The sequence below is a fragment of the Fulvia fulva genome, chromosome 2 (assembly GCF_020509005.1).
Source record: "Fulvia fulva chromosome 2, complete sequence".
NCBI classification, from domain to species: Eukaryota; Fungi; Ascomycota; class Dothideomycetes; order Mycosphaerellales; family Mycosphaerellaceae; genus Fulvia; species Fulvia fulva.
Window position 1 is genome coordinate 4,346,352 of NC_063013.1, and position 69,235 is coordinate 4,415,586.

At 49.8% G+C, this 69,235-nt stretch overlaps 15 protein-coding genes across 15 annotated transcripts; 10 read left to right on the forward strand and 5 right to left on the reverse strand.

Annotated features, from left to right (window-relative positions):
• Positions 1–10,421: 10,421 nt before the first annotated feature.
• Positions 10,422–11,318, forward strand: CLAFUR5_03249 (Short chain dehydrogenase gsfE; the record flags this gene model as incomplete). The annotated part of the gene is made up of 2 exons (XM_047902397.1): positions 10,422–11,202; positions 11,251–11,318. The coding sequence occupies 2 exons, from the start codon at positions 10,422–10,424 to the stop codon at positions 11,316–11,318; spliced, it is 849 nt and encodes a 282-aa protein (XP_047757832.1).
• Positions 11,319–12,649: 1,331 nt separating this feature from the next.
• On the forward strand, positions 12,650–14,513 carry CLAFUR5_03250 (Dihydroxyacetone kinase 1; the record flags this gene model as incomplete). Its single annotated transcript, XM_047902398.1, has 2 exons — positions 12,650–13,327; positions 13,437–14,513. 2 exons carry the CDS (start codon positions 12,650–12,652, stop codon positions 14,511–14,513), a joined length of 1,755 nt encoding a protein of 584 aa, XP_047758668.1.
• A 437-nt stretch (positions 14,514–14,950) lies between these two features.
• CLAFUR5_03251 (Small nuclear ribonucleoprotein Sm D2) lies at positions 14,951–15,386 on the reverse strand (the record flags this gene model as incomplete). Its single annotated transcript, XM_047902399.1, has 2 exons — positions 14,951–15,251; positions 15,316–15,386. 2 exons carry the CDS (start codon positions 15,384–15,386, stop codon positions 14,951–14,953), a joined length of 372 nt encoding a protein of 123 aa, XP_047758669.1.
• Positions 15,387–15,880: 494 nt separating this feature from the next.
• On the forward strand, positions 15,881–19,475 carry CLAFUR5_03252 (uncharacterized protein; the record flags this gene model as incomplete). Its single annotated transcript, XM_047902400.1, has 2 exons — positions 15,881–17,595; positions 17,681–19,475. 2 exons carry the CDS (start codon positions 15,881–15,883, stop codon positions 19,473–19,475), a joined length of 3,510 nt encoding a protein of 1,169 aa, XP_047758624.1.
• Positions 19,476–20,142: 667 nt separating this feature from the next.
• Positions 20,143–20,793, forward strand: CLAFUR5_03253 (putative exopolygalacturonase C; the record flags this gene model as incomplete). Its single annotated transcript, XM_047902401.1, has 1 exon — positions 20,143–20,793. The coding sequence occupies one exon, from the start codon at positions 20,143–20,145 to the stop codon at positions 20,791–20,793; it is 651 nt and encodes a 216-aa protein (XP_047758667.1).
• A 3,015-nt stretch (positions 20,794–23,808) lies between these two features.
• On the forward strand, positions 23,809–24,210 carry CLAFUR5_03254 (Exopolygalacturonase C; the record flags this gene model as incomplete). Its single annotated transcript, XM_047902402.1, has 2 exons — positions 23,809–24,144; positions 24,202–24,210. The coding sequence occupies 2 exons, from the start codon at positions 23,809–23,811 to the stop codon at positions 24,208–24,210; spliced, it is 345 nt and encodes a 114-aa protein (XP_047758671.1).
• A 1,445-nt stretch (positions 24,211–25,655) lies between these two features.
• On the reverse strand, positions 25,656–26,291 carry CLAFUR5_20152 (uncharacterized protein; the record flags this gene model as incomplete). The annotated part of the gene is made up of 2 exons (XM_059462989.1): positions 25,656–25,987; positions 26,099–26,291. 2 exons carry the CDS (start codon positions 26,289–26,291, stop codon positions 25,656–25,658), a joined length of 525 nt encoding a protein of 174 aa, XP_059318896.1.
• Positions 26,292–28,084: 1,793 nt separating this feature from the next.
• On the reverse strand, positions 28,085–28,505 carry CLAFUR5_03255 (uncharacterized protein; the record flags this gene model as incomplete). The annotated part of the gene is made up of 2 exons (XM_047902403.1): positions 28,085–28,350; positions 28,418–28,505. 2 exons carry the CDS (start codon positions 28,503–28,505, stop codon positions 28,085–28,087), a joined length of 354 nt encoding a protein of 117 aa, XP_047758626.1.
• Positions 28,506–31,442: 2,937 nt separating this feature from the next.
• Positions 31,443–31,965, reverse strand: CLAFUR5_03256 (uncharacterized protein; the record flags this gene model as incomplete). Its single annotated transcript, XM_047902404.1, has 2 exons — positions 31,443–31,743; positions 31,826–31,965. 2 exons carry the CDS (start codon positions 31,963–31,965, stop codon positions 31,443–31,445), a joined length of 441 nt encoding a protein of 146 aa, XP_047758670.1.
• A 2,299-nt stretch (positions 31,966–34,264) lies between these two features.
• On the forward strand, positions 34,265–36,016 carry CLAFUR5_03257 (Vacuole-localized protein 4; the record flags this gene model as incomplete). Its single annotated transcript, XM_047902405.1, has 1 exon — positions 34,265–36,016. One exon carries the CDS (start codon positions 34,265–34,267, stop codon positions 36,014–36,016), a length of 1,752 nt encoding a protein of 583 aa, XP_047758625.1.
• Positions 36,017–37,512: 1,496 nt separating this feature from the next.
• Positions 37,513–38,067, reverse strand: CLAFUR5_03258 (uncharacterized protein; the record flags this gene model as incomplete). The annotated part of the gene is made up of 1 exon (XM_047902406.1): positions 37,513–38,067. The coding sequence occupies one exon, from the start codon at positions 38,065–38,067 to the stop codon at positions 37,513–37,515; it is 555 nt and encodes a 184-aa protein (XP_047758672.1).
• A 681-nt stretch (positions 38,068–38,748) lies between these two features.
• Positions 38,749–39,393, forward strand: CLAFUR5_03259 (uncharacterized protein; the record flags this gene model as incomplete). Its single annotated transcript, XM_047902407.1, has 1 exon — positions 38,749–39,393. The coding sequence occupies one exon, from the start codon at positions 38,749–38,751 to the stop codon at positions 39,391–39,393; it is 645 nt and encodes a 214-aa protein (XP_047758673.1).
• Positions 39,394–40,289: 896 nt separating this feature from the next.
• Positions 40,290–41,348, forward strand: CLAFUR5_03260 (Leucine-rich repeat extensin-like protein 3; the record flags this gene model as incomplete). Its single annotated transcript, XM_047902408.1, has 3 exons — positions 40,290–40,450; positions 40,649–40,698; positions 40,726–41,348. 3 exons carry the CDS (start codon positions 40,290–40,292, stop codon positions 41,346–41,348), a joined length of 834 nt encoding a protein of 277 aa, XP_047758859.1.
• Positions 41,349–41,701: 353 nt separating this feature from the next.
• CLAFUR5_03261 (uncharacterized protein) lies at positions 41,702–42,203 on the forward strand (the record flags this gene model as incomplete). The annotated part of the gene is made up of 2 exons (XM_047902409.1): positions 41,702–41,842; positions 41,946–42,203. The coding sequence occupies 2 exons, from the start codon at positions 41,702–41,704 to the stop codon at positions 42,201–42,203; spliced, it is 399 nt and encodes a 132-aa protein (XP_047757889.1).
• Positions 42,204–45,537: 3,334 nt separating this feature from the next.
• Positions 45,538–46,248, forward strand: CLAFUR5_03262 (uncharacterized protein; the record flags this gene model as incomplete). The annotated part of the gene is made up of 1 exon (XM_047902410.1): positions 45,538–46,248. One exon carries the CDS (start codon positions 45,538–45,540, stop codon positions 46,246–46,248), a length of 711 nt encoding a protein of 236 aa, XP_047758857.1.
• Positions 46,249–69,235: the final 22,987 nt, after the last annotated feature.

Consider the following 69,235-nt stretch of genomic DNA (forward strand, 5'->3'; position numbering starts at 1 on the left):
AGACCCCTACGGGTAGGATTCTAAGGCATCTCGTCTATAGGAATAGGCTTATATCAGCCGTATATAAGGATCTAGCTAAATTCTAGTATTAGTATCTAGCTAGGAGACTTCTAGATAGGTCCGGTATTTTAGAAGATAAGCTAGAACTTAAGGAAGTTCTAGGTACTAGTCAAGACACGAGTCTTAATCTAAAGGACCTTTTAACTATACCGGAGGCTAAGTAGTTAAAGAAATAAGTTGAACTCTAGACTACGAAAGAACGTAGCTAACCTTACGTAGGAGCGCGAGGGTTCTTAGTAGGGGAGGAAGGTTAAAGAAGAGAAGCTAACTTACTAGAGTAAGTTTAGCGAGACCTAAGAGTTACGAAGAATACTTAGAGGAAAAGAAGCGAGTAAAAGACTTTAGCTAGAGCACTTAGGTCTTAAAGGCGATCTTATTAGATTAAGTTAAGAAGAGTAGGCGAGGAGTAAGATTAGGTATATTCCCTACTACTCGAGAAGGATACTTAGGAAGATCGTTAGCCTCTATAATAAGAAAGTCCTTAGGAAGCCATCCCTACCCTAGCTAAACCTACTAAGGTCCCGTAGGAGATACCGGTTAGGGAAATTAAAGTGTTTAGCTCGACACTCTATTCCTAGGCCGACGAAAAAGAGTTAGCCCTACCTTAGAGAACATTACTTAGATTAAGCGTAGCGGACGAAGTTATAGCCGAACCTAAAGCGGCTAATAGCCTTTTAGATATAGATATACTAGACTTAGTAGACCCGGAGGTTAGATAAGCTAACCTATCGTAGTAGCTACTTTAAGAAGCCGAGGTAGTAGCTAAGACCGCTCGCCTAAAGGGACTAAGGTAGCGGGGAAGAAGAAACTATAGGAGTAAGCCTAGTTACCAAAGCGGCGCTAGGGGAGTTAGGTCGTAAGAATTATTAATTAGGGTTATTAGTCTATAGTACTTTTGAGTTAGGCTACTCGACTACCTATCGCTCGTATAAAATAAGAACGTAGTACTAAATTATAAAGTAGCCTCGGGCTTATTATTATCTAGGCTCTTAGAGCCTTACTTCTAACCTAGGAACCGGAAATTACTAGGTACTACCTCTAGATCCTCTCTATTATTATCCTCTATTATCGGTATAGGCAAACGAGCTAAGGAGCTAGATAGAACTATAGCCCCTCTTAGCCTCGGTAATCGAGCCGAATCGTAAAGTACGTCTAGTCGCGATTAACCGCCTAAACCGCTTAGCTACTAGAAGAACGGGAGGACTAGCTATACGACCGTAGACCTTAGGCGAGGTTACGTCCGCCTCGCCCTTACCCTTAGAGTCTTCTAGGAGAGGCGTCTATACCGGAATCTCGCGGAGCTACCTAACGTAGTCGGAGGTATCGCTTAGACCCTCCTACGGCTCGTTACGGTCTAGGGTATAGCGCGGCAATATCTACCGAGGGCTACGCCGAGTCCTAGGAGCCGACTTCTTCTTAGCTAAGGCCGCGGGCTTCTTACTAACTAAAGATACGGGCTTCTTACTAGGAGACTTCCTATATACCTTAGGTATACTAGCGGACTTACTAGGCTTAGTTAGTAATACGAATAAGCCGTCGTCCTCCTTATCTAAGGTGTTCTCCTCCTAGCTAGGTCTATTCGTATTAGTCTCGGCGTTCTTACGAATAAAAGCGCGGACGTAAGCTAAGTTAGCCTTTAACGCGGCCTTTAGGCGGCTAGCGGCGTCGCGGGTAGTATAAGGCTTACGACTAACCTAGAAGACTAGACTATATATAGCTAGGGTCGGGGCGTTAATCTAAGCTAGATTACGATACTTAAACTTAGTATTCTAGAACTAACTAGACTCCGTAACTAAAGTAATATCGTAGGCCTAGGGAAGATTAGAGAAGTTAGCTACCTTACTAGGGGTAACTAGGTGCTTAGAGTCCTTTAACCGGGAAGACCGCTTAGTATAGCTAAACTTAGTACGAGACCGGCTACGGTCGTAGGTAGAGTACTTACTAGTCTAGAAACAATTAAAATAGCCGCCGCGCTCGATAAAGGTAAAGTCGCCTATAGTATTAGGCTTAGGATCCTCCTAGTCGTATTTCTCTAGCTTACTACTCGGTAGGCTAAGTTACTAGTACTTAGTAAAGGTTCCTAGCGGACGCTCGGTATTACCCTTAGAATAGTAGCTTTATACGTATCGCGTAGATCTAGAGCGGCCGCTATAGTAGCTAAAGACGATCGCCGCTAGCCTAGTTTATACGGTATACGGTCTAAAAGCGATAGGCTGCCTTAGAATACCGCCCTTAGGGACCTCTTCGAAGACGTCGAAGTCGGAGTCTAACGCGGCTACTAGCTTTAGAACGCCGCTAAACTAGAAGCGGCTATAGCGCGAAGGGAGTATATAAATTATCTTAAAGAATCTAGATCCTCCGTCGATCCTTAGATACTAGCGCGCAACACGGGCTAACTCTAGCGCGATTTAATCGTTTAGCTTAATAACGTCGCGAGAGAACTAGACTTTAAACTAGAAGGCGTAGAGCCGAGTCTACTAACCGGCTAACTATCCGGTAGGTATATCCGGAAGGCGCGTCTTAGTATAAACGGGGAGCCGCGGGAAGTCATTAGATACGGCCGAAGTATAGGTAACGGTAAGGGCGTCTATCTAAGCTATTAACTCCTTACCTTAAGGAGAGCGCGGGATAGGAGCTATAGTAAGCTATAAGGAAGAAAGGAGTCTAAAATACGTTAGTATTACTATATTAACGCCGATACCGCGGCGCGGCTTATATACCTTAATCTAATTAAGAATAAGTTAACTAAGGCTAAAGAAGGTTAAGGAAGAAGCGGCCGAAGGGTAAAGAGGTTATTAAAGACTTAGTAAGCTTAAAGGTTGATGTTCGTAGTCAGATTGATTTAGAATAAGAGCGTGCTTTTGTACTTACGTTCTATACGAGCTACCTAATACTATAAGCTTCTATTAAATAGGTACGAGTTACGTAGTAGTAGAAGACGGCGGATTATATAAAAGACGAAGAAGGACCTAATAGAATAGCGTATATCTATATATAGTATCGCTAGTATTAGTATATAGGTAGATACTAGGTGTCCGGATATTTACTAGCCTATAGGCTAGTAAACCCTAGTTACGTAATCTAGTTATATAATAGACCTATACCTATATACTTAACCTGATAAGCCCGTAGATCTATACGGATAGAGACCTTATAGTCCTTACCTATATAGATGACATGACCTTAAAAATGGCGACGACGACGGCAGTAGACGACCGAGAGCAAGGGGGAGACGAGTGGAGGACGCTCTGCAAGAAGGCGGAAGAGATGGTAGCGGCAGAAGAAGGGAGGTTTCCGGAGAGAGCACTGAAAAGAGTAATGAGCGAACTGCTCGGGGGACTGAAGGCGCTCAAACGACAAACAAGCACTACGATCAACATGGCAATCGAGGCAGCAACACGAAACGCAAGAAACAACCCTCAAAGAGACCCGAGACAGACCCAGGGCCCAACGACCTGGGCAACAATCGCGAGCCAACCCACCCCCCCTCAAAGCACAGTACTACGAGTCCATATTACGGACCAGAAAGAGAAGGAAGAGATAGGAAAGATGACCGGGAGGGAGATAGTCGAGAAGATCGGAGTAAAGGGAATAGTAGGGGCAAGGGCAGACAACAAAGGGGTCAAGCTGTTTACAGCACACGTACAGGACAAGAAGGCCCTCGAAATAAACAAGGAGTGGACACTGAAGATCGGGAGCACAGCGAAAGTCTCCCATCAACAGTACATGGTAATTGCGCATGGGGTCCCACGAACCTTTGATACACAAAGGGATACACCAAACCTCCAGAGGCAAAACCAGGTAACAGCACCAGGACTACAGATCACAAAGACAGCGTGGGTCAAGAAGAAGATAGAGGAGGGCAAGAGGGCCTCCTCGCTGATCTTATGGGTTGCAACACCAGAGCAAGCGAACAAGGTCTTAGACCAAGGGTTGTACTGGGACTTTGAGAGGCTGGATGTAGAAATCCATCAGAGCAACCACAGAATCCTTCAATGTTTCAACTGTCAACAGTACGGACATATTGCCCCAAAGTGTAGCAAAGCCACACCAGTCTGCTCACACTGTGCTGGTGATCACGCGACCCAAGAGTGCCAAAAACGGAAGGAGGACACAAGATGCGCAGCATGTGGGAGAAAACACCCGGCATGGTCAAACCAATGCCCAGTTAGACTATCAGCCCAGTGGAGAGCGCGGGAAGCAAGGGTAACAACACCAACCAGGTTCCTAGTAGGTGAACAGAAACAACCAGAGAGAACCACCCACCCGAATAAGAGACCCCGGCCACAAGAGGAGCCACAAATAGTGCCAGCAATAGGGAGACCAACGTTCTTGTACAAGGCAGCGCAGAGCAATGGACAAATGAGAATCAACCAAATGATAGGGAGCCAACCCCAAAGGGAAGAGCAGGAGGAGGGACGGGAAAACCAACAGCAAGACCAACAGCAAGACCAAACGGACCCAGACACAAACATGTCCTGATGCCTCACACTAACAGACTATCAATCATTCAGTATAATGTGAACAGAAGCAAAGACAAGGTCCAAAGGAGCTTTCTACAAGCCTTAGACCCGGAGGAACACCACATTATAGCAATACAGGAACCATGGATCAACCCACACTCTAGGATTCCATCAACTGTGCGAGACCCGAGATACCACGTAGTAATAAACAGAACCGAGGGAGTCCCACGAACTTGTATCTATGTCAGTAAGAAGGTACTAGCAGAGGACTGGCAGGCCTGGCCGAGAACCGACAGGGATATCACCACAGTGCAGCTCAAAACAACTCAAGGCCAAGTCCTGATCCATAGCGTATACAACCCACCTCCAGAGTCCAGAAGCAGCACACAACTACACACGCTAGGAAGGCTCCCGGAAGCAATGGACCAACAAAACCACAACATCGTGATAGGAGATTTCAACCTCCACCACCCAAAGTGGGGATCGGACTTCACCCCAGCACACCACTTCTTAGCAGGGAGGCTCATTGGTCAGATGGAAACAGCCCAAATGGACTTGATCACGCCAAAGGGAACAGAAACTTGGGCTAGAAACAACAGTTCTAGCACGCTAGACCTATGCTTCATGTCCCACGCCTTAACACGACGGGTAGAAAGCTGCACAGTCAATGACCAACTAGAGTCCTCATCAGACCACTATCCAATCCAAACCGACATCCAACTCACAGTTGAGGAGGAGAGGGAACCTGAGAGGAGGCTCTGCTGGAAGCAGGCCGAGTGGACACTAGTACAGCAGCGGCTAGAAGGCGAACTAGAACAGGTGAACATTGACAACATACACACAACGGAGGGGATTGACCAAGCAGTGGAGCAGCTGATAGAAGCTATGCAAAGGGCAGCCCAGGCCCATATACCTGAGAAGAGATGGTCGCTATACCAGAAGCCATACTGGACACCAGAGTGCACAGCCAAAGTCAAGGAGGCAAGGAAAGCAAGAAGGAGATGGGAGCAGCGACGCACCCAAGCAAACTGGGAAGCCTATAACAACGCGTGCAAAGCAAAGAAGGCGCAGATCAGAAGAGACAAGACGCAGGAGTGGAGGTCAACCGTAGGGATGATCACAGAACACCCGGAACAAATCTGGAGACTAGCAGAATGGGCCAGGAAACCAGACGAGGAACGAAACTCCCCGCCCCAGTTTCCCTCAATACAGGACCAAGACGGGGAAACGCAAACCACTCCGATAGGGAAAGCGAAAGCATTCGCAGACCACTTCTTCGGGACTCAGGTAGAGGCAGACCTAAGCAACATCCCAGGAACACACATTCCTCCGCCAAGGGAGGCTAACTGGCAAGTGTCTGCTATAGAGATCGGAAACATTATCAAGAAACTGAAGGGTAACAAAGCCCCAGGCCCAGACAAGATCCCTAACTGTTACCTAAAAGCTAGCAGCAGCCTTATCACTCCAGTGCTTGCGCCAATCTTTACCCAGTGCATGAAGCAGGGGTATTGCCCAAAGGCCTTTAGGCAATCACTGACTTGCGTCCTAAGGAAACCCCAAAAGGAAGACTATACCAAGTTGAAGTCATACAGACCAATTGCGTTGCTGAACACACTAGGGAAGCTCCTAGAGAAGGTCGTGGCTATAAGGCTCACCGGAATAGTAGAAGAACACAACCTCCTCCCGGCAACGCAAATGGGGGGGAGACAAAAGAGATCTACCCTCACAGCAGTCGAACTGATCACAGAGCAAATCAGACACATCTGGCACTATGGCAACAACAAGGTAGCCTCACTGCTTTCACTAGACATATCAGGGGCTTTCGACAATGTGTCCCACGCAAGGCTCCTACACATCCTCAGAATGAAAAGCATCCCAGCCTGGATAGTACACTTTGTGCAGTCATTCCTTAAGGACAGAACAACCCAGATCCTCCTAGGGTCCTTCAAAGCCCCGCAGACCCCAATTGCGAACACGGGCATCCCACAGGGCTCTACACTCTCCCCAATTCTGTTCCTCCTCTTTATGGCCGACCTGACCCCACTCCTAGAAACAGCAAACACCTCAGCATCGGGGTTCGTGGATGACACAAATATCCTAGCGTGGTCGGGGTCCACAGAGGAAAACTGCGCACTCCTAGAGGAGAGACATAGACAATGCGAAAAGTGGGCAAGAGAGCATGGGGCAAAATTCGCACCGGACAAGTACCAACTTATCCATTTTAGCAAGGCAAAGACAAAACACAACTTGGCAGCACCAGTAAAAATCCAGGGGTTCGAGACCCATCCTACAAGGGAACTCAGAGTCCTTGGGATATGGCTAGACCCGAAACTCAGCTGGGGACCACAAGTGAAGAAGGCGCAAGCGAGAGCGGACACCAACAGACAATCAATCGAGAGACTCACTGCGTCAACCTGGGGGGCGACCTTCACAAAGGCCCAGACCATGTACAAGGCCATTGTCAAGCCCGCAATGCTATATGGAGCAGCAATTTGGGCAGCGGAAAAACACATCCCGAAGAGAATTGAGGACCCCCTCAACAGAGCGCAGGCAGCCTGCCTAAAGAGAGTACTAGGGGCATACAAGTCAACCCCTCACAGGACAATGGAAATGGAATCAGGTACAGCCCCCATCAGGGAGTACCTCCAGGGCATGAGGTGTCAATACGCAGAGAAGACATCAGCATACCCAGCCCAGGGAACCATCCAAGCAGCTACTCAAAGGATAAGAACCCAGTGGGAGAGGAGGAGAAGACCCAACCGGCCACACATGATCCCACAGAAGGAAGCAGACCTAAAAACATCACAGGAAATCCTAGCAGCCCTTGAACAGAGAGAAGCTCTGAGGGAGCAAGCTAACACAGGGGACAAAGGGAAAAAGAAGCAAAGCCAAGCAGAAAGGATCGCAGGTCACCTATGGGAAACGCGTTGGAACCAAAAACCGGTGAGGCCAGGAGCCCCACCAGCGGCCAGGACCTTCGGGAGGTATAACTACCTTATCTATAAAGACCTGAAGAGGGCGGAAGCAAGCATAGCTATCCAGATTCGCTCTGAGCACATTGGGCTGAGAGCATACTTGCACCAAAGAAGAGTCCCAGGATACGATTCCAAACGTTGCCCCTGTGGCTACCTATCCCAAAACCCGGAGCACATGGTGCTGAACTGTACTAAGTGGGTAAAAGGGAGAAGCCAGTGGAGGGCGAAGGCAAGAGACAGGCAATACCAGGCCATCATCCAGGACAGACAAGATATAAGGAGAGTGACAAGATGGATCCTTAACGAGGACTACCTAGAGCAATTCTCCCTAGCAGTAGAAACGGAAAGGTGGATAGAGAGGAGGGAGAGAGAGAGAAGAGCCGGGGAAACAGAAGGGAGAAAGGGAATCGAGAGGAGGACATCACCAGGGTTACGGCAAGGTAGTCATAGGGTAACAACCATGACACTAGCGTACCCTGAAGGAAGGAGAACGAAAGGACAAGACAGGAAAGAACGAGGAGGGCAAAGACGAGGAGGTTTTCATCCGTTAATCGGGTTTCCTACCTACACAAATAGACCTAAATAGCGAGAGACCTGCATAGGCCATAGGGCACTAAAACAGGCGAATGAATAATCTATCTATCTATATACTTAACCTACGGCCTATATATTCTTAATAGCTTCTAACGATATAGGAAGGCGCGAACACGCGTAAGAAGCTCGAGGCGAGGTCATCTAATAGGGTTAGTAAGCTCGTAGTAAGCTTAGGTAGTAGAGTTAAGCCGCGTAAGGTAGTTATATATACGGAGTAAAGTAAGCTAAAGGGTCGTAGGCTAGGAAGCTACGACGAAGAAAGCTAAAGCTTTAGAATCTCTTTTGTTATTGATTTAAGTATATAGGCGATTAGGCTAGCCGCCTTAGGCTAATATAGGTATATTAGGGTCTAGTAGGGGAGGATATAACGTTGTTATCTAAATATACCGCCGGCTTAGCGCTTAGCTTTATATTTAGAGTTTTCTTAGGTAGCTTTTCTATATCTTAGATTTATACTCGCTAAGGTTCTTATAGCCTATAGGCTAGTAAATATCTAGACACCTAGTATCTACCTATATTAATACTAGCGATACTATATATAGATATACGCTATCCTATTAGGTCCTTCTTTGTCTTTCGTGTGATCCGCCGTCTTCTACTACTACGTAACTCGTACCTATTTAACAGTTACTATCCTCTACTACTATTCGGGGTAAGGTCGCGCTTCCTAATTAGGTAGTTATCCTCCGTAGCTCCGTAACTCTAGGGTCTACCGTTAGGGGAACGGAACCTTAGTTTTAGGGTTCTTTATACTACGATTACGCCGCCGCTAGCGTAGGCGGGTTACTACTACTTAAGTAGATTGCTCGTCTTAATAAGGGCTGTCGAATAGATAGTTCTCGTCGATAGCCTCTCGAATATTGATAAAAATAGCCGTCTTCTCTAGTTGACTATTTTGTACTAGATAGGGCGAGTATCGACGCGAGGAGTAATTCCGTAGTACCGGCTAGTTAGCGTCGAACAAGGTACGTAATATACTATAGCTACGCGTAGGAGACTCGGAAATTAGCCCTAACGATAGGTAGAGAGGGTAAGAGCAATTCTACCTTCTTTATTAGACGATTATATATTGTTTTATTGAGACATAGTACGATAATCAAGAAGTTGGTCGTGCTAAGACAAGATTCCTAGCTTACTAGTGTTTCTAGCTTACTAGTGCTTTACGTTAAATAATATCTAGTATTAGTAATAATGTCGATATAGTAATAATACAACAATATAGCGCGAATGGGTAAGAAATAAGGTACTCCTAGCTACTACGCGTGTTTACTATAAGGAATATATGACGGCTAATCTACGGACCTACGCCCGACGGTATGGCGCGCAATATTGCATAGAGCAATAATGGTACACGACCAGTGCTGGAACCCTTCTTCGAACTTGAACAGCGTGCCATGAGATTGTAGAGCAAGTAGAACGATGCAGTATGCGTCTGGTAGCGAACGCGCATAACACGACCGAGCAACGTAAGGCCCAGGTGTCGCTGTCAAGATATGCGCAGTTCCATCGACCAAGCTCTAGGCACCGACGACACCGCAAGTGTCGTGCTACAAGCCTCTCGCGGCCTGACACAGATCATCAACAGCTACCTCTCAGCGTCGCAACAAGCTCTCATCAACAGCATCGACTACAACTCCATGATCTCCGGCGTTCTTGGCCGCAGCAACGACACTTTCACACCCGTCATCATGAGAGGCGCTCCTTATGCACCGCAATACATCATCTCCATGCCGTGGTTGATTGTTGATTACATTTCCTGCATTGTCCTCCTCGCTTGCTCAGTTGTGGCCGTTGTGTTGCGGCAACGGACGCTGGCGCCCGATATTCTTGGATATGTGTCGTCTTTGACACGGGATAATCCGAATATTCAGTTGCCGGATGGGGGGTCTATACTTCCTGGCTTGGAGAGGGCGAGGAAGTTGAAGCATGTTAGGGTGCAGTTTGCTGATACGAGGCAAGAGGGAGGTGTGGGGCGAGTGGGATTGACGACTGTTTCTAGGGAGGGTGTTGGGAGATTGAAGAAGGGGACGGAGTATCTGTGGAGCTGCCATTGCTACTGCGAAGCGCTTCCCTCGCAAAAGCTGCTATGATCCTCGCAAAGCAGTCGCACCCGAGTACTCTCAAGCAAGAGCTTCGCTGTGGGTATCACGACGAAGCGCCTGGTGGCCACGAACTTGGTCACCAGCCTTTGACCATACACGCAGAGAGTAAAGCTCACCGCGGGGCATGGCCAGGTTACACAACAGCTACGAGTGATCAGCAGAACAGGCTTCAAGCTGTTCGAACATGCATCTGCTCACCCATCAGCTCCTGGCTCCTGCTCATCGAAATGGCGTCGAACCTACAGACTGTCGAGAACAAAGGCATCTACCGCGCTCTCCCAACCTATCCACCCTCCATCCACTCCCTTACAGCCCTCATAACCGGCACGAACGGCATCTCCGGCTACCACATGGTCAAAGTCCTATCCTCCGCGCCTCAACGCTGGAAGAAAATCTACTGCCTCTCCCGCCGTCCACCACCCGAGTACTTCTTCTCCAACCTTGGCGAGGGCGCAAGTCGTGTTGAGCACATCACCGCTGATTTCTTGACTGACGGCGAGACGATTGCGAAGCACCTGAAGGGTAAGGTTGAGGAGGTGGATCATGTGTTTTTCTCCTCCTACATGCCGCAGCCTAATGAGAAGGGAGGTGTGAGCAGGATGTGGTCTGATGCTGATGCTTTGGTTGATGTGAATGTTAAGTTGTTGAAGAACTTCCTAGATGGATTGAAGGTGGCGAACTTGGTGCCGAAAAGGTTCATGCTCCAGACTGGAGCGAAGCATTATGGGTTTCATATCGGTCCTGCTACGAATCCTTCATTTGAGTCGGATCCGAGGGTGAAGTTGGAGAGCAACTTCTACTACAATCAGGAAGATCTGCTGGCTGAGTATTGTGAAGAGACTGGAGCGGCTTGGAATGTGGTGAGGCCTTCGTATATCATCGGCGCTGTAAGGGACAACTCCCTCAACTTCTGGCCCGGAATCGCAATCTATGCAGCCGTGCAGAAGGAGCTCAGAAAATCGTTGGAGTTTCCGGGCGATTTTGCGGCCTGGGATAAGGAGCAGTGTCGTTAGTCTCTTCCACCCTGTAGCCCACACAACATCTAACACGGCACAGAAAGCACCGCAATGCTAAATGCCTACTTCGAAGAATGGACCGTCCTCTCCCCCCCACACCGCCAATGAAGCGTTCAACATCCAAGACGGTCTGAACTTCACCTGGTCCCGCTTCTGGCCCTACCTAGCCAACTGGTACGATCTCCCATGGGAGCCCCCATCACCCTACGAGCCAGATTATAGGTTCACACCCACGCGGCACGTACCGCTTGCACGGGGCTACGGCCACGCCACGGCACGCTTCACTTTCAGCCTGCAAGAATGGGCGGAGCGGGGCGACGTCGTGGAGGCCTGGAACAGGTTAGTGGAGAGGTATGGACTGCTGTCGAAGCCTTTTGAGGATAAGGCGAAGGTTTTTGGGATTACGGATTCGGCGCTGCTGGGTGGGTGGCCGTTGAGTGTTAGTGTGAGGAAGGCGAGGGGGATGGGGTTTCATGGGACGGTGGATTCGTTCGAGAGTGCGTTTGACTGTCTTGGGGGATTGGCGAGGATGAGGGTTGTGCCGCCGATGGTGAGGGAGAGGTTTGAGGAGGGTTTGCCCGTGAGGCACTGCTGATGGGGTAGAGAAGTTCGCGTTTCTAGGGCGTTGGAGGCTTGAGGGTGCACTGAAGGATGCGTCAGGTCCTTGGCGTTGGGCGTTGGTTGAGTAGTGGTGTTGCCATCCCGTGATCGTTGCGTTGACCGTCTATGGTCGTTTTCGCATCTCAAGGCTGTTCGTAGTCAGTAGATGGAGTGACGCGTCTCACGCCTCACGCAATCTGCTGTAGCCATGCATCGCTGTGCCCTGTCCGCGGATTCGAGCAAAGCCTCGGCTTTGATGGTGGTGAAGAGGAAGCGCCCCGCCGCAACGACCTTCGGAAAGAGCTTTCGCTGCTGGGTCATCTCAGGCGCTCCAATCTTGGCTGAGCAACGATGTCGGTACCTCGTGGGTTCTACATTGGGGGTCACTTCCAAGGTTCATATGCAGGTAGTGCTTAGACTTTCCCCCCTCGGTGCTGTGCCTGCCGAAGCTGCGAAGTTGGCAAGTCGTAGCTTCCCGACTTCCCCGATCACACTGAACAACAGCAGAACATACCACATGTTGTATATTCGTTCTTGCCTCAAAGAAGATGACAGTTTGATTCGACCAGACTCGTGGAATCCATCCTCGCGACCACATCAGTCCGTCTCGCATCGCGTACAGTCGGCGCGACTTGATCCTTGCTCCAATGGTTCATGCCCCGCAATGCATCTCCAGCCCCCCGCCCTTCGAGATGCAGCTCAGCGGAGAGCAAGCACCACATCACTTGAATAGAACACGTCTCACCGGGTATTGTAAGTACAGTCTTTCTCGTCTCCCGTCTTCCGTCTTCCTTCTCCTTGTCCTCTCATCACCAATTCCCACAAGAAGCGAAGTAAACATGTCCTCGAAACACTTCATCAACGATCCAAATCACCTCGTCTCCTCCGCCCTCAAATCCATAACCTACACGAATCCAAATACTGCTCTTGATACCGAGAATAAGGTCGTGTACCTGAGACCATACGCCGCGAAAGCACAGGTCTCCATCGTCTCAGGCGGTGGCTCCGGTCACGAACCGTCCTTTGCTGCCTTCGTCGGCCCAGGCATCCTCTCCGGCGCAGTAGCAGGCACCATCTTCGCGTCTCCCTCCGCAGAACAGGTCCGACGATGCATCTTCTCCCGCGTCGAAAAGAGCAAAGGCGTGCTCGTAGTGGTCATGAACTACACCGGCGACGTCCTCAACTTCGGTATGGCGGTGGAGAAAGCTAAGGCCGCTGGGATTCCGTGTGAGATGGTGGTGATGGGGGATGATGCTGGTGTGGGAAGAGCGAAGGGTGGGAAGGTTGGGAGAAGAGGTATTGCGGGGACGGTGCTTGTGCATAAGATTGCTGGCGCGCTTGCTGCACAGGGAGGGAGTTTGCAAGAGGTTCATAAGGCGGCGCAGGTTGTCGCGGATAACACTGTTAGTATTGGCAGCTCGTTGAGCCATGTGCATGTTCCAGGTAGGGAGCAGGTGGAGGTTGAGGGCGAGTTGAAGGAGGATGAGGTGGAGGTGGGCATGGGGATACATAATGAGGTGAGCAATCCCCCGGGTATACCTGCGGCCCTCCGAGACGCTGGGGGCCTTTTTGGGTGCCTTGCTGCTCAGTCCCGGTCTGTAGTAGAAATATGCTAACACGGGACAGGACGGATACGAGAGGACGAAAGCAGACCTACCGAAAACGGTAGAGACGATGTTGAAGTACATGTTGGACTCCAGTGATGAGGATCGCGGGTTCTTGAAAGTGAGCGGCTCGGATGAGACGGTTCTGCTGGTGAACAACCTGGGAGGCGTCAGTGTGCTGGAGATGGGCGGCATCACTACGGAAGTCGTGGAGCAACTGGAGAAGACATACAGCATCAAGCCCGCACGCATCCTCTCCGGCACTTTCATGACGTCCCTCAACGGTCTCGGCTTCTCGATATCGTTGTTGAAGGTATCCGACCTTGGTGCCGGCAAGTCGATGATCGAGCTGCTAGATGCGCCCTCAGAAGCCGCAGGCTGGTCCGCCGCCATCAGCACCAAGACCTGGAGCTCCCCGCCGAGCAAGACGCTCGACCAAGCGGCAGGCCCAGGCGCAGACAATAAACCCTCCAACCTCCGGATCGACCCTAAACAAGTGACTAAAGCTTTGACATACGCCCTTGACCGCGTAATCAAGGCAGAACCAGACATCACAAAATACGACACCGTCGTGGGCGATGGTGATTGCGGCATTGGTCTCAAGCGTGGCGCCGAAGGCATCAAGAAAGACCTTAACTCCGCCAGCTCCCAATCCGATGCAGCGCTTTTCCTGGACCGCATCATTGATACTGTGGAGAATACCATGGACGGCACTTCGGGCGCGCTTTATGCCATCTTTCTTAACGCGCTGGCGTATGGTCTCAGGGAGCAAGGTGATAGCGGTGGGCAAGCGGATCCCAAAGTCTGGGCGACTGCATTAAAAAAGGCAATGGAGAGCTTGGCGAAATACACACCGGCGAAGCCAGGGGACAGAACTCTGGTTGATGCTTTGGCGCCGTTTGTGGAGGAGTTGAGTAAGAGCGCTGATGTTCAGAAAGCGGCAAAGGCGGCTGAGGAGGGCTCGAAGTCCACGAAAGGAATGAAGGCAAGTCTTGGGAGGACGGTGTACGTGGGTGGCAGTGGATTCGAAGAGGTCCCAGATCCTGGTGCCTATGGACTTTCTGAGTTCTTGTCGGGGTTGGCTGAAGGGCTGAGATGAGTCGTTTTGATATGCGCCTGATGACAGTCGCCCACTATGGACATCTGCGGTAGACAGATGGATGCTGCTTAGCGATCTGTGATGATTTTAATCCATACTTCGTGACACATGCATGACCTGGCGCGTCCTTGAATCCTAGGGACGTGACATAGATCGCTGATGGCTCGGAGTCTGAGCATAGCGTTTGCATTAGCCTGCTACTCTACGCAGTCTCAATGCTGTGGTTTCGTACCTCAAGATCACGCTTTCCCACTATCGCCTCCTCGTTTCCTGCGCCTTTCTAAACGCCAGGTTCGCCGCCTGTACGAGCACAATGCGCTCACCGCTTCTGCCACAGGGTCTGGCCGTAACGGGTGCCGCGACGCATTTCGTTGTATTCGCACCCGCTTCCTTCTTTCTCCGAGAAAATTTTCATGTTTCCCTCTCCTTCATCTTGCTCAACTCAACAACACCAAAATCACCGAATCGCCCCTCAGAAACATCTTAGAGATAAACCTATCCTTATTCACCGCCCGTCCCTTCTTTCCATCTGCCAGGCGTGGAATCTCTGTCCACATTTCCTTGACGTTCTCGAGCACCATGTTGCAGTGTCGGTCGAAGGCTTTGACGCGCGCGAGCAGTTTGCGGTTGTTACGGCAGGAGATTAGGACTTGGGTGTGTTGGCGCACGGCGGTTTGGAGTAAAGAGAGTGGGCCGGAGGTGAATTCGTGTTGTTCGAGGAGGTTGATTTCGTACTCTCTAAATATGTTGTTAGCAGTGCGCAGGATGTGATGGAAGGGTGTGATGGTTGGTGTGGACATACGTGAGTTCTGCGCGGGGCTTGGCGAGGAGTTCCTGGATTTTGGAGTCGGCTGAGGGGGCGGGGGCGGCCATGGTTGCTATTGTGTTGTGCGACGGGGTGGAGTTGGGGGGTGGTGGTTGTGGTGGTGATGTGTGGTATGCGCGACTTTGGCGGACAGAATTGAGATCGAGATCGGAATCTGCCAGCCACACGGCACCAAGGCACGTGCGTTAGCGCGACTGAGCTCTGAAGACAGACGCGCTCTGCTTGGGTGCATCTTCAACACCGACATCTTCTTTCTTGCATACTTCTGCTTCACTTTCTATTACTTGCATGCGGCATTGCACGGCTCTGATACGACTCACATGACCACCTGTAGACACTGCTGTTAATACCAACTCTCTGCCATCCGCCTATAAAAGCACGACATCTCACGCAGACACCTCGAGCCGCCGATACCAAACGAGCACCACTTCCACAGTATGCTGTAGCACGATCGTGCAGCCTCCAGCCCGATCGAGAGGCGTCGACAAAGGATACTCGTTGTTCAGTTCCGGACTTACCCTCCTACATCAACCTTGACAACATGGAGTCCGGTGGATTTGGCCATGATGGCTCGCTGGGTGATCTGCCAACGCGTCCCATGCGGGTCAAGATACTTTACACCTTTGATGCCGAGAACAAGACAACTTGTCTGGCACGATTTCCCGATACTCTGAACATACCCGTCGTCGCCATCGACGAGCAATCTCAAGTTGGCGTCATCGACCTCCAACAATGTGTCCAAGCCATGCTCTCGGCTTCTCCGGAAATCATGTCCAAACTCGATACTGGCGACTTCACGGTCTACACCTTCGACTATACCGAGCTCGACACCCCGATCGTGGGTCAGGGTAGACTCTCGGCGTTGCTGGCTCAACCCACGTCGAGCGAAGGCAAGTCGATGATCACTGGACGCGTTTGCAAGAATGTTCAAGCTATCTTCAGTGGAGGCGTCAAGGAGATTCTGGAGGTCAAGTTCAGGTTGACGCCGCTATCTCGCCCGTCGCACAATGAGATGATGAGGCAGTCCGAGGGCTTCCGTAGTGTGAGCCCTGCCACGTCAACTGGCTTCGATCCAAATGCGTGGAATGCCTCCCAGCAAAATAAGGCTCAGCAACAGACAATCGACTACTTCAACTTCGATGGCTTGAACTCAGGAAGCGACAACGGCGCAGCTCTGCTGGAAAATATGTTCGGCATAGCACCCGGAAGTAGTGGCGAGTCTAGCGGACTTCAGCACTCAGGAGGCGTGGGAGTCTCTGAGACCCCGACAGACACAGCCTATGGCTTCAACCCCGCATTTTCTGTTCAATCTCACAGCGCACCAGGCAGCCGAGTTGGAAGCCCGGTCATCCATCCTGGATCCAGCTCCCTTAACGATTCGCTACGTCATCAGAGCTTTTCAGGTCATCCATCGAATCTGGCGGAACAGCCCCGGCCCGATTCACGTGCAAGTGTACGAAGTGAAACCAGTCCATCTCACCACCAACGCCAAGCATCTACACAATCCTACCACGAGCAACAGACCGAACGTCAGACAGAATTCTTGTACAACGAAGATGGTCAACCACGCAAGCGTGCAAAGGTCATGCAGGCAGACTGGCGTGGCAAGTCGTCGTTTGGCACGAAGACTAGAGATCTCCGTGTCACAGCTGCGACTGCCTCGTCGATGCACATGCATAGACCCATCGCGAAGCGGCCATCAGCGCCTGGTACTGACTTGGAGCCGCCGCCACGTGTACCCACGCCTGTGCCGCAACGCAGAATCTTGCCCCGACCTTCGATGCAGCCGACAACGTCACGAAGCATGTTGAGGCAGGCGTCTACTGTTGACTCGGACTTCATGTCTGATGTCGACCAGATGTCAGATGCCATGAGCTCGCCCGAGGGTAGCTCACCTGCGAACAGTGTCAATGCTGATGCCACACCGATGGACATCCCTTCTTCTCCCCCGCTGATTCCTGGCTACAACCTGCCGACACCCAGTAGTCCTGGTCTGCCAACCTTACCATCTCGAATGTTAGATAGTGGATACATGAGTGGAACGATCATGGAAAGCATGGAGAACGATGACAATAGGAGTCCAGATGCAGAGGACTTGGAGATGGCAGCGAAGTACAGAGCACGCAGTCACCAGCGAGATCCCATCGTTAAGATTGAGGGGGCTACGACTAGTGATGCGCCTTTCTACTCAATGGAGCCTGCGCCAAGTGACCCGAATGGCAACTTGCCGTCTGGCCAGGCTCACGGCAATCAAGGGTATGTTGACAATGACCTTCTCCGGGACCTCTTCGGAGAGACGGATGAGCTGTACGATCAGTAAAAGACTAATTGGCTGGCCCAGACAACAATCGCGCCCGCTTGCACCATTAAAACGCTCCACGACCTCAGACGTGCGCCCTCTACTTCCTCGAGGCGACAGTACTATCATGCAGGCGGAAGCTGCGGGTTCAAGACGCGGATCTCTTGCACTACCTCCCAAGCCAATAGCACGGGCGGCATCGCAAGAGCAGAACTCCAAGGCACCATCTAAGCAAAAACGACAACCTCTACAGCGATCCCGCACAACCTACAACGATTCCGAGGCCGGCTCGCCAGCGCCTAGCGATACTGAAGGTCGTCCGCGAGGTAATGCTCGATCAGGGTCTGCTGTACCACGTCGCAAGCTCATCCAAGATCGACTTAACGCGAAGATCAGAAACGGTGAAGTGCCAATTTATTGCACTCACTGCGGCGCCATCGAGACAACCACCTGGCGGAAGATGTACATCAAGGTCTGTGACCGCGCGCCTGAGAAGCTGGACGAGATCGAAGGAGAAGGCGAGACCATCGGCATCCAGGAATTGGAGAAGAACCAGGAGTCTGGGGAGATCACTAAGTTCCGAATCCGGAAGTGCATCAAGAATGTCAAGGAGCAAGCGCCTGGCCCGGGTTTCGACGAGGTGAATGTCTGCAACCCGTGCGGTTTGTGGTTCAAAAAGTTCCGCGATATGCGACCTGAAGACCGATGGCATCGAAAAGTCGTGAGGAAGTCCAAGAAGTCCAAGAACAATGACGACAATGCGACAGACGGCATGGAGCCTCCTTCCGAGGCATTCTTCACTGACCAAGTCGTGCCGGATGATGCTGTAGAGTCTGGGTCTGCCGATGACGCACAAGCTGATGCTGGAGCTGAGCAAGAAGCTCGACCTGCTCCTGCACGCCGCCCGCGAGCCCATAGTATGGAGCTCGGACGTGGAGGTGGCGATGGCAAGCCTGGGGCTGCACGTCAGGCTGCCGCCATGAGACGCGAGATCCAGTCGAGTCCAGTCCACTTTGGCTCCCAGCGTAGCCCGATCGAGCTGGATCTTACACCGGCAAAGCCAACAAGACGTCTCCTGTTCCCGTCACCGAGACAAAGCGGTGAGGTGAGGAATTTGGATACGTGCCTAGACAGCAGACCAGCTTCACGATCAGGTGAAGACGACCCCGTCCAGAAGCCCGATGTCAAGATTGTCACCACGGAGGAGACCACCTTGAATGTTTACAAGGCCTTCACGTACGACAAGGAGAATATGGCTCCTCTGCTCGAGGAGAACGATGATTTGTCCCACCTTTTCGACGGGTCGCCAAGTGCGGTCTTCAAGACTCCACTTCCCAAGACACCATCGAAAAGCACCCCACGTTCGCAGAAGCATTTCAACGATCTTTTGAAGACACCAACACAAAGCAGCCGCAAGCGAAAGCCGCTGACACCCAGCCAGAACGCTGCGAACAACGCCGACATGAACCTGAACGCTAACGACTTTATGACTTCTCCGACCTCGAACCGTTACTTCCTTCGCTCTACGCCCAGCAGACTTGAGAGGACTCCAGGCAGCCGCAGTGTCAGCGGTGGCAGTCAGACACAATTGGCTGAGCCATCTCCATTCTCTCGGCATCTTGCTGCAATGCTCAGTGATGCTAACGGTATGGGTGATGCTACTTTCACGAGTCCCAGCAGACAGTACGACTTCAGCGATCTACCGACGTTCAATACGCCGGGTCGTGAGGTGGACTGGAAGGGGTTAGATGAGATTTTGAGTAGCGAATTTGCTAACTTTGATGATGGGAATGGGGTGAGCTTCGATAGTGAGGCTGCCACTGGTGAGCAGGTTTGAATGGCGTACCTTTCCAGGCGTGGACGATCGCTCTCGATGCAAACAAAGTAGATTGGACATATGTAGCAACACAAGATGCTTCACACTCAGCCGCCTTCCTGGCTGCTCTTTCAACACCATATCCTCGTCAGTCGGCAGTATCATCAAAACAAAACATTGAAACATCAACCAGCGCATCGCGGACAGCACGGTCATTACACTGAATCGTCAGTCGTGCCGCCCCACGTGTTCGGCTTCATTTCGATGGTCTCACTGGAGAACATCCCGGCTACCCCGTCATCTCGAAACCCGACCACCCACTGCACCACCTGTTCATCGCGGTCTTGCTCACCTGATTATATCGCGGCCGCATCGAAGCACACTCAAATCGAGGCAACGGTGACCTTTGCTACTTCTTTAGCAGCATTGGCATGTTTTGCCTTCACGCTGTCTGACATGGCGAACGTGGTGCCATTGCCACAGTACGAATGCGACTGACCGGGATGTGACACGTTCCTAATGCAAGCGCGTTAGGTGACCACTATACTTGTTACATGCAAGACAATGCTTCGCTGGCTTCGTGGTGAGCCAAGAGACTTGGGGTAGAGTATAACTGACTACATTCCAAAGTCGAAAGGTGCTGGATGCTCTGTCTCTGTTGCATTACATCGAACACGCCCTCGCCAATATGCACAATTTCCTCAGCGCTTCACTGCTCTTGACTCTGGCGGGCACACTGACAGCTGCCCAGTGTCCAGCATCGAACACCAAAAAGCAGACCTGCCGCGTCGAATCGCAGTATGCTTCTTCAGACGGCGCAGCGGACGACTCGCCAGCAATTCAGGCTGCGTTCGATAAATGCGCTTCCAATGGAATCATCGCTTTCAATCTGGGTGTCGATTACAACGTCCTGACACCAATCAACGCGTCGAATCTCTGCGATGTCGATATCCACATGTATGGCAATTTGAATCTTCCTCGCAACGTCACCTACGTCCAGGAGCTATACAACAAGACTGTCGGGGCTTCTGACGACAACTTACACTGGTTCTTATTCGGCGGCGAACGTGTCAACTACACCGGTACCGCTAATGTCACGTCTGGCTGGATCAAGTCCTATGGCCAGGAATGGTGGAACCTGAGTGCGCCGAACGGCACAGGCACCCCCGGTCGCCCTCACTTGTCATACTGGAACGTCACGGATCTGTCAATCAACCACCTCAAACACCTCAAGCCGATCGCCTGGAGCCACAGACTTGAGGGCAAGAACATCCACGTCCAGAACTCCGTCATCGAGGCCCAGACTGATCAACAAACAAACGAGTCAAAAATGAGGTGAATGACTTGATTGTTTGTACCCTGCTAGCTCGTGACTTGCTTTGCAAGTGAATACACAACATCTGACTTGCCTTGGTTGCTCAACTTGTGACGTGCCAAGACCTATATCGTCGTCGTTGCTGGTGTTGCTGTCGGAGGTGTTGTTGCCGGAGTTCTCACCCAATTGAACAGCTCTTTCTCAATCGTTATCACCCCTTGCTTGCACCAGCTTTTCAAGGTCATTAGGTTGTTGATAGTGCTTGCTGCTATGTGCCTTCGCTTCGGTGTAAGAATATCACCTGCTTGACTAAACTGTCGCTCCGGCTCATTACTCATTGCAGGGCAGCAGTAGATATCGAGCGCCATTCGTGCTAGATTAGGCCATTGCGGTAGCTTATCAACCCAATACTTAATAGGTGAATCAGTAATAGCAAGCTCAGCTTCAGGGCACCGCGGTAGGCGTATGTACTGCTCTATCTTATCGAGGCCTCGTTAAGCGCAATCTTCGTCGCTCTTATAATCTTCGACGAAGCCCTTATCGACGGCAAGGTGTAAGGACTATTGCGGCTACTTCTTCTTGATCGTGACTGGCTTGTAGGTTAGCCAGAGCTTCGTTACCTCTTTCTTACGGCCTATAATCTACGTATTAGTAGGACCGAAGCGGCTATCGCTTTCGTTATGCTCAAGCTAACGCCACTTCATTCTTAGGTGTAATACGACTGCTACTGCGTACATAGGCGTGTCGTCTAATCGTATAAAGTATTCACTTATCTTCTACTTAGCAAGGTTGATCGCTATAGAGAAGTGACCCTCTACGGTTAAGGGCAGCTCCAGCTCCTTATCCGACACTCGTTCAAGTGTTATATTAGCCGTCATTCGAGACCGCGGTAGTGCACGCCGTAGTGGCTGAAGTAGATACCTCTCTCGCTGCTCTTCGAAGTGTTATATTACGCGAGCGAAAGTAGGCAGTACCTACTAGATTATACCGAAGTTACCGCCGGCATCACCTTATAGAGTTATCGTTACCTCCTTTAACGGCCGAAGGATCTCGATATATCGCTTAATAATAGTCTAATCGTTAGCGGTAAGGGCATCGCGTACGATCGAAGGAGGTTTGCGACTAGGCTCTATACCGCGCTCTATATAGCGGCGTAGGTAGTTATGCTAGCTATCGACTTCTCGGCGTATAAACTCGTCGATAGCTAGTATTAGGTACGAGGCTCTCTCGGCGCTATCGACATAGCTGTTCTAGCGTGTCTCGATAGCGTAGATAATACTGTATATGTCTTAAGCGCTGTCCGGCTTCGTTAGAGCAATAAGGTCGAGTTGTAGTTAATCTAATAGCTCTAGGCGCTAAGGTAACGAGTCAATAAAATATAGTACGTAGTAAAGCTTACCGATAGGCCCTCGCTTTCGCTATAGTAGTAGATTAGCCTCTTTAACCGATTCAATAGCGACAAGCTCGTCTTCGAAGCCCTACGTAATATCGCCTACGTACTTACCGAAGAGCGTAGCTTATATAGTAAGGTAGAAGGTATAACTAGTATAGCGAAGCTAGTACTACTTATTATCGAGTCCGTACTCGGTAGATATAAAGCCTATTGCCTTCGGGTTGTTACTAGCGTTATTAGTAATAAAGTAACCGATCTTATACTCTACGCCGTAGTGGATAAGCGTGTTACTAATAGTCTCGGAGATGTTGTATCTATAATAACGACCTCGCTATTATAGTAATACGAGTAGTATCTTTGTAGCTTTACCGTCCTTATTAATAAAGTAAGCAACGAGCCTAAGTAGTACGAGCTTATTCTTCGAAGTCTATAAGTCGAAGCTATAGCTGATCTTGCTTAATAATAAGGCCTGTTCTTCCGTAATATAGCCTAGTGTCTTATCGTAGATTCTGTCGATTATTAAGCCGGTAGTGACTTAATACGGTAGATAGGACTTATAGCGCTCTTGAAGGTAGATAAGTAGTCGTCTGAAGCGCACTGTCTCGACCTTACGATAGGGGATATTGTCTTTAATAATCTAGCTATAAAGTAGTACGAGAAACTCGTCCTTATCGAATTCGATAGTACGCTCGTTATTAATCTGCTACCTACTATAATATTGATCTAAGCCCTTCCTCTTCTTCTCTTTCGGTTAAATAACACCGTTGCTATCGATATAGTGCTTCGTCTTTATATAGTTCGAAGCACTAGTCGTAGAGACGTTAGTCTTATAGATGCCCTTCTCTTTTCTACTAGCGCTATAGCATAGCTTATAGAGCTAGCATTCGAGCCTATCTTTGTCCTTAATAGGCTAGCCGTGGTTCTAAATAAATGATAAGTAGTTACGGTCTTATGAGGTACGGCAATAGGCCTTTAGTCGCGTCCAATCTGGCTGGTCAAGCAAGTCGTACTTTCTCTTCCCTAGTACCTTGGATATGTCGGCTTTGTTGCTCATGGCGTAGATCTCTATAGTCGGCGCGAACAGATCTTCAGTATATAGTGCGGTTAAAAGCACACTGCCTTTGATGCTTGGAGGTTGAGATAGACGCGTCGGAATTGAGAAGTCGGGAAAACTGAAGCGGGGAAGCACGTGACCGTCGGTACGTAATCCGATTGGCTTGGAGACAGGTCCGCACTTCCTAGAATTCCACCTTCTTAGATCGACATGACCTTGAATATCATTAACAACACCTTGTAAAACGACACAGACATGCTCACAAGGCTTGCAAACGAAGGAGAAAACACCGCTTGATTGTTTGAAAATACTGACTAAGTTATAGGCTTCCAACTTGCTTGCTTGTGACAAGGCTTGATTGCAAACCTTGGAGAATGACTCGCTTGTTGATCAGACTGTCGAGGCCTCGTCCGACAACGACCAGTACTGGGGTATTGGATTCCCATTCAACACCGATGGCTTTCAAGTCGCGGCTCAGAACGTCACGATCCTCGACTCCACCATCTACAACGGCGACGATGCATTCGCCATCTCCGATAAATCCCACGACGTCACAGTTCAGCGCGCAACAGTAGGCTACGCCTCGCACGGCATGTCCATCGGCTCCCTTGGCAAAGACCCAGCCAAGTTTGTGAATGTCTCAGACATCTACTTCGACGACATGACCATGATCGACACCGTCTACGGCGCACGCGTCAAGTCCTGGGTCGGAGGGCAGGGACTCGTGAAGAACGTCACCTGGAACAACATCCGCGTGTACAACGTTTCTTTCCCAATCTTCGTAACGCAGACATACCTCGACCAGTCCGCCAAGGAGGCGCATAACCGCCAAAACAACGCGACAGTCAACATGGAGGACTTCGCTTTCAAGGACTGGGTCGGGACGCAAGCTGGCTACCAATATGGTGATGGTACCTGCGTCACAGACGTGCGTATCTCCTTCAATCTTCCCTCACATCTCTCGCCATTTACTGACATGTCACAGCCCTGCTGATATGACGTCGGCCTCCCTGAGAACACTCGTAGCGATGCGATCATCTTGGAATGCAACACACGCGAGAGTTGCAAGAACTTCTTCTTCGGCAACATTCAGGTCTTCCCCCAGAATCTGGAGCCTACTAGTGTCATCTGCATGAACGCCACCACAGAGTTCAACCCGTTCTTAGGTTTCGAGTGTGCCAATGGGACGTATGTGCCATATCAGTAGAGGAGTGGCAGAAAAAGATGAATGGAGAGGCGATGGGGATTGATGTACTGAAAAGACTGCATGCATCGTAGTGGCAGCTCGGCGCAGTGCTCGCTCATGCGAGGGCTGGTGACAAAGTTGATTGCCACTGAGCGCTTCGACTAATGTTGAAGCAAAGGCCTTTGCTTGAACACGCTGGCCGGCAGCTAAGGAGCTAGGTCGTGCCGATGCAGTCGAGCTTGCAGCGCGACGCTTTCGGTCTATTTCACGGCCATACGTCTTCTTGGCACCTCTTTATAGTTGCCACCCATGCTGGCAACATACTTTGTTCCCAGCCCTTGGCAGGCTAGGGCTGGATGCTACGAGTGTGATTCTTTCATAGCTAATTGCCTTCTATAGTTAGACGATACCTAATGATCAAGTATCAAGGATACAGAGGCGGTTGCTGTGTTGGTCTTGAGTTTTGAGTCTGCTACATGGCCATTGGACCGGAGCCGAGCCCGCATGTTCAGTAGAATCCGGATGATACTAACAAGACTTCGGTCCTCACAACGACAGTGGCCAACCTGTCGAAACGTCTGGGGTGTTACACAGACTTTCCTTACCCAGACGATACACCCGAATTTCCCACCGCCGCTCAAGTGGCACAGTATCTGAACGACTATGCTGATCACTTCCACCTACGAGATCATGTCAAGCTCAATCACAAATTGCTGCATGCGTCAAGAAACGATCAAGGCTCCTGGAAACCTCATATTCAGCAGGATGGCGAAGAGCCAAGCTGGCTGCAGTTCGACAAGGTCGTGATGTGCACCGGTCTACAGGTGCAGGTCCCAAAGCTCCCTACGATACCTGGCATCGAGACGTACACCGGCAAAGCTCTCCACTCCAATGCCTACAAACGAGCAAACGATTTCAGAGACAGAGTCCGCATCTCTTTCGCTTATGTGATGAAGGCAAGCGGAAGACATGGGGTCCGGCGAGGGAGCAGATTGAGAAGGTTAATGTGGAGGCTGGACGCCTGTGAATGGTTCATGTGACCACGCAATTGGAATTCGAGAAGGTTGAGGTCGGCGCACACGTGCCGCGCATGTGATGAACGCACGATCTTCTGTGACTTGCGATGCTCAAGCGTGCTGCTGGTATAGCGAGATCCTACTACCTCTACAGCAGGTACCCAACTCTTGTGCTGCCCTCTGCTGTCCCGCGCTAGTATTGTGCCAGAGCTGCAACGTGGTGCCAAAGGCCCAAGTCTATTGCGCTCCATCAGTCGCCTCACGCTCCCACCGCTCACACTCAGCCAGCTGCGCCTGGACCTTCTCCACATCCTTCAGCGCCTTATTGGCTGCATCCACCATGATCTTCGTGCCCTTCGAGGTCTGGGCACCTGCGCCTTTCTTTGTAGTGAAACGACCCTTGAAGTCAGCCTCGATCTTCGTGCCTGATATATCGAGCTGTTCCTTGCACCCAGTCTCGAAGGTCGTCTGCTGGGCCAAGAAGTCCGCGTGAGCACGCTCGAAGACTGCACGGAACACATTGGGCTTGACCTTCGGTGCAGATGCCTTTGTCCCAGTAGCCTTCCCTGCTGTGGCGACCACGCTTGGTTTTGTAGTCTACTCCTCCTTGGGAGTTCCAAAGAGTGCCTCTCGTAGCACTTTGACACGCTGCTCTTTGGCATTGTTGCGCCTGAACTCACCAATCTGTTCCGCTCTGATGAAGTCGGGCATCAGTACCTGACCGAAGTAAGAGACTGGCTCGGGCCGATTAAGATCGTTGAAGTTGCCCATCCTGAGGTCCCTGCTGGCACTATCCACCTGCTCCATGAAAGCCGTGAACTTGCCCTTGACTGCTTCTACGTCTTCGTCCTGGCATATTGTCAAGGTCTGCATGAAGTCTCGACCATTCTTGGTGCTGGCCACTCCTTTGAAGTCGGGGCAAGGTTGTTGTAGTATTCAGTGACCTGATTCTCCGCGTCTATTTGTGCAAGGTCGACTTCAGACCGGAAGGATTCGAGCGCCTTCGTAACATCCTCACGACAGACGGTCTGAATGATACCTGTCCACGAAACCAACTTGCTGGGGTCAAATAGGCCCTTGCCAGCATCTTCTGGGTAGCGGAATCCGCCAAAGCGACGGCAGAAAGCATAGAAAGTTGACGGCTTGTATCTTTTTCACACACCAAACTTCCCCTTCAGCTCTTTGCACCAGATCTTCTCGAACTTGAATACTGTCGCAATGTGCTTGTCGAAACCGGCGTTGATGTCGCGCAAAACCTGGTGCAAGACCATCCCGCGCCTGGATTTGGCGCTATCAAGGATTGCTTGAATCGCCTGTGTGCCATCAATTTGGATCTTGACGAGAGTGCCGATGATGCCATTGATCATGTTCGGAAGTTTTTCGTAAGCCAGGCGGTACAAAGCGAGGAACTTGCCCTCCGCCGCGCGTTCGTACAGAAGGTCCAGGAACTTGGAAACGCCATAACCATGCTCCGCAGAGATGGCAACGACTTTCAACTCAGGCTGTCGCTTCGAACCATCGAGTTCTCTGAGCTTATCCTTCATGTTGTTCCGGAGGTCTTGCACACGATAGTCGATCGAAAGAAGTTGCTCCTGAGCCTCTGCATCCCGAAGGCTGTCTGCGATTTGCCCCTTCTGGCGAAGACAGGCTATATCCTCTTGAATGCTCACCATCTTTCCCCTCAGATCTGGATCCTCCAGCTGGTCAACCTCGTGGGGCGCAAGCAATGGAATTTGATCAGTTTTGTTGCACAACAAGTAGATCGTCTTTCTCTTCTTCGAAGCGAGGCATTTGAGTAAGATCTCGTCCAGGCCCGTCTCGCCTCGGAGAGCTTCTGTAAACACGAAGACTGTACTAGCCTCGTCCAAGTAAGCCCATGTGTTCGCGACGACATTCGAATCATCATCATTGGCGCCAGGGGTGTCGCCGAGTATAAGGCCGGCCTGTAGAAGCGGTGCGTTAAAATAGATCCTGATCTTCTTCGTGATGGGCCAAGGATGTGGCTTTTGGTAAGGGTTCGAGTGGTTAGGCTCTGACAGGTCGTCTGTGATGCGGTGCAGTTCTTTCGAGTCACACGCTGTGCGGACGCGGTCGGAGCGTTGGGAGCTCCTGAACACTTTGACCTGTTCGAACAGCATATGAACAAGCGCAGACTGTGCAGTGCCTTTTGCGTGTTCTCTTGCGAAAAAGCTCCGAGTGGCGCCTATGCTGCTGAAATCATCCTTGTCACAGAACATGGTCGTATAGTATTGGTACGTGAAGACATTCTTTCGACAAATGTCCGTCAAATCGTCTGGATCCAGATCACCGTCGGTATCATCGTCCGATTCCTCGTCTGAAGGATCATCGGAGCGGTCGCTGGTACAAGCCATGGCTTTCTGCTTTTTCACTTCCAGAGCACGCTGTCTGTCTGTTGCGGTATGCGCTCTGTAGATGTCGCTCACATGAGCCTCCATATTCTTTCGTAGCTCATCGTTGCTCTTGTAGCAGGGCTCAATGCGGAACATTTCAGTCTGTCCATCTTGTGCGGCGAGAAACTCATGAGCAACGAAGGTCCCTCGTCCGGTACCTCCAAAGGACCGCGCGACGTCTTGCTGGCCTGTGACAACATTGACAACTTGGGTCTTCCCCGCTCCCTGCCGGCCCACCAATGCTGTCGGCTCGGGCTAGGGATACGAGTCTTGCACGTTGGTGTACTTGTTGATCTCCTCGCAGGACGTGCCGACATGTTTGTTCTTGAGGCCTGCCGTCGTCGCCCTTCCGTGTGATCGAAGGAATGTTTCCACCATCGTCCGCATCTGTTGCTCGATACCGGGGTACAGAACATGGTTCGTGGCGATACGTGGGGCTTTGGGATTCAGATAGTTCACGTCGGTCTCACGCCCATTGGCGGCTGTCTCTCGGGCATCGCGGACCCGTGGGCGCTTGTTGCCTGCTGAAGCGTTAGTACGGTCGTGTGCTTCACCTTGATACCGGTGGCAATCAGTAAGGCTGCTTACTTGACGTGCCCTCTGGTATGAAGAGCTCTTCGTTGGGCTCTCGCTTCATGTTCGCAACAGGTGCGACTTGCTGATTCGAGTGTTGCATACGGTCGTTCGCCTATGGTGGTCGAATGAATTCGGAGTAAAGTGTCGTGCGGTGATTTGCGTTCGTGATGGTGGTAGTCTCTGGTGGTGGTGGTGCGGATGGCTGTGAACGTGGTTGAATGAAGAAGTGTTGCCAAATAGAGTGCGAAGATTATGTTCGGCAGAACCAAAAGAGTCATCTGACCAGTGGTGCATGCGTGGCCCACTCCCATTTTCGTGGAAAGAGGCAGAATCTGCATGGCGGTGAGCCTGAGTGAATCGAAGCAGAGCCCTCAATCGGGGCTCCATAGGAGATTTTGGTGGCATGCTCACTAAGTAATGGCCACTTTATCCCAAAGCCGAGTCTCCAGGGGCACTGATCTGCTTCACTTAGTTATAGCAGCACTAGGCAGGCGCGAGTAGTGCTCCACAATCATGCAAGATCTTGCAAGATCTTGCATATGTGTGAGATGGAGTGAATTGAAGCAAGTCCATCAGGCGGGCATTGATTGCAAGCTCTGGTGCTAGTCGTACCAAGAGTTGGTCAATTGTCCCAAAGCTCTATCTATGGAGGCCTCGCTCCGCTTCACTCGGCTGCAAACGTGTTACGCAGCCACCTGCTGTCAAGGATGCGGCCGCGGATTTGTATGGCCATGTGGCTCGCTTCTGAGGAAATGGCGAAGTTACGTCGTGAGGTGCATGAGGCAATCCCGAGTGAGGTCCTCTACCAAGTGCTATCACATGTCAGCAGAAGACAGCGCGCAGTGGCTGTGATGTACTCACTGGCGGCGCACCTGAATGTGCGTATTCATAGGGCTCTCGATAGATTAGTACAGTATGTAAGGTGTGCTGTTGCTGTTAAAGTCTTCACACGTGTATGAGTTAGAGTAGCTGGAAGCAGAGCTAAGAGCCAGGCTTTGTCTGCAACATTTAGTGGCACTCGCCTCAAGACGTGAGACTTGCCCAAAAGCTAAGTACCCCAACCCTTTCTCTAGATCACTTAATTCTAGACCTAATGACCAGTCACTCGTGCCTCGTGACAACGATACAGAGATCGTCCAGCCACAAGGGTGGTATGTATTCACGAAGTCGCCTTCGACGCATGTGGGGTCGATAAAGCCAGTTTGGATGAAGTTCTCTGACTACGACTATCACATGTCAGCACGTGATGTCGCTCAATGACGACAAATTACCATGTATCAGCTGTCACAAGTCCTCTCAGGAAGGATGTCGTGTTCCGGCGAACCAGTCTCGTGAGCCATCAGATCTGTACCACAGGTATGGTGATCTCATTGAAGCTTCTACGCCACACATCTGCCGGACGTCGGAACTTGTGCAAAGTCTCCTGGAGTCTATACACTCACTTCACAAGTTACACCAGGCTGTCTTATGCAGTAAGGACATGTAAGCTGCAAGCTCACCTACCCAGCACCACACGTTCAGCTCGCGCACCAGAAGCAGACTTGGTGACTTCGGGCTGCGAAGCTGCCATGACGTTGAGGCGGACCTAACAATGTTCCTGAGTGAGTGGAAGATGCTTCGCTGCATTTCTTCTCCTCTGAAGGTCGATCACAAAGATTGTTCAATGACGCCCGGCTTGGTCTGCCTCGACAGTCGTTGATCGTAGCGGCAAGCGGGCGTATATCGTGGAACTTCTGCTGCTCAAACATGCTCATGTCAGGTTTGATTAAGAGTGACGTGTACGGGTCGATGTTGCCGAACGCGGTCTCGAGGAACAGCCCAGTCAGTTGAGCCACAGAACCTGTTGTGGAATTCGACAGATGCCTGATCCCGGCGGATTTCGCGTCACAGAGTCTGGACCCCATGGACCAGGATGCCGACATCACGTTCAAGAACAATTGCATGGGAAAAGGAAGTCGCAATGGTCACTGCCAGAATCTGGCAAGATCGTCAGCAGTTGACGCTCCTTAACGATCCCTGTCATACGATGGTGTAGCCTCGGGCTCGCATTTTGCCGGCGAACTACTTGAGACATCGTCGTATGTTGTGCTAGGCGTTGAGCTGAAGCATCACATGACTCAGTGTCCTCGACGGCCCAAAGATCTTGCTCTTCAACAAATTATCGCAGGCAGTCCTGCAGTTCAAATGTGATGACAGTGACAGCACCGCGAACCGCGTTTCAGCCAGTATCGCTGGAGCCTGACTTTATTCGTGCAATGCAGGTGTGATCCTGATCGAGCGTCCCCCAGCTTCGGGGGAACGGCGGGTCAGGCGGATCAGACTTGGCATGGCCTGAAAGCTCTGGAATGCCTTTGTGATCCGGCAAATCCTATGCGGCAGGTAGACTTTTCCTATGCGGCAGGTAATCTAACCGGACAAGGTAACTTTTGAGCGCCCAAGATGCCTGAAGCTGACATAGCCGCAAGAGCTCTTATTCTAGAGCTCAACTCGAATTGCTTCGAGGGACAGCGACCATTTCTGCCCCCCCCAACCCCCCAAGGGGGGCTCAATAAGTATAGGGTACGAGGTCTCGCAATTCAATTCGAAGTGCTCTTTGCAAGTATTCGATTTGGAGTCTAAACTATCGAGAAAATCAAAGCTGAAGTTGATGGATTTGGGTGTGAAGCTTACCTGCCGCATAGGAACGTGTTACCTGCCGCATAGGTTTTGCCTTGTGATCCCTTTGAAAACTCACCATGTATTGGTTGCCGTTAGTCCCGCACCTGCTACACCTGTTCAGTCGTTAGCGGACCCAATTTTTGAGTCCGTGCAGCCCCCTGCCCGTCCCTTGATTGGCTAAAAAGGCCCACGAGCGTCTACTTGGTGAATACCAGGGAAGGTCACTGCAAAGGGATGGAAGGAGTTGGACCATAGGGCACTTTTCTCTGAAGCCACTGGTGATGGACGTTCTTGTTCTGCGAGACGCTCAACGAGCGCGGGACGCCCTCAACACTTGCTTGGATGGCAACTTCGCAAGAGAGAGCTGAGCCCAGCAGGTTTAGGTAAGCGCCTCGGGCTTGGTAGAAAGCGGCCTGTTCGAGAATGGGTCGTTGACAGCAGACAAGGTCAATTCGTATGGAGCTGATGAGCGATCGCACTGCAGACTTCGGCCTGCCAGACACCCGGTATGCTGATGCAGTACTGTGACGGTCTCAGCTGCAGACGCACAGAGCATACTTTGATTCATCATTCGTGGCAAGTTCAGTGACAGTGCTGGATAGCGTCGTGGCAGAAGTTCCTTTTCAGGATGGACAATCTTGAAGTCGATATCCCATCGTGACATTTTGTGGACCATAGCACTGGTGTGAAGTCGGCCGCCTGCCTTAATGCCGGCTCCTCCGCGGTCCGAGTCGAAGAGATGGCCTTTGGTAGCGCACTCACAAGCACTGAGGCGGTCTCTTGGTCGTGAATGGTCCAACGGTTCCACGCGTTGCTTCCTCACTCCTGTTCTCGACTACCGCAAAGTCGTGCCGCCAGTGCGAAGCCGAGTTGCTCCTGCAAAGTCGATCTTCGGAGGCCATCGTGTGTGCTTCCGTCCGCAGTCCTTGCATACGCACAGAGACTAGCAACGTCTTATACCAAGGCCCTATACTGTCCCTGCTGCGGTGAGCACTGAGCAGTCTCCAGTCAGCACAGCCGTGGGCCACCAAAGACAAGAGGTCAATTTCCTGGCTTTCGCCGAGTACGGGAGAGGACTCTAGTGTCGGAGTACGAGATGTTCGGTGAGGCTTAGCCGTGTCGGTCCCCATGCACCCGCGAAGCGGGTGTTGGACAACCCAGTGATATTGGACACCTCAACGATATCAATGAGGTGTATTCAACTATCTATTGGCTATATCGTCCATACAGGCAAGCCATATTGGCATAATCTTCCGTCTCTCCACTGGATAAGCAGGTCTGTTGTATGTCCCCTTGATATAGCTCATAATCTTGCTTATCCGGTGTCTCAATTCACCTGTTCTTGCACGTGCTAGCTGGGCTTCAAGCTGCTTTACTGTGTTCTCTTCACATTCTTGTATAGCAGCTCTTGCGTTGATAGCCTTCATGACACCTCCACGCTGAAGGTGTTGTCTCTTCTGAGTGTTGCGAGCATTGCGAGCGTTCTGGCGGACCGTGGTGTTGTTCAATTCAGCTACTACTTCGGCGCCCTCAACGATAGCAATCTGGGCTCCACGGAAGAGTGGCTCCAGTCGCTGCTTAATAGACTCATCTATCAATGGATCAGCTATAAGCGCAGCAGTGTATCGACCGAAGGTCCTCACTGTTGTTGGAAGCCAGTCTCGTCCATATTCCACATGTCCTTAGGCAATATGCCATGCTCTTGACAGGTCTCCCACAGCTTGCTGTACCACCATTCAAGGTCACCAATATCCCATGCCGCTGCTCTTGCTGCTTCCAATGGTTGTTGCTTCACCTTCTTCCATTCTGGATGTCGATTGAGCCATCGTTGTGGCCACTTCGAGCTCACAATTGGAGGTGATCTAGATCCAGTATGGTATCGCTTGAGGATCGAATTTGCGCTGATCTGGACCATCCGGAGTCGCGCGGATACGCCTATCTTGTCACACCTCCTCAAGTAGGTTGCAAGAACAGCTTCTTGATCGTGTGTCAACACCGTGTGCGTACGCGGCCGTGTGCTGCGTGAGTTGTGACCGAGAAGTCGTCTTCTGAAGCGTTGGTAATCGACACCCCAGTTGGCGGCTACCTGCTTGACAGGACCTGGATTTGACGCGTCGCAGTACCACTGCACGGCCTCACTGATGAGCTCCTCTTCTTCACGATAGATGGAAGCAACCATATTGATGAGATAACGCGTGTTGAATGGAAGATACGCGTGTTAGAAAGCGTGGTTTTATTGAGGTGTCCAATATCACTGGGTTGTCCAACACCCGCTTCGCGGGTGCATGGGGACCGACACGGCTAGGGAGATTTAGCAGTGGACGGCACACGGCAACTTCGGAGCTGGACAACAACAACAACAACAACAACAACAACAACAACAACGACAACAGCAACAACAACAACAACAAAGGCGTCATCCTGCCTGCCGGCGCCGCGAGCGTTTCACACCTCAACGCTCAAGATAGAGTTGCCAAGATGCAAGCTTGAAGATACCCGCAGCGAAGCTCAGCCAATCACATCCTTCCCGGTCGACTGCACTCGGCACGCGATACCATGTTGCTGTTGCTGGCTATATAATAATATATCATGTATCGACATGTCAGGGAAAGATACGCTGTCTCTAGGCTGGCCGCCGACTCCGCCCTACGTCTGCTCTGCTGAGAGTGACATCCCCATTGACATGTCTTCTGTCTTCACTTCCGCTCGTGTCGTTGGCTCCGCCGGAAGTCAAGCCATCTACCGACAGATGCCTCCCAGTGGCCAGGGCACAATACGGCGACCCACGCGGCTCTGCTTGCGGAAACGGCACAGACACCGTCTGTCGTCCGTCCACTACACCCCCAGTCTGTACCCATGCTGATTGCAATCACAGATGCACAGACCCAGAACGAATGCTACTGGCCGATACCCAGCCGTGTGGATACTGGATCTATAGCGATGTCCGACAGACTACATGCTATCCATGTCTGCTGGTCGGACGCTAGGAGGTACCTCACTGCCGTGACATTGATATGCCTGCCAATCCGTCCTGTCTTATTGTCTTGTTTCTTCACCCTGCTCTAGGACTTCATATCTTGTTGTGTTGATCCCTTCGTTCCTTTGATCATCACATTCGCTTTTCACTCGCTTTTTGTGCTTTGCACAAGTCCATTCGTTAATACTACCTAATATTCTACTCGAGCGATTGTCCGCATCAATATGATTAAGAACATCGCCCTTTTGGGCTTTGCCTCCGTGGCATTCGGTGCCATGGCGCCGCCAGCTTACGGTGAAGCGCCACCGACTTACGGTGTAGCGCCACCGACTTACGGCGAAGAGAAATCGAGCAGCGTTCCTGTTCTGCCCTCGACCAGTGCCAGCTCGAGCTCTACTTCGTTCTCTAGCAGCATTCCGCCCAAGCCCGCGCAGAGCACCTGCACATCAAGTGTGCCAGCGCCACCGGCTTACACTCCACCGGCACCAAGCTCTACCACGGAGAAGCTGACCACGTCCACGTCCGTCAGCACGACTTCGGCCACTCCCTCTTCGTCTCAGCCGCCAAAGAGCTCATCGACAAGCCTTTCAAGCTCTTTGTCGAGCTCTTCCTCTGCAAGCAAGACCAGCACTGTCCCACACTCGCCAGAGACGACTGCTCCTGCACCAAGCTCTTCGACGACATGCAGCGAAGAGGAAAGCACCACTTCCGTGCCGGGAAAGCCAACAACCAGCCAGGGCACCACTACCGAGAGCAAGCCAGCCCCAACCACGAGCTCTAGCTCCGCTTCCTCCACTTCGAGTGTCCCAGAAACAACATCCGCCATCACCACCGCTTCCCTCACGACCTGCATCGAGACCACTGCGATCACAACCGGCACTACTACTCTTGTCACCACGTACACCACCGTTCGCACTCTCACCAAGACTATCCAGACCACCGTGACGCTCCCAGGAACTGAGACCAAGACGCTCCCAGCCAGCGAGACTACCCCAGCCCAAAAGCCATCGACCTCCGCTTCGGAGTCGAAGAGCACTTCGGCTACCACACCAAACTCGCCAAAGGAGTCCAGCACTAAGCCAACTGCCCCAGCTACCAACCCAGGTCCATTAGTCACCACCAAGACCGTCTACAGCACGTGGGTCAGCACCGTTCCATGCGAGGCATGCAAGGAGAAGACCACCGTTATCACCCAGACTGTCCCAGTCACTGCCCCATACCCAACTGGTACCGCACCGACCGCACCTGGCTACGGCCCCCCATCTGGCAGCGCTTCCGTGCCACCAGCTTCATCTACCGCCGCATGCCCAGCACCAGGTACCAACGACAGCCAAGGTCGTTACTCCTGCAACCCAGCACACACTTACCCTAAGGGCCAGCAGTGCCAGATGGTCGACGGCTGCTACTTCCTCACTCAGCCAGGCCCAGGTGTTAGCGCAACTCCTTCCGTTGCCACCACACCAAACAGCCCGGTCCACCCATCTGAGACGCCATCGAAGCCAACCGCTCCAGGTTACGGTCCACCATCCGGCACCGGATCGCAGCAGCCACCAGCTTCCCCATCTGCTGCATGCCCTGCTCCAGGTACCAACGACAGCCAAGGTCGCTATTCTTGCAACCCAGCTCACCAGTACCCAGCTGGTCAACAGTGCCAGATGGTCGACGGCTGCTACTTCCTTACCCAGCCAGGCCCAGGTGTCAGCGCAACTCCTTCCGTTGGCACTGCGACCACCATGGCATACAAGCCATCGCAGCCACCGACTCCTCCAACATACAACGGCAACACCCCCAAGTCCCCAGTGAACCCGCCAACTTACGGCAGCGGTAACGGCACCACGCCAGTCCACCCAAGCGGAACTGGCGCTGTCCCATCCGCCACGGGCACCTTCCCAGCCACATACACTGGTGCCGGATCTGCCACGAAGCCAATCATGGCTCTCATCGCCGGTGCAGCTGCCTTTGTCGCACTTGCCTAAACGTGGCTATGACTTGGATCGAATTCAAATAGGAGGGATGGCTATTTCCTTTCTGATGTACATGGTTCAATATCTGTAATGCATGTATTTCACGCTTAATCATAGAACGCGGGTATTGCATACATTTCATTTGTTACTGGGGACGGAATGATGAAGATGCATGACGGTCAAACTAGCGCAGGGCGTTGTATGCGACGCATGTGCGGTTGACTAAAACCTTGGCTTGATTGTGACATCGGCCGGCTACACAGACATACAGTGACTGACTCTGGGAGGAAGGATAGATAGAGAACTGCTTGTTTCATCGGTTGCAAATGAGGTTTCTTTACTGTTTCCATGTCGTTGTCCATTATCCCATCTCTTTCGCAATGTGACGTCGAAAAAGAAGTACCAACTTCTTGGTAAGATTCACGCTAGCGCACTAGCGCCGCAATCACATTCTGCCATCAAGGAAGGCTCACTGACCTCGAGCGACCGATCGTGCTGTCAACGGTGTGATCGCGATACGTGAGCGTGCTGAGACTGCGCAGGACCATCCGTTGATGTTGACAACGCCTGAAACTCGACTGCCGGACCAAGCGCTCACGTCTTGCCAGCAAGAATGTCCCGCGATCATCAATGCCACCTCAGTAACACAGCGATCTCAGACTTTTTGAACGATCACGTTACGCTGCAATCGATCCAAGCCTCATCTTCCTCTGTACGGGTTGCACAGTCGGCAAGCTACCTTTGAGGTGCATGGTGGCGACTATGAGGATTTATCGTGGCGCCAGTTTGAGTAGCGGTCTCCTCACCACCTGCAACAGTGGCGGGAGTCTCGCCGTTCATGGAGATGAGAACAGTGTGCAGATTAATCCAGCGCGACACGGGCCCATACTCCGGCTATTCCATCGAGATTACCAGTGAAAGCGCGCGTCGTGACTATCATATTGAAGTAGAGAACGTTGTAGCCACAAAGAGCAATTCCGTGCCACAGCAGCAGTACCTATTCTGAATGACAGCAAGGCGCTACCATTGACAGTGTCGTAATCATATTCGCAGACCTAATCAATCATTCCATCACATGTCTATGTCGAGGCGTCTCTTGATGATCATGCGAAGCTTGCAGTCACAAAGGCGAGCTTGATGGCGAAGACGATATCACAATTTTATCACATTGAGACGCGCTGTTGGGGTCAAAATCACTGAAGCGGCAGACATCTCTGAAGGGAAATAGACCAATAATGCTTTTGTACCTGAGGTCGGAATATTACACTGTGAGAACCATAATGAGTTCCGCCGCAGGCTCCTCCCGCCGTAATCTTGGGACTGAATATTCTCATGATGCTTGCTGGAACGCTTGATAGATGTTTTGGGTTGTCGTAGGTGTGTGATGACTTACATACTGCCGAATGTCTTCGTCAGTCGCAGTGTCGCAGTAGGCTGTCGATGTTGTGTCCGGCTGGCGGAGGCGGCCCTGTCGGAGCTATCAACAAAGGCGGTCCGGAAGGATTGTCTTAAAGGTACTCGTCCTCGCTGAACCCATCGTTGTACCCGTCATCACTATGACCGATCTGCCCGTGCAACTCCTTGACTCCAGAAGCATTGGCACTAAGCTCCTGCTGTGGCTTTTTCGGCTTGTCAGCACATACTTGATTGGCTGATGCTTGTGGGTGACCAACAGTAGTCTCTGATGCGTCAAGTCTGTCATGATCGTCTGGCACGGATCGTCTGCGAATCACAAGGGAAGCACTCTCCATGTCCTCAGCCACTTCCGCAACACCGACGACACAAAGGCATCCTGTCGCATTTTCTCGACTGCGAAAGTACTCTTCGATCCTGCCACGTGTCAAAGACACATATGGCTGGCAGCGGTAGACAGCAAGTCGAGCGATCTCCGTCTGCTTGCTATCACGAAGGACCAGGTCGATGTCCGCGATGTGCAGCTGCCAGTTCTTGAGTCGATAAGCTTGTCTGATGCTGTTCCGCCAGCGCTCCTGCGATCCATCGGCATGTGGCGGGCCCAGTACCCAATCGTCAGGAGGCTCGAATCGGTGGTTCGACTGTAGCATCGCATTGTCGTCGATGTCCTCGTCTATTTCGATGATGTCTCGGAGATAGCTCTGGAAATCCTCCGGTTTGCGATGTCGGGGAGAACTTGACGTGCTTGTTAGCAACGCTGCCTTCACATGGCGATCGTATTCCTTGGTTGGATCACACCACGATCATAGGGATCGTGTCACGATGGCTATCGATGAGTACCAGAAAGGCACTTCGTGTGTTGATTTGTGTGAGGTGTCAGACCTCTCAGCCGGCGGAATGTTCCTCCATCCCCGATGCCTGCAGTTTGAATCAATGTTCCTTCCTGGACGCCTTCATGTTCTCCGTTCTCCTTCAACTCGTCATTCTTGCGACACACATGCAACATCAGAACACTGACATCATTGACCAGACGTCGACGCGGTCAAGCTTCACCTCTGAACGTGCTTTCGCGCGAGATGGTCATGCTTCACTTGGTCCAATGAGATTCCCAAACGTCACAGCTTCCTCTCGCTGCTCAGATGTAGGCGTACCCAGGTACATGTAGGCTTATGTTATTGACCATTCGCCTCACTACTGCTTCACAAGCACAGCTGTCCAACTCACTTTAGCAAACATAATCACACCCCCTACACTTGGAAGGACCAGCATCGGCACCAAAAGTAGCAGATCGAGCATCATACTCCAACATCAACCCACTCCTACCCGCAAACATGTCGTCCACCGCTCCAGGCGAGCAGTTCGAGGTCCGCCAGACCACCGCGACCGAGGACATGCACCCAGACCCCTCCAAGAGCATCCCGCTCTCACCACAGAGACAAGCTCTCATCGACGACATCATCGCCCTCTACTCCTGCGAGCCAACCATCAAGCGTGTCGAGCGCTACACAGCCGACTGTGTCTACGACGATCAGTTCGTCTACGCCAACGACCGCTACAAGATGGCAGGTCAATGGTTTGCTCTACCAAAGCTCTTCAAGGCCAGCAAGAACGAAGGATACGAGATCATCAAGAACGAGCAGAATCTGATCCAGTTCAAGAATGAGCAATCATGGACGTTCAAGATCATCCCAAAGACTGCGACAATCAATGCCCTCGTGTCGTTGAGCTTGCATCCTGCCACCGTGGACAGCGACTTCATTCAAGTCAAGTACCACAAGGACCAGGCAAATGACAAGGACTACAGCCATGAGGGCGTAGGATTCAGCTTCAAGAAGTGGCAGGCGGATAATGTCATGAAGCACATGGACAGCGAGGAAGTGAAGTACTTTGAGAAGGATAAGCGTGCCGCGAAGGAGGAAGTAAGGAAGTATGGTACAGGTGATGAGAAGGGTGATGCTCCAAGGAAGGACTTGTAGGGGCATGGCGTTGCTTTGTGTACGATCATTAATCAACAAGGGATGGATCACAGTATATTCTGATCAGCCCAGCATAACGACAACTGCTGGAACGATCAAGCATGAGCCGACAGCCCTGTCTTCACAGTCCACGGCACCAATACACACCGTCCTCGCACCCGTAGTGGCCAGCATGCGAATATCTCACCACCTGCAGTCGCCGTTTTCTGTCACATGATCGCAAAATCGAACGGAATGGATACTGCCATACATGGTTGGCTCATGTGGGCAGGAGCTCATCTCAGATCCTAGTCCGCTATGCTTCAGCCCTGTCAAAAGCGTCTGTGCTGCAATCCAACTTAGACTTCACTCTCCGAAGTCGAGGCGCACACATCCCGCCAACACCGCCAAACCAGCACCGAGACGTTCTTTGTTCAGCGTTCGCCGGACAAACGGCCACCTCTGCAGTTTTTTTTGCGCTGGTCTCGCGGATGTCGGTCCATGTCAACACCCACGAGCTGCACTCTGGATCTCTCCACATTCTCGTATCTCAGGTGGCCGCTCCAGCCTCACGTGTGGCCGAAGATGCAGGTACGAATGCCTCGGAGGCCTCACGGACTTACACTCTGCATTCTTTGTCGGAACGAGTGCGATAATATCCTCGAAAGAGACTGTCCAACAGCAATATCGGCATGTCGACATGTTCAATTGGCATCTGTCAAATGCAATTCGTCCAACAACCCATTACAAGCAAAAGGTTGAACCACCACTGACTTTGGCATGGCCTCGATGGTCTAGACGAGCATATGTTCTAGGTTACTCCTCCAACATTTCCTCCCCACTGTACTGCTAGCACATCACCTCCCTCTCCCTTCCTCAAGCAACTCTCACACGAAACCTTCCCATCAGGTTCAACAATGGGTCCACTCTCTTACGCTTCCCTTATCACCGCCGCTGCGGTCGGCACCTCTGCTCTCGCAGTGCCAGCACCAGCCGCCAACCTGGTTCGGGACCTTGCCACCTTCGTGAAGTTCGCCGAGACCGTGACTGTCGACCCAAACAGCACAGTATCTGACTGGTAAGCAATTCCTAGGGAATGATACAGTTGCCCCTGAGCAAGCAGTGTCTCGACGCTGCTTGAGGGTCTCATACGCATGACGGTGCGCACGACAGCAAGCCGCTATATGCTTGTGAAGAGAGACTGCTAGCTCTGCTGCGACTGTACCGCTTCTATACTTTCCCTTCGATACGATGTACTGACTCCTTAATCTTTCAGGTTCGGCGTAGACCTCGTCACCAATGCCCTCGGAGTCTGCAACATCACCGGTCTAACATGAGCCGAAACACCTGAAGGCTACGAAGCCGTTGCTGGTATTGGCCTCAACGGGGCCGGTCTTGGCGAGAACTTGAAACTGGAAGGGTTTATGAGCGAGCTTCTGGACATCACCTTCTTCCACGCCAACTCCAACGGCTTCACGGGCAGTATTCCAGACGTCTCAAGGCTGATGTGCCTCTACGAGATTGATCTGAGCAACAACTTTCTCTCCGGCGAGTTCCCAACAACAGTCTTGGACGCACCACTTACCTTCCTCGACCTCCGCTTCAACAAGCTCGAAGGCGAGCTTCCCAAGGAGCTCTTCACTAAGACCGACATGGATGTCATTTTCCTCAACAATAACCTCCTCTCCGGCGAGATCCCACCGACCGGCAACATATCGACTCTCTACATCACTTTGGCCAACAACGAGTTTACTGGCAAGATCCCCGCGGATCTTGCGAACAACAAGGGCCTGAAGGAGATTCTTCTGTTGGGTAACCAGCTTGAGGACAACGTTCCAGAGGAGCTTTGCGCTCTTGATCTGGATGTGCTGGATGTGTCTGACAACATCAAGCTCAGTGGCAAGTTGGGACCTAAGTGCAAGAAGTTGGTGGACAGTGGTGTCTTGAACATCAATGGCACTGCTCTTGAGGTGTAGAGGGTGTGCGACATTCTGGGTGACCGATAGCCATATGCGAGCGATGGCGTTGATAGTGCTGGGTGCTCGGCAAACTGGCGGCGCTTTTCATGTACATACTTCCAAGACACATCTTTGATGTCCGTGTCCACCGCGCCGCCAGATCTAATGACACTTTTCGATGGTTTGCATGTGCTCTTCTCAAAATCTTCACGTCTGACTCACCGAGTGTTTGCACATGCCAGTGAGAGTCAGTATGAAGCCGCCACTATCAGCCGTCAATACCTTCGAGACGGTCAACAACAATGCTTTAGCTCCGCATTCAATGCATAGTCCTCACGCGTCCTGGAGCACAGCATATCACAATCCGTATCATGGACAACTCACCACTTAACCGCTTTCCAGCGAGGGTCCGCACCAGAATCTACAAGCTTGCGCTGGTCGACCAGAAGGATATCCACATCAACCTTCTCGACGACTCGGCGAAGGCGAAGGCAAATGTTATGCCAATCAAGGTGAGAATGTGCAATGTCCATAATATCGCCCGAGGTCTCGGCCGATATGTGTTGGCCTCATACCTGGTGCGGTGGAAAGTGCTGATGGGGTATTCCCTCCCAGATCCCCAAACGTGTTAGGCGCGGACCAGTCGGTCCACTTCAAGGACTTCCGCAGACATGCAAGGCGCTCCGGCAGGAGACACACAAGATGTGTCTCGCTGAGAACAAGCTCATCTGCTATACACACCACCTCGAGAGAACGGCTTCTGGCTTAGCAGCCGATCAGGAGGGGGGCCGCATCTACTACCACCAAGTCCTGGCACTGACTGGGCTGGAAGAGGCGCCTCAGCAAAGTTGCCCTTTTTACAAGGATACATGATGCTGCGCAGACTGATCGGCGATCTCAAAGAGTTCGAGGTAGGAGAGCGAGAGAACCTAGGAAGTTCACAACCGTGAGGATATTTTCCAGGATAGCAAGATGTACTCCACGACCTTGCGGTCTCCGGTCTGCTGGGTTCCCAGTCTCGCTAGCAAAGCAAGTTCAAGACCATGGGCTCGGCTGCCACTTGGTACGCTGACAGAAAAAGGCGCATTCTTCGATATGCAGCTTACTGTCAGATTCGTGATAGGAAGCTCAAGGAAGTGCACGCAAGGTCGTGGAGACCCTTGGGTAAAGATGGTATTGCATGCATTAACGGAGTCCGGCGATCAGTCAAAAGCTTGGCGGGCACCTGAACTTCGATGCAGTCGCTCAATGCAGGCTCGCGCCAGTGTCGTATTGCTCCTTTCGCTTACATGTGAGCCGTATCCACGTGGCCAGACCTGGTAGTACGCATTGCTAGTGTCGTGATCAAGCATTGTCTCCGCTCTTGGTCGCTTCCCCGCCCATAACGCAGTGCTGTTTGCGCTACTACAGGCTCCATATGCATGTGCCACCATGCATATTGCCAGTCGATCGAGGCTGACATGGTCCAGGTCGCAGGCAGGGCTCTTCCATCGCTCGATGTTGAAGTTCTTTTGACATGTGAAGTGGTACGTGCCACATCTCCCCACAAGCTAATGACTGCCCTGCTGAGTTCGCGCTGACACGCGAGAGGAACAGTGTGGCGCAGGAGCCATCGTACTGCGAGCCGACCAGCTGAGCGAGCTGTGATAATGATGCCGCCGAAATAAGTTCGATGCTGGCAGACATTGCTCCAACGTCACGCGTTTCGCCTAAGTCGTACCTTAAAAAGTCGAAATGTTGGGGTACCATCGGGCTTACGCCTTTGGGGCTTATAAGAATTGGACGTAGTGCTCGTGTGGCCATTCATATTTTCGAATTGGGTCCGCAGGCTACTGTTATGCAACACTGCCGGCAGGGGAATCGTAATTGGTCGTCGCACCGTCGTCGCATTGTGTGTCGTCGCATTGTGTGCCGCCGCATTGTGTGCCGCCGCAACATGTGCTTGATGTGGTCAGCAGTGAATGTCTTCGTTCAAACCTGCTACCGTGCCATTGCCCTGTTGTCACAGTAGCCAGCCGACGCGAAAAGTTCATGTGATGAAGGCCCCATTGCTTGGACACCCAAATGCCACGACGCTCTCTGGGCCACATGTCTACCTCAGACCGATCGATCGTAACAATTTAGCACCAGAGAACGTTTCGCAGTCGTCGTGTTGGAGCATGAGAGGTATGGGCATCGGCAGAAATTGGCGATTTCGTATATTCAGCTTTACCGGCATGTGATATGCATCAAACCAACCTCTCGTCGATGTGGCCGAAGAGCTCAACTCTCGATGCCTCGAAGTCTGACAAGCTGACAAGAGGAAACTTCACAGACGCCGAAAGTACTGCGCATGCTTCACTCGAAGCGCGCGGCCGCCGATGCCGACTTTGCGTTCCTGAAATGCGCCGAGAGCGGTCACGTTCTGCGACTGTAGGCTAACATGTCGTTAGTGAGATAAGCAATTGTTCTTGTTGCTTCATATCTCGTCAGTAAGCGCTTTCAGTAGACGTGCACTCGGTTCCGTTATACGAACTACGGACCGAGAAGCTCAAGATCCTGTCACGAACGATTGCTCTACTAGTCTGCTCCTTTCGCAGGCTTGCGTGAAGAGCTTCCTGTCGCGCCGGTGAGTGTTAGTACAGCGCCTGCATCGTGTCCATCCGGGGAACCAACATCAGGATCAAGTGCGGCTTGCTAGCTTCGCATTGATTCCGAAACCTTTTAGAAGGCAGGCCTGTAGCGCGGAGTAGCCGACAGCGACCAGTAGGTGATCGAACAGCTGTTGTCTCATCATAACAACCGACACATTGCTGTCTATTCGTGGTGTTGGCGTTATCTGTAGTGAGCCAGAGGTCTTCAGAGGACCGTACCATTGTGCTGACCGAGGTCCGACCTGCAAGCAATCCTCGATGTAATGCAGCGCTGATTCATCATACCAGAAGGTGCTGTTACGGAAAGATTGCGGTGTTCAGATCGGTGCGTCCTGCCCTATGAGGGCGGTTTCACGGTGAGGCTTTGATTTCGGCGGCGGCCATGTGGTATGAGGTCTCGGGGCACAAGGGCGCCACAGCCGGTGTTGGTGTTCCTGCTCTGCGGCGGCTAACATGGTGACTTGTCCATTGGACGATGTCGGTCCTGGTCGCTTATCCACGAAGCACATATGCTTTTCGCGGTTGGCTAGAGCTGTGACAATGTCACCGACCGGTCCCGAAAGGCCAAATGAGAGAGGGGTGTGCAGCCCACGGCAGCTGCTGTGCCATGAGAGCTGCGAACTGAGAGCTGCATGCCTTGAGCACAAGCGACCGCCTGGTGTCGCGGTGTGTGGTGATCCCGAGCGAGGTCGACGTGCTGACTTGTTCCAGACAAGCAGCAAGAAATTCCAGAGAGGCGGCTGCTTAGTGCCCTGGTGGAACAGTTGGGTAGAAGTCGAGGTGTGCGGTGTGCGTAGGGTGGCGTCTGCAAACAGTGCGCAGCTGTGGCCAGGGTCAGAACCTTGCCGATATGGCCTGCCCCGGTGGGGCGTTTGGGCGTCCATGTAGACTGCTGGCGATGATGTTGTCGTTGCTCTGCAGACTTGACGTGGCGTGCAGGTCATGAGGTTGTTGTGGTGGCGAAGGTACATGTAAGATACGTAGACGGACGAGTGTACGGACGAGCAGCTCGATGCACCGCGCCAATGCTTGCCGTACGTCACCTCCAAGGCCACATGCAGTCAGTAAATCACCATGAAAGCTCATTGCTGCTTTACGCGGCATCAATCAAAGACCGAAAGGAAATTACTGAGCGACCCTTGCAATGTGCGCAGGGCCTCACCGGATCCCGCGGATCACGGCAGCCGAGAGTCGGAGTTTGCACTGAGATGCATCATGCATCGCGTGCATGGCTTGTTGCATATCGCTCGATCCAGGCTTATGCCGCGCGAAGGATGGGGTTGAAGCCTCTTGGGCCCTGCCGTGCCCCAAGGATCGTGATCACTTGTTGGCTGTTCGCGAAGGCTGTTCTATCCCTGCCGCTCCTATTCGACCTGTCCCCGGGTTATGCGTACTTGCACATGTAATAATAAAAGTGTCTTCCTGGGTGAACTCCCCGAGTCCAATCCTTTGCTCAAATACATTGAACCATTGAGAGTAAACTGCACCGCATCCTTACAACAAAAAGATCGACACTCTGCTTTACATCCAAGACTGCAACGGCTCGCCCCAGCTGCATCGCTGACACTACCACCATGGACTCTTCAGCATTCGCACTCCTCCCTGGAGAGATCAGGAACAGCATCTACGAGATGGTGCTTGAACAGCCACACGGCATCCCAGTGTACACTGGCAAAGGGGCCATCACACCACGCGGCGATGGCAGGGACCTCGAGAGACTCGTTCCTGCGATTTCAGGTCTACCGTCAACGAGTCGCGCGATCCGCGCCGAAACAATGAAGCTCTACTTCAGTCTCAACCCTCTGATGGTCTACTGTGCGAGAGAAGGAGGCTTGGAACGCGCCATATTGCAAACCATTCGCGAACTGGCACAGTGGTGTCAGGTCATTGGCAGACAACAAACGAGCGAGCTTCGAAAGGTGGTGTTCGACCTGCGATACCAGGGCTGGATGATCAACATGGCCCTCGGCGTGCTCCAGCAGTACGCGCCGAAGCTGAAGCAGTTCTTTCACCCCTCGGTTCAGTTCGAGGTCATGTTCCGCGCACCATACTGGGACATCACTGGACTCGATCTCCCTGTGACGGTTGTCCTCGGTGACCGCACAGCTAGCCTGGAACGACTAAATGTGGTGGCTGGTCAAACCTTTGATAGACTTCACAAAGCTGGCTCTGGACAAGGATCGGATCAGTGGAACGAGCTCAAGGATTGTGAACGACGAGTGAGAGAAGCTATCGAGCGCATGTCCGAAACTCAGACGTCGCGATCCCCAGCCTCCAGAAGATGAAGGTGTACTCTGGTCAGACCACTGCTACAAGCATCTGAATCATGTCTCTCCGGATACATCCATGCTCCGCGAGAGCGACTGCTTAACGCCTGTGACAATCCATAACACAGCAAAGGGACCGGATCATACCTGGAACCGCCAAAGCAGCAGGCAGAGCACTGCGCATGACGGCTACAGACGATGTCCACACCTCATCTTGCTTTACACCCCGGCAAGGCCTCGGACGAAACTATACTGACAGTATTCGTCAGCTCACTTGGCGGAAGTGTTGACGACATGGTCACACACAAGGTTAAGCGCCATATCTGTCTTGCTAGAAGGCGAAGCGCTCAAACTTGAAGAAATTGAAGGTGGTGGAGTGGCGGAAACGTCACGCGCATTGAAGCCGAACATCTCGGCGGAGATTCAGGAGAAGTGCTAAGCCCGGGGGCATGAAGGAGAACCACCACTCCAAGGACACGCAACGCGGGCGTAGAAGCGCGAATGAAACGTCAATGCATCACCACTCGTCATCTTTCCCTTACACCATCTCTGTTTTATGCAGACTGCTCACGTGCGCTAGGCTTGGCCGATACGGCACGTTTGATGAAGGCAGCTCGACCGTCAGCTTCGCTCCTATTGACACACATAGTGCCTCTGTATTGCCTCTGTATCGCCCCTATATTGCCATCACCATCCCTTGAACGTACAGCTTCTCACAAGGATGATCCGACCACATCGAGCCATCTAGATCGTCGTCGGCACAGCATATAGCGCTGTGGTGCTGGGCATCGGCGAGACATCAGCAAGGCGCAGTCACGGATGCAGGTCATGACGGGTCGGTCGATCAAGTGCTCTCTAGCGAAATGTTCGAATGTAGCAGCATAAAATGAAAGACCGAGCATCTCGCGAGAAACCTAGACTTTGCTGTCAGACCTCATCTAAGGATAGCGAGACCCTGAGTGAGACACGACCCTGAAAATGCTAGGGGCTATCACGTTATTTGTGTGGGAAGTTATTGTACGGGCTCATAAAGGGTGTTTCAAAAGCAGGTTGTGTATTGCATGTGTCTATCTAGAATAGACAAGTGTTGCTCTTGAAGAGGCTGCAGGTGACGAATCAGTCACCTGATTCTTAGCGTACGTGGCCTCAAGTTTTGATGAAAGGCTGTTGCCTATGTGCACGCTCGGATCGCGACACACCCCCTTAGCTCGTGCGCTGGAGTAAATGAGCTGATTCCTATATGATCGCGTACACTCTGTCATAACCACCCCCCTACCTATAGTAGTAACGTTAGGCCCTCGGTATTGCTGCTACTATAGTAAGGGTAAGTCAGGTGTTTCAAGTGAAGTAAGCTAAGGTGAGTAAGGTGAGCTTTCCACCCCTTCTTTTACTCCTTACTTTCACTACTGCTACTGTTACCTATATAATAAGGCATAGATTATATAACTATTACCGGTAAGATAGCTTAGGTAATAGTCCCGTTATATAGACTTTTACTTAGGTATATAATTATCTTACCTACCGGTAAGTATTAGAGGTCCTAAGTGTCAGGGCGAGAGCCTGGCCTGTGAGATGCAAGGGTGAAAGCGAGAATGCAGGTGCGAAGTGCAGATGCAAAAGGGTATGGTATGATTGCTACACAAAACAAAAGACGAAGGAAGCAAGAGAGGCCTAGGGAAGGCCAGATATTTATACGCGACCCTCGCGAGTGCGTGTCCCCGCATCAACAGGGCTAACCCGTGCGAAGCCGCGCTCAGCAGCTTTGCTCAAAACCTTATTCCAACCTGCCCTACGTTCCGAGTCTTCCACGTGCTTCAAGGTTTAGTAGAGGGGTGAATTTGGAGGGCTGGGTCCCGTAGTGAATGTTGCGGGGCATGTGATTCTTGGCGCTCACACACCAAGCTAGACTGTCACTTCTTGACGACTTCTGAGCGCTCTGAGGCTCTTCTGTCCCCACCTTCTGTACACTCTGTGGGGAGACCATGACAGTAGCCCCCCCGAACAAAGCTGAGTTCCTACGAAGCCGTAGTAGTTCCACATATCGAGGATGTTCAGCTTCAGTACCAGGCCTAGGCCTAATGTCATGGTCGATACACCATTGGTAAGCCCCGTCGAAGAGCTCAGATTCGAAGAGCCTGCCGATGTTGACTTCTGGGCCGTCTGCGCGGGCGTGGTATTCTTCGATTGCTTGACGATTGAAGATGATATGTTGGATAGGTTCCTATAAGGTATCCTACTTAGGGCAACCTTGCCATTCGACTTCATACTTGATCGGCGGTAGTCCTTTAACGTCGTTAGGCTCTGCGCGGATTCCCCGGATCTTGCGGACGGTATAGTCGTCAGAAGGTAGGTTAATAGGCTCGTCGACTTCTACTTCATCGGGAGGACCTAGCATGTCTTGGTTTTGGTTCGGGAATGGGTCCTTAGCCGACGGCCGAAGGCGTACGGGATGGAAGACGTCGTGGATCTTTATGTTCGCAGGAAGAGCTAGACGGTAGGCGTGTGAACTGATACGCTCGGTGATCTCAAAAGGACCTAGGTTCTTCTAGTTCAGCTTCTTAGAGGGGCGGTCCGTCTTAATGTTCTTAGAGTTGAGGTAGACCATATCGCCTACTTGGTAGTCGGGAGCTGGCTGGCGACGACGATTGGCTTGATCCTCGTAGATTGCTTGTGCGTACACCATCTCGTCGTGAACTTCTTTATGGATCTGTGAGAGCATAGTAGCGAACGCGTCTACTGCTTGCTCGTTTGCGTCTTCGGTAGGCGGGAGAGGTTCTTCTGGTTCTATGCCTATACGAGGGTGGTAACCTCTCGTAGTATAGAAGGGAGAGTAGCCAGTAGTCTCCGAGTCCTAGTTACGAGTAGCGAACTCCACCGTAGGGATATGCTGAGGCCAATCCTTCTAGTGGTAGTCGACGAAGCAACGAAGGACCTGCTCGAGGATAGCGTTCGTAATTTCGGTCTGGCCGTCGGTCTGTGGCTGAAAACTGGTCGAGAGGTTATGCTTGATGCCCAGGATAGCACACAGACGCTTCCAGAAGTGCGAGATGAACTGGGTGCCTCTGTCAGAGGTGATGCTATCCGGGAGGCCTTGAAAGCGCCAGACGAATTCGTAGAACAAGCGAGCAGTCTCCTTTGCGGTCATGCTCCAGCACGGGATCATGTACCGGTCCTTGGAGTGACGGTCCACGATCACTAGAAGGGCCTTTGCTTTCACGCCGCTAAAGGTCTTGCCGTGAGGAAGATCGGTGATAAAGTCTATAGTGATGTGCTTCTACGGACGATCAGGAGCCGGGAGAGGGTGCAAGAGACCGTGGGGACGGTGGCGGTTAGCTTTGGCTCTTCGGCAAGTAGCGCAGTTCAGCACGTAGCGGCGGACGTCCTTCTAGGAATGCGGCCACTAGTAACACCTAGCGAGGAGCTTGTGGGTCTTGGCTACGCCTAGGTGACCCCCAGAGGCGGAGTCGTGGATGATTTGAAGAATCTCAGCTCGGATATTAGAGCCTTCGGGCTGCGGTACGTAAAGCTTCTTACGGAAGTAGACGACACCTTCCTAGAGCTCGCACTCGGACAGCGAGAAGCCCGGGAATGTCCTCGCGCCAGATCCAAGGGCCTGAACTAACTCTTGGGCGTCTATGTCGGCATCGTACGCTGTTCGTACTCGTGCTATAATGCCTTCGGGCTGCTCCTCAAACCCCTTAAAGTCTGATTCGGATGAGCCGTCGGTCGTTACTAAGCCCTCTTCATCGTCGTTCAAGTCCTTAGCGTCCGAGGCGTATTCTTCAGGCTCGGATTCATCGTCACTCTCGTCAAGGTAGGCAGGAGCGAGCACGAGAGTAGCAAAGGAAGCGGCGAGCGTAGGCTAGCCGTTCGATAGGTACTCTCGAAGCTCGGAAGAGAGGTTGTGCTCTTTGATGACTTGTTGCCCTGCGATTTGCCGGCCCCCTCTTCGATCAACTGGAGAGTCACCAGGGCGGCGGGTAAGGGCGTCGGCCATCGAGTTGGCCTTACCGGGCGTGTACGAGATCACGAAGTTGAACCGGGAGAGGAACTCGCTCCAGCGGGCCTGGCGACGATTGAGCAGCTTGCTCTTCATAAAGTAGACGAGGTTCTTATAGTCGGAGCTTACTTGGACGGGCATAGCAGAGCCTTCGAGCTCGGGGCGCCACTCTTCGAAAGCTTTGACGATAGCGAGAAGCTCCTTGTCGTAGATCTCGTAGTTACACTCCGTAGCGGTCATCTTCTTAGAGAGGAAGGCGACAGGTAACCAGGGGGATTCAGGCGAGCGGCGTTGTAGCAGGACACCGCCCACTACGCCGTCGGATGCGTCGGTCTCTACACGGGTCTCCAGTTCGAAATCGAAGTGCCGTAGAAGCGGGTTCTTAACAAACTTCGCTTTAAGCAAGTCAAAAGCCTCCTGGCATTCGTCGGTCTAGGCGAACTTCTCACCCTTGCGCGTGAGCTTCGTCAAAGGGCGTACCACGCCCGAAAATGCGTGGATGAAGCGGCGGTAGAAGTTGGCAAAGCCTAGGAAACCCTAGACCTCTTTGACGTTCGTAGGAGCATCCTATTCGACGATAGCGTCGATCTTCTCTTGGTCCATCTTAATGCCGTCTGCGGTAATGATCAAACTAAGGAACTTGACTTCGGTCTTCTCAAACTCGCACTTGTCGATGTCGAGCTGCAAGCCGGCGTCTACGAGCTTCTAAAGGACCTTATAGACGTGCTCGCGGTGCTCCTCCTTGGTCTCGCTGTAGACTAGGATGTCGTCGATATAGGCAGTGCAGAACTGATCGAGGAACTCCTAAAGGATGTCGTTAATGAAGTTCTAGAAGGTACTAGGCCCGTTACAAACGCCGAAGGGCATAACGAGCGACTCGAACAGCCCGTAGCGAGTACGGAAGGCTGTGAGATACTCGTGTCCTTCTGCCATTCGTAACTTGTTAAACGCAGCGATGACATCGAGCTTGGTGAAGTACTTGGCCTTAGAGAGGCGCTCGAGCGTCTCCTAAATCAACGGTATTAGGTAGCGGTTCTTCTTTGTAACAGCGTTTAAGCCTCGGTAGTCTACGTAGAAGCGTAGACCACCGCCGGGCTTCTTGACGAACATGACGGGACTGCTAGCGCTAGAACGGCTCGCTCGAATGAACCCCTTCTTTAGGTTCTCTTCGAGGTATCTCTTGAGGACGATAAGCTCTTCTCGGGACATGGAATATAACGGTCCGAACGGTGTCTCTGCACCTTCTTCTAGCTCAATCTTGTGGTCGTGAGGGCGATGAGGAGGCAGCTCGTCTGCGGCTTTAGCATCGAATACGTGGAGGATGTGGTGTGCCTAAGGAGGGACCTTCGTAGCAGGGTCGGTAGGTGTACGCTTCTTGTCGAGCTTCTCGAGGGCGATGTCGATATCGCGGAGAGAGGCGGCGAAGACTTGAGCTTTGGGCTGCTTAGCAGTAGTGGTGAAGGCAGCGGCGTTCACCTAGAAGATCTTGGTATACTCAGGACCGCGCTAAGGCGGCGGAGAAGGCGGAGGTGCCGGAGGAACTTCTAGAGGGAAGCTGATAGTAAGGGAAGTCTAGTCGATAATAGGTCGGTGTCGTCTGAACTAGGGGAGGCCGAGGATAAACTTCTGATGCGGTAGGGACGTAAGGAAGCTGGTGATCGACATACGCTTGCCTCCGAGGGTGATTGACGTGTGTACAACATAAGTAATCTTACCAGTAGTAGTCTCCGTGCCGTTAAAGAGTTCAAGGGTGCGAGGGTACTTCAGTTCCTAGGGTTCGAGGTTGAGAGAGGTCGCGAGTTTATAGTCTATAAAAGACTCGCCTAGTGCGCTAGTGTCTATGAGAGTGAGATTGGAAGAAGAGAGTTTCTTTGAGCCGATATTTACATTCGTGACGAACGGTTTGTAAGCGTGGTCCTTGCCCGTCTCGTCGTATAGGTCTAGCTATGCTGTATTGATCCTCAACTTCTTTCCTCTCTTCACTTTCGGTAAACGTTGTTCTTGGTCTTTATCGCGTCGATGAGGAAGACCTAGGCTTTTTCCTACTTAGCGGGAGCAGTAGGAGCAGGCTCGATAGCGCCGATAGCGCCGCGAACCGGGTTGCGGGCGTTACGGGCAGCGAGCTGCGGACAGTTGGCTACGATGTGGCCTGGACCGCCGTAGTAGGTGCAGAGTCCGGCCTAGCGACGGCGAAGCTTCTCTTCGGGAGTGAGCTTACCGTTGACGAGGCCCTAGACTCGAGGGACGGCGGCACTAGCGCTGAGATCTATAGCGTCACCTATAGAGACGGGAGGGAGAGCCGTAGGAGCGGCGGCGCCTAGTGGAGCAGCGAAGTGGCTTCCGGGACCACGAGGCTGACGACCTTAAGAACGGGAAGCGAGGAGAGAGGCGGTGTGTTTCATGTTGGAGTCGAGGCGCTAGCAGGTCTCGACGAGCTCACGGAAGCTTATAGCACCGACGTCCTTGTCCTCGAGGGCTCGAAGAAGCTCTGCTGACAAACCACGGCGGAGAGTGCTCTTCTTGGTCTCTTCGTTGTAGCCGGTGAACCCGATGTCGCGGTTAAAGGCCGCGAGGTACTCGGCGAAGCTCTTGTTCTTCTGGAGGAGGTTGTAGATGGCGTTCTGGGCGGTGGCTCTACGGTCTGGATCACTAAAGGCAGCACGGAGGTCCTGTATCAAGGTGAGGACGTCCGGGCAGCCGATAGTCTACGTAGCGTTGTCGATGTAGTGTTGTACCTAAGCCGCGGCGTCTCCCCGAAGGAGGGAGAAGACGTACGTGACTTTGTCCTTCTCTTGCGGAAAGTGGTCGGCATTAGCCAACAGCTTGATGGTGAGCTGTGTCTCAAATGCCTCAAACTTGCTCTTGTTGCCGTCGAACTCGTCTAGGTCGTTGACCTTCTTGGAGAAGTGCTAGCGGCGGTTGTCGTCGGCGTGCGGGGCGAGGTTCTGGAAGGTGTTCACAATACCTTGAAGGTATGTTGCTTGGTTGTTTGCTTGCTCGACCTGCTGGGCGGTCTCGCGGAAAGAGGAGACGGTGCGGTTGATAAGAGCGTAGGCGGTGTCGGGGTTGGCGTTTGCCTAGGCACCGAAGGCAGCGGCGTTCGAGAAGGGGATGTCAGTCCACTCACTAAAGTGGAATGGAGTGTCTTGGTTGTCGAGGTTGACACCTCTATCGGTGGCGTGGTCACCTATGAGGATGACTCGAGTGGTTGACGGTTTGTTGGTCTTTTGTGATGTTAGGGCGAGAGCCTGGCCTGTGAGATACAAGGGTGAAAGCGAGAATGCAGGTGCGAAGTGCAGATACAAAAGGGTATGGTATGATTGCTACACAAAACAAAAGACGAAGGAAGCAAGAGAGGCCTGGGGAAGGCCAGATATTTATACGCGACCCTCGCGAGTGCGTGTCCCCGTATCAACAGGGCTAACCCGTGCGAAGCCGCGCTTAGCAGCTTTGCTCAAAACCTTATTCCAACCTGCCCTACGTTCCGAGTCTTCCACGTGCTTCAAGGTTTGGTAGAGGGGTGAATTTGGAGGGCTGGGTCCCGTAGTGAATGTTGCGGGGCATGTGATTCTTGGCGCTCACACACCAAGCTGGACTGTCACTTCTTGACGACTTCTGAGCGCTCTGAGGCTCTTCTGTCCCCACCTTCTGTACACTCTGTGGGGAGACCATGACACTAAGTTTGATCTAGGGATAGCCTTAGTCCTATCGTATACTTAAATATATTGTTATCGTCCGCTTGACTTATTTAATTGCCCGATAATTACTCTATACTAAGTTATTTTACTCCGGCGAATAGTAAGAGAGCTCGCTCTACCTATAGGGAGTATAAGATACTAGTTAGTAGCGTAATATACTAGGCTATCTACAATAGAGCTTATACTATATAAGGTATAATAGGGCTCTAATAGGTAATACCGGAGTAATAGTATTAGAAAGTTAAAATAGTACCTTCGGGGTACCTTACTTTCTATACTTTTAAAGGTTATTACCTTAGGGTAGTAATATCTTTTTATTCTAGGTAAGTATATAACGTGGACCGTATAAAGTTAATAAGCTACTTAGGGAGTCCTTTCGACCTTAGGATATAGAGTAGCCGCGGGTATAATACGTAGTCGAAGGCTCCCGATATGTCTAGACTAAGTAAGGATACTACCTTGTCCCTATTCTTATACTAGATAGCCTTTACCTAAGAGGTAATAAGTTCTATCGCGGATAGCATCGATCGCTATAGGCGCGTACCTATCTAGGTGTCCGGGAGTAGAGAGTATTCCTCTACCGCCTCGGAGAGTCTCGTTATAACTAGCTTCTTAAGCGCCTTCCTAAGAGTATTAAGGAGCGCAATTAGGCGGTACGACTTTACCTACGTATAGTCTTCCTTTTACGGCTTACGTAGGACTACTATCGTCGATTATTTAAATACTATCGGGTAGTATCCGGTCTATAGGTAGGCGTTAAAGATCGCTACGACTACTAGGGCTAGTTGATCTCTATACTTCTTTAGTAGCTCGTTTAGGATCCTATCCGGCCCCGGGGCTTTCTTCGCCGGTAACTTCCTTAGTATAGCGGCAACTTCTCCCTCGGACACCTCCTATTAGACCGCGATACTAGGGGCTAGGGGAGTAGAGCTATTTATATCGCTTAATTTAGCCTCGACTAGAGGCGGGAAGAACTTACTAGCTAGTAGACGCGCCTTAGCCTCGGGGTCGCTAACCGGGCTACTAGGCGATTATAGCGCTAGGATAGAGAAGGAGGGGCCCTATATAGGGTCCTATCGGGCCCATTTTGCTAGCTTCTATATCCTCGCTAGCTTGCCGGCGATTTCTTCTACTATAGCCCTCTAGCCGACTGCTTTCTCCCTCCGTATTATAGCTTTCTTCTATTAGTATACCTCCCTATATACGTTCTAGGCCTCCTTACTATAGCTACTCGTCTATACCCGGCGGGCTCTCCTTGCTTCTCTTACTACCGTAGTACACTTCGGCGTCTAGTATAGTTTAGACTATGTCGTTAGTTAGGTAAGCGGAACGTAAAGTAAGGTCGCTTTTCTTATTTCGTCTATTAACCCTTAGACTACCTCGTCTATCTCGTCTTTACTATTGTATTACTACTACGCGATCTAGACTAGCCTTTCGGAGTTATCGAGGTACGCCTAGATATTAGCCTAGTAGGCCTTTCCCTAGTTTAGCTTAGGGGTTCTCGCTAGTATACGTTATATCTATATCGTAATAGAAGTCCTAACTAGTATATAGTCTAACGACGCCTCGAGTTTATATTCGATCCTATAGTAGGTTACTATATAGTAGTAGCTATCTAAGATCTAGGAGAGGTCGATCGTGCCTTATAGTCCCCCTCTCTTCTAGGTACCTAGGTCCTTCGGGGTGTTAAGGGTAATTACGTTACTCGCTACTAAGTCGAGTACTTCGTCGGCTATAGGGTACGGCTATATAAGGCTTTCCTAGGAAGGGTAGTATATATTGAAGTCTCCTACTACGATATAGCACCCTTATCTCTTAAGCGTACTGTCTAGGTGTCTATAGACCCTAAGGTCGCGGCTAGACCTCGAGGCTAGCGGTTATATATATATAGGTTGTATATCTAGGTACTACCTACGTAGAGGGAGGTAATATCGCCTCCGCCTTCTTTGTCTACGTAGTATACTACCTCCTAGTCGGATTGTAGTATGTCCTTACTAATATAGAAGTACGTACGGGGTCTGCCGTCGCCTCGTAGGTATATCGTATAGCCTAGTAACTTATAGGTCGTTAGTCTCTTATAGTACGGGTTAATCTATAGCTCCTAGATTACTAGGACGTAGTAGACGTACGGGTCCGCCTCGTATAGGAAATAGTTCTAGACTATATCCTTGCTATAGTTAACGTTATACTAGATAATACTAAGCGTATCGAGGCTAGTTATCGGTATTGACAATCATTTCCTCTATAGCGTCCTATGTCCTACTACCTTATACGTCCTAGTCTACGCTTATCGGCTATATACTAAAGGGGAGCCGGGCCTAGTTAGATTCCCTCGCCGTAGCTAGTAGAGCACGTGGCCTCCCGTACGCCCTAGGTTACGTATCCTTTATATCGTTCTCGGCCCTAGGGCGCTTATACCCGACCGCCGCTAGTTAGTTCCGGTATAGGCTAGCCTTACGGTCGCCGTAGAATCTTAGGGCGACGGTTCTGTTTATAATTGCCTTGTTTTTCGCTAGTTTCCGCTATAGGCATTCCGTATTATACGATAGGTAGTGCCCCGGACAGTTCGCGTACCGTCTCGTAGTCGATATATAGTCCCTAGATATATAGTCTCCTATATAGTTCGAGTAGGCCTACTTGTTTATATACGTATAGGTTTAGTGTCTATACTATTAGCATTTGAAGCATTAGAGGACACGAAAGGATAAGGAGTACTTTTCTACTATCTTAAGGCTATATTGCTAGACTAGGCCTTATTCTATCGCTAGATCCGCCGCTTTCGCGTCTTATAGCTATACTATTAGCGCCGAGGCCTTCTTGCCTTCTAGCCATTTCCTATAGAGCCAAGTCGCCTTCTAGATTATAGAGTTAAGAGTGACCGGGTTGTCCTCTTAGAGAGTACGTAGGTGACCTTAGTTAGTTAGGTCAAACTCCTTAGGTATATCGTAGACTAGGATCGTAAATTACTTCGTTAAGACCTTCGCTAATACCGTAACCTTAGATACCTACTATAGCTATGTCTCTAGGTGCCTCCTAGTAGTAGTAGAGCTAGTATAGATCTATAGAGTACCGTTAGACTATTAGTTCACTACGACCACCCCTAGTTAGTTAATTCGTTAGGCGAGCTCCTTATTCGATAGCTTCGTAACTTCGGCCTAGTCTTCCTTTGCTATAATGCGGATCGTAACTATATCGTGCGTTAGGCGGGGGCCTAGTATCGATGCCGCGACCGATACCTAGCTATAGGGGTGTTGATTCCGGGTGGCCTTGCTAATCGCCTAGGACGTCGTCCTCATTTCTTGTTGCCCTCGGTAATACGACAGTATAAGCGCCGTGCGTAGCTAAGTAATCATTACCTATAGAGACCGGTAAGGGAGCTAATTGTTAGTTTCTATACTTTTTACGTCCTCTATAAGTTGCTACTAGTTGTCTTAGGGGGGCTTCGCCTATAGGGCCGTAGGCGCCGTTAGTACCGTAGCCTAGGCTACTATTACCTAGGAGTTGCCTAATGTACCTAGGCACCTCCGCGGCGTTTAGAGCTAAAGAAATAGGGTGAAGAGAACTTCAAGCTATCTAGATTAAATAAGGTAGAACTCCCTTAATTCTAGGGGTAGTAGCCTACTTTATAGATCGTTAGAATAGCCGTAATAAGAGCTTTCGAATGTGTCGTATTCTAGGGCCATAATAGATCGATTAGTCAGGTCCTCCGGGTATCTATAATAATAGATATATACCTATATAGGCTAAATAGGGTCCTAGAATAGGGGAATAACAAATCTATCTATCTAATATTAGTAGCGTAGTCCTTATACTTACGGTAGTAGAGTATAACTAGGTCGTTAACGTAAAAGAAGAATATAACCTTATTATTATAATAGATATATTCGGAGTCCGATAGGGGTACTAGTCTAAGGGAGGCTAGCGTCTTAGTTAGGGAGTTATACTATAGTAAAGGGGCCCCCTTTAGACTATAGAGGGCCTTAACTAGTTTTAGGGCGTATCTATAGGGTGGCTTATCGATTCTAGGAGGTAGTTATAGATATATAGTATATAAATAAATAAATAAATAAATTTATAATATATATCTAGCTCCTAAAAGGTCTACGAGGCCGGGGGCTATTAAGGAAGAGAGAGGGGAAACCCGTCGTACGGAGAAAACCCTCTTTAGGTATTAGTAAGTTCTCTCTATTACTAATTAGTTAATCTATCGTACTAGAAGCGGTAAGTACTAGGTAGTTAGCCGCCCCGGAGTACTAATCTACCCGGTACCTAGGACCGAGTATTAGTAGCTAGCCGACTATCGAATAGACGATAGGTCGACTATTAGTAGAGGCGGGTCGCCTATCGAGTAGGAGACAGGTCGACCGTCGAGCGGAAAACGAGCTAGCCGTTAAGTAGACGATAACGAGTCGAGCCTTCCGGGCTCCTATACTCTATTAGTACTCCTATCGCTATTCCTCCTACGCTCGGGGTCGCTATAGGCTACGGTCTACCCGCCTACGTAGTCGTCGGTACTACCGGAGTTCTACTATATCTATAGGTAGGGCGCCTTTAAAGGCTTCCTAGAGCTCTTCCTCCTAGACTATCTCCCCTATTCTTACTACTATCTTACCCGCTATCTAGAACTACTATAGTAGGCCGGTCCGTATTACTATATATACCGCTACTCGTATCCTACGCGCTATACCTATTATATATTAGAAGTCTATAGCCCTAGTCTCGAGGCGTATTACCTACCGGGCTTCTATAAAGCGTAGGTAGAATAGTACGACGTGTTTTAGCGTCTAAACACGTCTATATTTATATAGGCTACTATCTACTCCCGGTACCTTTCGGCGATATAGATAGTCCTTTAACCTAATATATTCCGAGTAGAGTAGTATCGCGACTATTACCTATAGGCGGGTAAGGGCTCGGAAGAGTATTACCTTATCTCGGCTAATAGGTCCTGTCTTCGCCGCTACCTCGTCGTCTCGTCGGTACGCTCGTCGCCGTAGTAGTTACCCGTTTAGGTACCTTTCGCCTTTCTCCTAGCGCTCGTTCTAGATTCCCTATATATATCTACGGACCGCGTTCGCTATAGCCTTCCGTTCTTTACGTCCCTATCCCGCTCCTATTACTAGTATACTACTAGCTAGGGCCTATACTCGGAACTTTACTATTAGGGTTTATTACGTATCTAGCTACCGCTAGGCCTATAATCCTATCTTCTTTTTAGGCGCTATAGATCGAAGGCGTGTCGTAATCGCCTAGTACGCCGCGCGGATATCGCTCCCTACCTTACTATTCGCCGTCTAGAGCGTATAGCCTATAGCGAGCTATTAGAGGTAAAGGTCTAGTAGCGCGATCTACGTATCCGCTTCTAGGACCTACGTCGGTATAGTACGGTATATCCCGGTCGCCCTACGTAAATATTCGTTCTATACGTTTTAAATCTACTTTATCTAGCTAGTCGCGTAGGGTAGATACTAGACTAGTACCCTAAAGGTAATCGCCGGTCGGACGATAGAGCTATATAGCTAGCGTACCTTTATAAAGGCTACGCCCTATATAGAGACCGCGAGGCGTATAACTAAGGCTTTATTCTAGTCTCCCCGCTACCGGAGCTACTTTAGATAGGCGTACTACCGGAGTTACGTATCTACTTAGAGTTTAGGACCCGGATAGATAGCTATAGAGTAATCTAGCTTACGCCGGTCCCGGCCTCGATCGTAGCTTAGAGGTTATACTTCTTCGGGGTCCTCGTAAGGTAGATTATCTAGTACTTCTTAGGTATAAAGACTACCCCGTATCGCGCTACCTAGTCGTTATATACCTCGAGAGCCGCTTCGAGTTAGCGGTAATTAGTCTCGGTAAAGTCGCTATATATTAGACGTTCGTATCGTTAATAAAGCCTATATAGGAGTTAGTACCGCCGGCGCTTCCCCGGAGTAGCGGGAGGAGCGTAGAGGCAAAGAAAAGGAAGAGGATCGGAGAGAGCGATAAGCCCTACGGGATCCCTATTTCTATAGGCCGTATCTAAGGTTTACGCTACTCCTCTAGGACGAGCTATATAGACCGGTTACTAAGAAAGGACTTAACGAACGCGACGAGCTAGCTAGGTAGACCTTTCGCCCGGAGGTTATAGAGTAGTCGGGCGTAGGAAACTTTATCGAACGCCCCCGAGATACCGAGGGATAGTAGGGTAGCGACCTATTATCGGCGTATTACCTAGATTATATAAACCTATTCCGTAACGAGTTCTAGGGCGGTCGTCGTAGACCGCCCTAGTCGGGCTCCTATCTACTCGGCCGGGAGGAGCTAGTACTCCTCGGCTAGCTTAGAGATACGGTCGGCCGTAATACGCTCTAGCGCCTTACCGATTATACTAAGTAGGACTATTAGGCGGTAGGCCTTCCTAACGTCGTATCTAGCCTTACCCTCCTTATAGAGGACGACTATACTCGAGTATCGGAAGGGGGTCGGTACGTATAACTACTAGAAGTATACCGTAAATAGCTCCGCGAGGTATAGGCGAGCGTCTAGCGGTAGTACTTAAGGAAACGGTTAGGGATCTTATCTAGTCCTAGGGCCTTATCTAGTAGCGCCGCTTCTAGTACTATTAGTACCTCCGCCTCCGTTACTTCTTAGCTAGTCTTAAGCTCCGTTAGGTATATTAAGCCTTCGATATCGTCGAGTCGGGTAGTAACCGGGGGAGGGAAGAACGCCTCTACTAGCGCGTCGGCTCTACCTTACTAGGCTTCCTAGAGGACCCCTTACCTATTACGGATAGGTAGGAACTATAGTAGTAGTAGCGGCGTCTCTAGCTTCCTTATACGCGCCTACCTAGCGAGCTTCTAGACCTTACTTCGGTCTCCTATAACTTTACTAACGGCGTTACGCTACGTAGTATTACCCTAGCGCCTAATAATCCTACCCTTCTCGTGATCTAGTCGGCGGTATTAGGCGTATATAGCGTCCTATTTTGTCTCGTTCTACCGGCGCCGCGCCGCTACCGTTATACGGACTATATCTACGTATTCCTACGACTAGGCTAGCGACGCGTACTTCGAGGGTCGGGTATAGGGGATCTTATCCCGGATTACTCCTACTATATACTACTATAGGCTCCTTACCGCCGCGTCGATTTCCGCCTCTAGGCGGAGGGGTACCGGCGGTACGAGGGCCGTTATTCGTTCTTATAGTACCTTATTAATCTCCTTCTAGTCCGCTCTCTTCTACTAAAGCCGTAGTTCTAGGGCTAGTAGCGCCTATAGATATATTACGTCGAACGTCGTACGGATAGCTAGGTAGTCTAGATAGCCGGTATCGAGTTCTAGGTCCGGATCGTAGAAGATAGTCCGCTAGGCTATCTACTATATCGCGAAGGTTAGGTTAATTATCTAGGTCGTGTTTTTCTACTAATACGTAGCCGTACCTACGGGTAGTACTAGGCTAAGGCCGGATACCTCTACTAGACCGATAAGCGCGCCTACGGCGCTATAGGCCGGGAGTACGCTATCGCCTCCCTATCTTAGGTAGTAGAGGTTAAGATCGCCGACTAGGATATATATATTAGCTTCCTCTTAGAGAGCTTCTTAGAGCTAGTAGAGGGTAGCCGACTAGCTATCGTCTTCTATCGAGCCCGGTACTAAGTACGGGCTATAGGCGTTATAGATAGCTACTATCTTACCGTCGGTAAGGCGTAGCCGTAGAGAGGCTATATCGCTAGAGTAGGTATAGGTCGTCTACGTTATTATCGCGATTTCTTTACTTACGTAGAAGTAGACCCGCGCTACCGGCTAGTTACCTTAGGGTACTATAAGGTAGTATCTCGGGTCTACGAGTATCGTCTTTCCGCTTATCTACTACTCTTAGATAGCGACTATATAGTACCGGCTAGAGTGTAGTAGGCTAAGGAGTAGCTTCTAGGCCTTATCCTTACTCTTATTATTATAAGTAGGTATAAGTACGTAGTCGGGTAAGGTATAAGTCGAATAGATATTCTATCTAAGAGAGGCGCGGAGGGCGCGAGAGTTATATACGGGAGCTAAGCCGCTAGTTAGATTAGTTAGCGGGCGCGAGGTCTAGGTACGTACCCGCGGGTTTAAGTAAATATACGCCGGTACGGTAATACTACCCCCCCTCTTAGAGTGCGCTCCGGAGTACTCTCCTCTCCTCTTATATCTCTTATATCTATTACATCTCTTATTACCTTCGTAAATACCTTATTATCTATTAGACTATACGTATCGCTCTCTTTCTTATAAGCCCGGAGGCCTCGTTCTACCGGTATTAGAGCTATCGCTACTTATACTAGTTAGCGCGCTATACGTATACCTATAGCATTCTTATTCGGTATCTAGTCTATAGGTAGTTAAAAACTAGGTAGCTTAGTCGCTCTCGGGTAGTTATAGTAAAAGTCGGCTACGGAGGCGGCGGTAGTCTCGATAACCTAGTCCGTAGCTTTATAGGATAGCTTATTATATCTAATATATTTTACTAAGTATTCCTAATATAGCTATTTACCTCCTACCGGTATTAGTCCTCGCGGCTATCTCTTCTTATAGTCTAGAATTTACTTAACTTCCTATTAATCGGGTTCGGCGGGATCGGCTTTGTATTATTCGTCGTCGATATATCGAATCGGTAGTAGTACGGGTTATGTCTGTCCTATAACCGGCGGATAAACTAGTATAAGAAGGTATAAGTAGAAGCGATTATCGATATTTAAAGTAGGTAGGAGCTCTACTTTATAAGTATTGCCCGGTAGTACCTCCGTAATTACGTACGGTCTAGACTATATTACGTCTATCTTACGAGGAGGTCTCTCTATCGTCTAGTTCTTAGTACTTATCTATACTTCGTCGCCTTCGGCGTACCGTAGTATAGGTATACGCGTCTAGTTTACGTACTTAGCTTAGACTACTTATACTAAGGCTATCTACTATCGTAAGTATTAGTATATCTCTTATATCTTAGCCGTAACCTTATCCGCGGACTCGGCGTCTAGTCGCTATTTATATAGTATTAGTAGTATAGGTAAGTCTAAGTCGAACTTAGAGAACCTTAGATTACGCCTAGTATTAGTATAGAACGGCGAGACGCCTATTGTTATAGACACTATATTGTTTACTATAAACTTAGCTAATAGAGTCTAATCTAGCTAGTCGTCCTAGGTATAGTTAATAAAGATACGTAGGTATTGCTCTATTACTTTGTTCGTATTCTCCGACTATCTATCTGTTTCTAGGTAGAACGACGAAGATAGCTTTCGATTAATACTAAGTAGCGCGTATATCCTACGCTAGAATACGGAAACCTATTACGTACTACGATCCGAGACAATAGACTTCGGGAGCCTATGTCTACTAAACACGTACTTAAGGAATACTAGTACGTAATACTCTACTATTATCGAGGTGATAGGAATAATATGTCGCTCCTTAGTTAGGCGGTATATAACGGTTATAATATTCTCGTACCTTTACCCGTCGACTACGCTTATTCCCTTCGGTAATTTGACTACGAAGTCAATAGAGATATCCTCCTAAGCGCTAAATAGTACTAGTAGCGGTCTTAATAGCCCTAGGTACTAGATATTAGTATCCTTATTCGTATAGTAAGCGCGGTAGGTACGTATATAGCTCTTAACGAATCGTATAATACCTAGCTAGGTATAGTTACGAGCTACTAATTTTTACGTCTTCTCGTCTCCTAAGTAGCTAGCTACTATATAGTCGTAGAAAGCCTATACGATACGAGTACGTACCGGGATTTCACCTTTATCTAGATTGACTTCTAACTCCGGAAGAACGAATAGGCTATAACTACTATATATATTCTTAATATATATTATGCCTCCGACTAGGACTATATAACGGTTACCGATACGGTGCTTCCTTAGTAAGGTGTATAGTTCATCTCGTTTTAGCTATTAAACGGCTTCCTTAGCCTCTAGTTACGTATAGAGTTCTCGAATAGCGGTCGTAAGCGGAGTTATAACGTTATTAGTATATACTAATAATACTCTAGTAGACGATAGGTTTAGGATACGATCTAGGCCTAGTAATACCTAATACTACTATTAGTTTCGTAGATTATCTAGGTCTCTAGGCTTTAGTAAGTCCTATAAACCTCGGGTTAAGCTGTCTAGCTTAGTACCTTAAACTCCTAGCCTATAGACGATCTTAAAGAAGAACTACGAGAGAAACTCGGCCTAGTAAGCTTATCTACGGTTCAATTACTTCGTGCTTATAAACTATTCGAGGTTCTTATAATCGGAGTATATAAGCGTCGGCTTGTCCTTAGATTCCGGGTCTAGTAGATTCTTATAATCGTCGGTACCGTATTCGTTAATAGTTAGCTCCGGTCGCTATTCCTCGAAAGCTTATATAATAACTAGGAGCTCCTTATCGTAGATGTCGTAGTTATATTACTAGGGATCTATCTTCCTAGATATATAAGCGATAGGATATAATACTCCTCGCTCGTTACGTTATAAGAGTACTACTACTATTACGTAATCTAAGGCATCTGTTTCTAGAATAGTCTCTCGCCCTAGCTAGAAGTGTTTTAAGGTAGGTATATCGATAAATACTTACTTTAATACCTCGAACGCCTATTAATATACTAGAGACTAGTCCTATAGGACATTCTTCCTCGTAAGCTTCGTTATAGGTAAGTAGATCTTACTAAAATCCTTAATAAACCTACGGTTATTGAATAGGTATAGTATATATATATACGGAAGTTAGGATACGTAATAGGGAAGGAGGAAGGACTAATATAGTATACGAAGGTATATAGTAGAATAGTATTTAGTACTAAAGGTGTCTCTACTATCGGTATAGAGACTACGTCTCTTATACCTATATAGAGGGATATTACTCTAGTCCTAGTTCTGTTTTACTACGCCTTATCGGTTTTATCTATGTCTTATCCTACGACGGTAGTTCCTCCGTTAGTCTCGTACTAACTAGCTAAGCGACTTTAGGTCCTCTAAGTCGCTCCTACTATTCGTACGGTATCTCGGTAGTATTACCGTACTATTATCTCGACTAGCTTAGTATATACTAAGTTAGTCTTAATACCGTACGATATACCTACTAACCTATATTCGTAATAACGGTAGAAGTTAGTAAACCCTATAAACGATAAGATGTCGGTAATATTTACGGGTATAGGCTAATTCTTAACGTATTTAATCTTAGCTAGGTCAATCTTAGTGCCCTTATTTGTGATAATAACACCTAGATAAGTAGTCTCGTGTCTAAAGAACTCGCATTTATTAATATCTAACTAGAGCCCGGCGGTATCTAGCTTTTATAGAACCTTTAGGATATATTAGATATGCTCTTCTCTTGTCTTACTAAAGACAAGTACGTTATTAAGGTAACATAACACGAAGTCATCTAGAAACTCCCTTAGTATATCGTTTATAAATAACTAAAACGTTCCTAGTGTATTATATAGTCTAAAAGGCATAACTACGTACTTAAACTACCTATATCTAGTACTAAAGGCCGTTTTCTACTAGTCTCCTACTATAATACGGATGCGATTAAACGTAGCGATAACATCTAGCTTAGTAAACTATTACGCGCTAGTAATACGATCTAAGGTCTCTTAAAATAGTGGAATCGGGTAGCGACTCTTTGTCGTAAGCGCGTTTAGAGCTCTATAGTCTACGTATACTCGTAGCCCTCTACCCGACTTTTTAACTATTAGAATAGGTACTACTACTAGTAATACGCTTCTCTAAATGAAACCTTTCTTAAGTTAGTCGTCGATCCACTTCTTAATCACCTCGTTCTCTCGTATAGAGAAGGAGTATAGTCTTCGGAATAGCGGTATCTAACTATTCTTTAGCTTAATCTTATAGTCTACGCTAGGCCGTCGCGGTAGGACCTTGTCTACTTCCTTACGGCTGAATAGCCTAGCTATTTCCCTAAACTCTACTAGTAACAAAGGGATAGGATCCTAGTCTTTATCCTTACCGTTTATAAAACGTTAATAGTCGTTAGCTAATATAGTAGAGGCGTTAAGTTACCGCTAGGTATAGTCACCCCGGGGCTCCTCCTATCTATCTATATTTTCTTAAGTATTAGTATCTACTGACATCGCCGCGCTACCTCCTAGTACTAGCTTCGCTCTTATACTAAAAGCCTTTAGTATATACGCGGATAGCGGGTCTCGCGCGACTTACTTATTAGGATTTTCTCTCGGGTTAAACATCTATATTATATATACTTTATAGCCCTTCCTCCGGCTTATACGCCGAAGTACTTCTACATTAATAGGCTTGATATCGATCTCCGGCTTAGTCTCGACCTTTAGTTCTTTCTTCGTTCGACGCGCTAGGCGCTTAAGTATTTCAACCCTATCGGCGGGTAGTAGCTAGCGGACGTAGTAAGACGGTTCCGGTTTATAGTAGGTATCGACGGTATGTCGTATTACTACCTTCGTTATATACGTCTCCTATACTACTATAGGTTCGTCTTTATCCTCTACGTAGGGTTTAGCGTAATTAGATAGAGCTTAAGGTCGCGAACTCTCTAGTACTAGTATCTCGGTCTAAAGAACGCCTCTTAGTATAATACCCTTATCGTTAATAGACTATACGTATACTAGTTCAGTTCCGAGTATATAGCTCTATCGATAATATAGTGAGATGAGAGTTATAGTTCCTAACGTATAGTAGAACGTAGGTTGATACTCGTCGTACTAGGGACGGCCGAGGACTATATCGTATTCTAGTAATACGTAGTAGCTAGACCTAGTCCCTACGTAGTTACCGATCTGAATCTATGCCGTTATTCTATAAGTAATAAGGTCACTAGTAGACCGGCTATCTACTAATATTAGCCCTAAGGGATTAGGTAGCTATATTATATTAAGGTTATTCTTATACGTAAAGTCGATATTAAAGTACGTAGAGTTAGTACTATTATTATAAAGGGTTTAAGTAGAGATCTTTCTATTTACTATATATAGTATAACTAGATAAGAAGCTATTACCGGATTGTGTTTATCTATAGAGTAGTTTATAGCTAGTAGGGAGTATACCGATATACTCAAAACCTTACCTCCCTTAGGAGGCCTATATTTATGTTTATACTTTTTCTCGTTTTCTCGTAACTCTAACTCGTACGGTCTACTACGTATTACGCTTACGAAGTAGACTAGGCGTTTTCCGCGCCGCCGGTATTATTAGCGTTACTACTATTACTACCGTTACGGCGGTTATTACTTAGGTTATAGCCTAGCGTAAATAGGCGGCGGGCGACATCTCGAAGGGGGTACTAATCGGTGTCGATACGGCGGTGACCTTCTTATTCGCATTTTAAGTACCGATTCTAATCGATATATTCCTAGGCGCGAGTAGTATCTAAAGGTTAGATATACTAAAATGCCTAAGGTCGATTAGCCTACTTAGTCTTAGCGTTCGGGTTAGTGTTATTCCCGCTACTACTCGAAGCCGTATCCTTCTTATCGTCGTTACCCTTAGTAGTCTTCTTATTACCTTAGGTCTTATTACTATTACCGGTCTTACCGTACTTAAGGTCGAACGCCTCAAACTTGTCCTCGTAGTTATATAGCGTAGACACGACTTGCTTAAGGGCTATATTAACTATGTCCTCGTTTATAATACGGTTGTCGTAGCGCGAGTTTAACTTACGGAGTAGGAAGTCCTTCTCGAGTTTCTTTTCCTTCGCGCCGTTATTAAGGTTAACGATATCGGCGTTCTTATAGAAGGATAGGTAGAAGTCACTAAATTTCTCCTTGTCACCCTACTATAGACTATTAAGCTTAGTTATAGCATTAGTATAGGTATTACGGGTACCGTAGCGCCGGGCTAGATCTTCTATTATCTTATCTATAGAAGCGTACTAAGTAGTCGTACCTTCCGTAGACTTAGTAAGACTAGGGATCTTGAAGTCGATATAGGTCTATATACCATTCTTTAAATAGCTCTAGACGTTCTAAAGGGAGTCCTTTATAGTACGGTACTTCGAGGCTTAGAGCTTAGCTTCGGTAGTACGCTACTACTCTTAGAACTTAATATCGTTACTCTTTAGATCGAACTTAGTAGGGGCCTTTAGGTTATAAGAGGACTTAATACTAGTAGTTATATTGGCGTCGTAAGTCGTATATACGGAGATAGGGTTACTATCTAAGTCGGTACTCGGGCGATTCTTCCTACCCTTATAACTACCGTCCTTACGGCTATTCTTACGGCCCTTATTACCGTCGTCCTCGTCGTCTAATAAGTATGATAAATCCGGGTCCGACTTCTTCTTATTAGGCTTACCTCTATTTTACCGACGCTCTAGTGACTCTTTAGACTTAGTTCGCTAAGGTAGTAGGTCTTACTTTTCCTTAGACCGGCTACGGTCTATCTCTTACTTCTTAAGCTTAGTAATACGCTTCTCGGCTACTACGAGCTTAGTCTTAGTCTCTACTAGCTTACTCTCCGCTACCTTATACTACGTACGATATACCTTCTTTATATCTTTAGCCCTCGTAAGCTCGTCTCGGTCGATAATAATAGTATTATTGCGCTTAGCGATCTCCTCCTTTAGTCGCGTAATCTCCTCTTCTAGGGACTATCTAGTCGCCTATTCCGTATCGATCACATCCTCGAGTCGGTCTATCTAGTCCTTAGTATCTTACGCCTTACGGAGGTTAATACGGTTAGCTATATCGAGCGTAGTATTAAGTTTATACGTACGCCGGTAATCGGACTCGATATTATAGAGGATCTTATTAAGATATAGTATCTTAAAGGGAGTCAATAATTAGGAAGTGATCTAGTAGCCTAAGGTATCTATAATAACTTAGCTTATAGAGAGATACCTTCTCTCCCCTTTAGCTTAGATAGACATCTAACATAATCAACATATTAGTTCCTAATATATTACTATATACTCGTACTATTAGTTAGTTAAAGATTGATCTCTTACTCTACTCTACTACTATCTACCCGTACCTATTTAACAGATCTTATAGATCTACTAGGGATAGTTATTAACCGTCTTCTTAAACTTGTCTATGTTTAACCCGTTTAACGAGTCGAAGGCTTCCTAGAAGTTGTCGATAGTAACCCTCCTCTTCCTCGGTACCTTAGTACCCTTATCTTCTATCTTATCCTCGATAAACTCCGCCCTATATAGATTAGCTAAGTTCAGCTCTATCTCGACCTCCTCTTCCTTAATCGCCTTAAGTTAGTCGAACACCTTCTTATAATACTTACGGTACTAGTTATTCTCGTCGAGGAGCCTATTTACGATATCCTCTTCACGTCCTTAAGTCTATATCGCCGGGT